At 36.1% G+C, this 60948-nt stretch overlaps 3 protein-coding genes and 1 pseudogene across 4 annotated transcripts; 2 read left to right on the top strand and 2 right to left on the bottom strand.

The window, feature by feature from the left end:
* Positions 1-682: 682 nt before the first annotated feature.
* LOC138332771 (polyprenol dehydrogenase-like) lies at positions 683-7118 on the bottom strand. Its single transcript, XM_069280740.1, has 8 exons — positions 6716-7118; positions 5781-5866; positions 5052-5259; positions 4559-4593; positions 3836-4036; positions 3462-3609; positions 3188-3314; positions 683-2710 (listed from the first exon to the last, which is right to left on the bottom strand). Exons 1-8 carry the CDS (start codon positions 6789-6791, stop codon positions 2599-2601), a joined length of 993 nt encoding a protein of 330 aa, XP_069136841.1. The 5' UTR covers positions 6792-7118; the 3' UTR covers positions 683-2598.
* Positions 7119-9342: 2224 nt separating this feature from the next.
* LOC138332753 (retinol dehydrogenase 14-like) lies at positions 9343-24159 on the bottom strand. 2 transcript variants are annotated; one of them, XM_069280726.1, is made up of 10 exons: positions 23803-24159; positions 22682-23451; positions 20697-20852; positions 17559-17644; positions 12997-13207; positions 12671-12705; positions 12055-12255; positions 11555-11705; positions 10470-10596; positions 9343-10123 (listed from the first exon to the last, which is right to left on the bottom strand). In XM_069280726.1, exons 2-10 carry the CDS (start codon positions 22995-22997, stop codon positions 9985-9987), a joined length of 1422 nt encoding a protein of 473 aa, XP_069136827.1. In that variant the 5' UTR covers positions 22998-23451; positions 23803-24159; the 3' UTR covers positions 9343-9984. The 2 variants fall into 2 exon arrangements, with proteins under 2 accessions (XP_069136827.1, XP_069136832.1); XM_069280731.1 differs by lacking the exons at positions 20697-20852; positions 22682-23451; positions 23803-24159 and adding an exon at positions 18738-20668.
* Positions 24160-25444: 1285 nt separating this feature from the next.
* On the top strand, positions 25445-50368 carry LOC138332218 (von Willebrand factor D and EGF domain-containing protein-like). Its single transcript, XM_069280260.1, has 18 exons — positions 25445-25629; positions 26063-26458; positions 27012-27068; positions 28887-29176; positions 29436-29525; positions 30222-30366; positions 31591-31784; positions 32319-32395; positions 34872-34935; positions 39435-39620; positions 39783-39958; positions 41665-41803; positions 46330-46667; positions 46802-46907; positions 47330-47441; positions 47854-47981; positions 49554-49671; positions 50149-50368. The coding sequence occupies exons 1-18, from the start codon at positions 25578-25580 to the stop codon at positions 50328-50330; spliced, it is 2850 nt and encodes a 949-aa protein (XP_069136361.1). The 5' UTR covers positions 25445-25577; the 3' UTR covers positions 50331-50368.
* Positions 43478-45397, top strand: LOC138332742 (uncharacterized; annotated as a pseudogene).
* Positions 50369-60948: the final 10580 nt, after the last annotated feature.

Raw genomic sequence — 60948 nt, 5'->3', positions numbered from 1 at the left:
ACCAAAATAATAGAATTTACAGAGATTGATGGGGAAATTACAAGAAGAAGAGATTCATGTGTTCCAGTAGTGTAAGCTATTGTTTCATCAGTAACACCGGATATACAGTATAGGCTAATGACCAGATGTCAACAGATGAAAAAAAGTCTTTACGAAACTATACAGAGACAATCTTCCTATATTGTATTGTAATTGCCTTCAGTAGTAGTATGGATATTTCACTTGTCTTTGTCCAGAACCCTTTAGAAAATGCTCACGTTCCCTTCTCTCTAGTTGGTATTTTTCGTTCCTGAAAAGATAATTTAATAAGATAATCTAGCTAGAGGTATTGCCCTGGTTCGGCTCATCATTCGATCATTTTACAATCCTCGCTGTAAGTCGTCCTTGGCCTTTGCCAGGAATTTAGTACTAATATATACAGTGTAGTTCAGAGTTTCATAGGCCATGTTTTAAGTTGTCATGGTATAAGTAAGTTGTTGGGTTTGTAGAGAGAACATATCGCCATAATACAAGGGCAATGAATGCACAGACATCATATATGTGCAATTGTTACATGCTAATGAGCACATTTCGTGATGGATGAAGGAACTTCCAATATTTCTGCCGTATAGGAATATGCTTTGAGTGTGGTTGAAATCTTACTCGGAATTGTCTAAAAAAGGTACCTTTGATTAACATTCATTGGATATAACATGTAGGTGTTTATTCATGTTAAGGCAACTTGAATACTTAATAAGCACTTGCTATCTTGATTTTAAAGACATTCGATTTCGAAACACAACATTGAACAATCAACATTCATGTTGACATAATATCTATTGTAACAATTGATCACGATGGATCTATTGCACATGGGATAACATGAGACTGCGTTCTTTGAATATTATGGAATAATTCAATTTTGCTTGTTTCAAGCATTTTCATTGGCTTATAAATTTACTTTATCAGCCCATAAAAGAAAAAAATGGCGCCGCCGTTTGTAACGTTGCTTCTGATTGGCTGAGATGACGGCGTAATGATTTCATAGACAAAAGAGTCCCAAAATGAATTTTGAATATTGAAGAGATTATCTTTATTACTTTTTTAATATATCAAATTATTGAATTATAAGGATTAATTTGAATTGATTTTTTATGTTATGGAGATATAACACAAAAATCTGAGTGTACTCTCATCATAAACCGCTTAGATAAAATATCTATTCAAGTTAATCCTTAAATATACACTTTTTTGTGAATATATGTAAATATCTCCTATATAATAAGTAATGTTTGACAAGAGATCCCATACAAACTTGGCGCCCACCATACAATGATCTATGTCAGTCAATGGAAGGATCTTTTCTCTATATTTCTCCGAATTTACCTTGCTTGAAATATTGAATACACGTAAGGAACTTTTGTGCTTAGCCTGCTTAGCAACAGCACACTTCAAGTGTCCATATCAATATGGCCTCTGTCTGTCATGTTATGATTGCATTCGTTACATTATACAGAATAGAAATGCAGAACTCCATGATGGCTGCTTCCCATTCATATCACAAAATCCAATTGTGAAACCTACCGGGGCTAAGAATAACCTACACATGAAATCTAGTATAACCTTTAGCACTTTCTTAGAAATAGTTGTAACAAACTTCAACTATCAAAATACAAGACTGCTGCCTGTCGGCCATCTTGTCTTTCCCCCCGATCAGTTCCAAAATGCATATGCACAACTATGGTCATAGGGAAACGTATGCATGAAAGAGAAAGATTCCTTTCTTACTTTCTAAGAAATAGCGATAACAAGAATTGTCAATGGAAGGACGGATCATGGACCAAAGATTTTTAGATCTCTTTAATTATTGTTTTCCTCGTGTTTTTTTTTATTTTTTCAACATAGAAATACAGTTCACATTACAATAAACAATAAGAAAAGTATATACAAAAAACAAATCTAATTGGTACATTATTATTCATTCATGTTGAAAAAAACTAGATTTCTTTTGCTTGAGGATCAATTGTTTCTGTCAATGCATTAAATAGATTAAGAATTTTGACTTAGCTTTGTATATTATTTGATGGATTTGCTTTGTATGCCTACATGTATATGAACGATTTACATGTATATTTTTTCGATGGAATACGGTTCTGATGTTTAGAATTTACTGATCAACTGTTAAGTCGATAACTTTAACTGTGTACCTGTATGTTTGCATTTATCTATGTTACAACAGGAATCACATTACAAAAATAATAATTACAAATTGTCGAACTGGAAAAGAATATTGAGAGCAGCTATGCTTTAGTTGTATGTATCATCCAATAAAGTTCCATTATCTTTTTGACAGCATGAGCGAACATTCCACAAGCAACTTGTACCTTTGCTTTGTGTACTGGTGCTGCCAGGTTATTCGTCTGATGAAGATGAGAGAACACACATCGTACTAGTAATCGAAACATCACATATAAAACTTTCACTAGTTGTATAACAATATCATTACATATCCTAATGGTTGGCATCAGCAGAATTTAAGAACCGATACATAACCCTGATACATGGCTACTCTGCCATGTGAAACAAGAGGAAATATGCCATTCTCAGCGAAACCAGATCTTATGACGTTTCTGTATGATTCCCCTCCAGGCTTTTGATAATATCATCAGAAAGATAGTCTTTCAAGCATTCCAATGTGTAAGTCCATAACTTTTTTTGGTCTCGCTTATTTCTGAAATTATAATTTAAAATGCTTAAATGAAAAAAGATATATATACAACATAACATTAATCAACACTGCATCGATTCCAAAATAACAGAACATCAAAGATATGTAAAGTACAATGGTATTTGATACAGATAAAAGCTGATAAACTTATACAAATCCGGTTGCAACATATAAATTTTGTATATTGAAATTAGCTTTAATTAGTTCATGCAACTGATTATTTTTTTATTTTCCACTGCATACTATATCTTCACATACTACATGTATATGTTTAAAGATGCAATAAGGAATTTGAAAAAAGCTGTCACAAAGAACACGGTTTTGTAACATCGTCGAGTTCTAATTCAATTAATATGTGTTTTCTTTAGATTTTTGCATTTCGTAGCAATTTTTATTGGATAAATGTTTTATTCATTTGACCATATGCTCCAACACATTGCCTGGATATGAAGCTCCGACTAGTATCTTTGTAATGCTTACCTGGCCTGCCCAGATACCGTGCTTGGTTTAGAGTCTGAGAAGTATACATCCCTCACCCCCTCAAGCTTGGGATTGATGGCGGCATTTATAGTCGTCCAAGCACCTTCAAATGATGTCTTCGATCCACCTGTCACAAAAAATGTACAAGGCCATCTTATATCCACCTATTTTGTTGATGTCAATTTATGAGAAAAAAATCGGAACATAATATCCATGCAACTATATTTTTACGCCAATGACATCGTAGTAACAGAAAGAGTAATAATTCCCATACCTACACCCCGAAGGATTCTTAGACCAGCCCCAGTAAACCCTCGTTCGAACGTGGTCAGTAGACCAGTTTCCACAACGCCCGGATGCAGTGACGTAACTGTAACGTTGCTGTCCGCCAATCTGCGATTCATGCTAAACATTTGCATAATCTGTAAATATATATATACATATATAAATAAATAATAAAAAATGAATAAATAAAAACATAAATCAATCGATAATTCTATTAAATAGTCAGTTATGGTATCTTTGCAATTTAACGCATATGAAAATTCACATCTTACAATTTTTTCCCTATCTCATTTACCTTAGTGAAATTAAATTTATAACGAGGTCAATATTGTAAAATATTACTATGCAAAATACATTACGCACCTGATACAATTTTGACCTGTTATAGAAGGTCAATCCGTCGAACGTGCTCTCCGTGAACTGTTTGCCCTGAATCTCGTCTAACCGGAAGGACACTACCCTGTGAGCTATGCTAGAAACTAGGATAACACGACAGTCTGGACCGGAAGTCTTCATTATTGGTAAAAGATGCGCCGTGAGCAGAAAGTGGCTTAAATAATTGACCTGAAGAAATTGAAAAACACTTGATCATATTAAATCATACGAAAGCCGGTGTTTGTATCAGGATTTTCAGCAAAAATATGAATTCGCAAACTTGACAAAATTCTAGAAATCATGACTCCAAAAAGTGAGGATTACACAAACAGTTATGTATGGTATAACCAACTTAATTCAAAGCAGACCTTCGAAATGGTCCCTGTGTATTTTGTCCCAAGGTACAAGGTAACAGTGATATAATTTGGAAAGTTAGATTGAAATTTTCTTTAAAACGTCAAGTTATATAATAATGCTTTTTTTCAGTGCAGAATGCACCTTATTGAGCTGAAAGCTAAAAGACTCACTTTTAACTAGTGTTACATGCATATAGAACATGATAACTAAACTTTATTTAGCAGTTTTAATATTACATTCCAAAATTTTACACTGCAGGCTATGGAAATTCATTTAGTTGGTTGATCTCTATATCACATTAATTTCTAGACGGAATTCATTGAATTATAACATTAAATATGAAACGTTTAATACCTGAAATAGATATTCATTTCCATCCTCTGTGTATTCTGTAAAAATAAAACAAACAGACATTGTTTTGACTGTACTTGAAATGTAATATGACCATCGGATTGAATTATATTCTGGTAACGGTTATATCGTGAAACGTCCAATTGCAATGAAAACAATCTATTAAAGACTCAAAAACATGTTGAGTAGAAATACCCATATTGCAACATAGCCGGTTATGTAACACGCATGGTTTTTATTTTAAATAATGTATTAGGCATACTTATATTTTATGTTGAATTGTTTTTAAGCTTGATATGGCGATTGTCGTAAATGAAAGAGCTCTACAGGAACACATGGTTCAATAATTGTTGTTGTTTTGAGGCAGTCTCCATAAAAAATTAAGATATTTTGATCTTGCTTAATTGTCAGATGTTTTGACAATGTCGGTATTCGTTGTCCATGCATTTGTGTTTATACGGAGATTATAAGGTCGATATTGGTTATTTTAACAAACCTTGCTTGTGTACTCCAATACCAGCGTTACAGATCAGTGTATGGAGTTTGAGACCTGTGGCCTTGAATTCATCCACTAATGTCATCACAGATTTTAACGAAGAGTTGTCCAGTCTCATGAATGACACATTCAACTCCTCTAAATCAGACACACTCTCTTTTCCTTTTGCCTTCTCCTCCAGAAACTCCGTGTTCATTCGCTTTATTGCCTTGTAAAATATTGTGTAAGCATTATATAAACATAATTCTGAATTACAGACGATATCAATCTTGCAGCCACGATATTATAATTTTTTATTAGTATCAACATAATAGTTATAGACAATATCTGAAACGGCATAGAATGGCAATGTTTCATATTCTCTCATAAGCTACTACAGCTACACATATGTTTTTATAATAGGTTAAATAACTAAATTGCATTACTTTTGTTATATAATAGAAACTGAGTGATTCTGATACATTACTTAATCAACATTACTCTATACCAATTTTCATCAGCAGCTGCTAAATTTCGCGACTTCCATTTCAATGCAAGTTCGCGAAGATTGACATTTGCAGATTTGAAAATTGACTGGAATTTACAAACATTAAAGATTTACAATCAGTATCAATCATGTAGATGCTAATTAACTGATATCAACATTCGTAAATGTACTTAAATCGCAAAATTCGCGAAAGATACAGTATACAAAACGTGAGAATGTAGGTCAAGAATGTACAGGTATACCTCCGTTGCCTTCTCCTCTGACCGACACGCTATGATGACTTTGGCCCCCATCATGGCTATCCATTTTGCTGTATGGTAGCCAATACCTTGAGAAGAAAACGGAAACTTATATTACTAAGCTTTACATAATAATACCTTTGGGTATGAAGGGAAAATAAAAATACTTTGACAACTACGATACCATACAGAGAATCGGTATCAAGATACTCAAACAACAAATTTTTCAAGACAATAAATGATAAAGGTACACAAACCAAAAGTTTTTCGAAGCTATTAATGCTAAAGAAGAAAAATTAACGTAGACAGCATTCCACATTTACTTTAGTCATTGGTGTTTTAAAGTGCAAACATTATTAGAGGAATTGACCGCTAAATCAATAAACACGAGTATAAACCTAATAATGAAACAATAATTAACATTACTATAGTAAAAAAACGAAAACATGACAGATAACCTGCTAACCCAAAATGAAATAAAAATGATAAAAATGTGCTATAAGATGGTAAAAAATCATCTTGAAAAAGAAAATTATATAAAAATATTTAAGAATCCACGATAAATTGTTCTTTCGAACAAAACATGTTCGAAAGAACATATCTATGGTAAAATGTAAATGATTTGCATTTGCATTTACATGTAGTATTCTAGCACTTTATTTATAAAAAGGGTCATTTGTATTTAATAATTTGTATTTGTGTTCTTTAATCTGGTACTATATTTCGAGAATGCTGTATTTTGTATTTAATAACGTATTGGTAGAGGCATCATCCATCAAAGAATAAATTTGAATTAGAGACATATCATACAATAAATAAAGCGTTTATCTTACTAAATACATATGTATGCTGATATTTACTAAAATATAAAGTAACATCATGTGTGTTATAAACCCGGAAGTCGATAGCGACACACGTGTGTGTACATATATACCTACCTTGATTTCCTCCTGTGATGAGTACCACTCTATCAGTGGACAGAGTTACTCTGGGGAAGGATTGTTTACCTCCCATATGTAAACAGTTAAAATGTCCACCTATAAAATATCAACAAAACTCACACACATACATCAGCTATCACTTCCCATGTGTGTTGTTTATGTCATTCGTGTATCATAGTAATATTGTGGTTAGATTCACACCTTCATCCTTCCGATTATAAAATGGTCGCCATGGTCACACTGTACACACACACTTAGCAGACACCCCGTCTAATCCTCTCTAGTGATACACACTATATAACACCACGCCATGCATACGTACACATGTATAACGTGTTATAATAACAAGTGTGCCGAGCATCCCGGATGTTCCCACCGATACGTCAGACCGATTTGTGACACGCCTGCCTATTGAATGTGTGTAATATGTAGAACTGTCACTGTTGACTTGTTCATTCGTTACATGTGTTCATAACAGAACAGCAGTCTCAACCTCCTCTTCCCTGAACATTCATGATCGTAATTTTTTACACCAGAACTTCGACCATACATTTGTATATATATATGTACAACGATTCATTACCAAAACCACATGTATTTAAACTACAGCCATACTTTTGTATAGTTGCTCTTTAGGAGCACCTGGTCATACCCCCATGTTCCTGGACATTTTTCTTCATGAAAACCCCTCGTGGCTCTATACAAGGGTTTCTTTATAACATGAGTTCTGGTTTGGGTTTCTGATGTGCATCATACTACGGATACATATTATAATATTATCTATTACGTGCTACTATCGCACAGTGGGATAATCATACTGCTTGATGTGTTATGATATAGATAATTGTAAACTTTAACATATAGGTTATAAATAAAACACCAAAGACGAAGTTGTTTTATCTAATTTATTGAAGAAATGATATAAAATGAAATAATGCCATTACAACGATGGCTTCTGTACAATGTTACATTACGCTGAAGTAATTTGATTTAGGATATCATCCTGTGTAGGATTTAACATAATTATAACTTCAACAATCACTACTTCCTCCAGATCAAACGTGTAATTATAGCCCAATATAGGATTTGTAATACATATATGACGATTTTTATTCTTTTTGTGACTTGATAAAGTGGCAGATCGCCCCAGAAAGTTCAACAATACTTTGTCCACACTGTTGGGATTACTTCTTTGTCCCATATCACCTTTAGAGTTTTAAAATTCTTTGCCGAGGTAACAGGACCACATACCTTGCAGAAGAACCAAATTTAACGTTTTAAGTTGCAACCTAAAATCACGAATGATAGAGATAACGTCCGGACAACATTTTGGCAACGTTTTATTTAGGTTGCGACGTCGGGGACATTCTGACAATGTTGTGAGAACGTTTTTCTCCAAACGTCCTCACGACATTAGCACTTGACGTCCTGAGAATGTTTTTATATGGTTAGGAAAAAAAACTTTGACAATAATTTAATATATTTCAAAAAGTATTATTGTTGGAAACAACTTTTAAAGGAAGCGAATGAATCTATTCAAATAGTGATACATACAAGTAGGCCTTATATTTTTTTCAATAATTATTAACTAATAAAAAAAATAATTTATCATTTTTTGTACTTTTAAATAGTTTTATTTTTTAATTACAGATACAATAGGTATTAATTGAATAGATGAAAACAAAACAAAAAGTATAATTATAAATACCAAGTTTACATACCGATTATTACGTCAAATATGTAAACTACCGAGTTATGATAAAAGAGTTGTGTTACCTCCCTTTCATTTTAAAGTTTATCCGCTAGGGGTCGGTATTAACTATTTAAAACAAAAAATTAAAATCATTAGAATAAAGCGTCTTTTTATACCAATAAATTGTGATTTTATTTATATGACATTTTACATATTTTCCCCGCACACTACAGAAACTAGGAGTGGAAACTCGTAAAGATTTGTTTGGTGTTTGCGCGGTTATTTTCACTTCCGGTTCTTTGTTCATTCAAACTTTGTGTACACACGTGCTTCACACGGATAACATTTCTTAGCCTCGACAACATCCAAACAGGATATATAACTTCCAGATATCGACAGATATTTCAAGGTAAGTCTTTGTTGATTCGTATACAAACTTGTTTTTAAAAGAATGTGTTTATTATATTATATCGCGGTAAGTTATTTTATCTATGTGTGTAGTCAGTATTTTGAGTATGTATACATACATTAACTTATACAAATTCCCTGATGTGCCTGTATCCTATTTGTGTTTTTATTTATGTAATAACGTACCGGCACATGAAAAATATATCGTCTAAATCATTATATAGATGTTTAATGTTTTATTCTGTTTTTCTTTTACAGATGATAATGCTTACATAAGTACACACGGAAGTACGTGAAATGGCTCCTACACAAACAGTCTAGGTGGAAGTTGTTGCACCTATTTCATGCAGGATGAGCAGAAGACATTAAAATATTATATAAACACTATATTTTGTTGTTATTGTATTTCAAAATACTAGAATAATGAAAATAAACAACGTAACATACAAACGTTGTGAAAACATTATATGAAAACATTCGGCGGACGTTGTCAAAAAACGTTCCCCAAACTTTCATTTGCAACCTTTTTGAAACCTAAATGCAACGTTGCGGTCGGACCTAATAAAAACGTCCTCCGGATGTTGTGTGCCCACTGGGCTAAAATCACGAGTGATAGAGATATTGGGCCTAGTCGTTACAGCAAACGTTGAACTCACAAGCAAATGTAAGCAAACATACGTAACTATAGATAGTATCATTGTAGTCAATATGCTTTCAACAATATATGGTTTTGAAATTATTTCCTGTTCACTTACAACAAAATGGCAATTATAGCATTAGCGAATGAAGTGCAATAACAATAACAATTCAATAACTGCGATTTACTGACAGGATTGCTGCAGCTCCAAATTATCTTGACATATTGATAGGGAAAGCAACCTACATCTACGAAAACATGATATGAACTTATTTACAATCATGATAATGACGATAGCTCAATAATTTTGTATTTGTCGTTTGGCCATATGTACGAAAAATTGTTGCAAATGATATTGCAGTGCCCATGATACTAATTCATATATTAAACAATATTATTACGAAATAATAATCTCATATTGATATTGCTATGTACAAAGTCTTCAATGTTCACATAGGAGTTTTCTTAGTGATCAAGCATAGACTTCTATCGTGCTTAGAGGCCATGTTTGGTTGCCATGATGACCGGCTACGGTGACCATCGGACGGACCCTCTGTGTAGGTTGCTCTTGAGATTTCCGTTGAGCTCACTCTTGACGTCATCAGTAAGGTAACAATCCAGACTGTCAAGTGTGTACTGCCATAGGGATTCTTGGTAAGCGACGTTCCTACAAATCACATGACCGAGTTAATAATACTGAATATCTTAACATCACCATATAAACTAATAGCAAGTTCATTTAATGGTAAATGACACTGAACATCGCATGTTAATATTTTGAAGCATACGCTTTACCATCAGTTGGCCAGGATCAGGACACGCACAAAAATAATGTAACTTTCATTGAAGGACGAAAATATCAATGCATGTATGTAGAAATAGTAACCAGTCCTAAACGATCAACCAACTAACTAAATAAATAAAAATATTTAAAAAAAAAAAGAAAAAAAGAAAAAAATAATTTAAAAAAGAATAAATAAATAAAAAATCAGAATTTTGCTGCACAAAGTTACCTTGCAGCTTCAGCCGGACATTCGCCTCTACATTTGACGAAGTAGACATCCCTCACTCCGGCTAAATCTGGGTTGATCGCCGCATTCAGTGTCGTCTGCGCTCCTTCGAATGGAGTGACGGAGTATCCTATTGGAGAAAAAATCACATGATTATTTCCTCAAGCAAAACTTTGAATAGAACATACAATACTCATATAAAACTTTGAGTCTTTGACTACACTTATAACACTGCTAGTAAGAAGATTAGGTTTAAACACTGTTATAAATATCGTGCTTTTTATATAATAATAGAGATAGGTGACTTTACTTTGCTCTTTTTTTCTCATTTTCTCTTGATTGATATTTCGTCTTAACATATTACAGAGAAACCTCATTATTTACGCCTTTATCTTTGAAAAATATGACACCGAGATCCCAGATTTTCACTATGAAAAACATATGACGTCACAATCAATACCTACTAGTAATAGTAAGTAATTCTGTACTATGTAAATACGGAATATGGTGAATTTGGTCTTTGGCATTTATTGCTTGAACTCGCCATTAGCACCTTTGGTGATATTTGTTGACACTACAATGTTTTGTCAAAAAGTACTTAAAGTAACTTTCAGTGGTAGATGTTAACGAGTACTGATTATGATCTTTGAAATAAACTCGTGTTTCTAACATATGATTTATTTGTAATATGATTACAGATAAGCCTGATCATATTCCTATGTCGGATTTTCTGTTTGACCTACTACACTGTTAATGACGTTATGATGTAATCATAGCTAGGAACGATCCTGAAACATATAATTTTTTTAAAACACGAACATTGATATAATATCACGAAATCGATTAACTAAGTGTAAAATACAAACAAACTAACCCATTAATAAAAAAAAAAAAAAAAAAAAAAAACAATTAAGAAAAATAAAACATGTTACGCCGGGAGATTGATCGGTTATCTTCATTGCTAATAATGCAATCTAATCTAGATAAAATCTAGGTTAACATATGAATGCAAGTGAGAGTATGGAATTAATACTTTATACGATACAATAAGCAATTAAAGATAATTAAAAAACAAGGGATATTCTCACCTATTAACTTTGCCATGAACATTCCTACCCTCATGGTTGGGAAGTCTTTAAAATTCCTCTCCAGTTCGGTTCGTACCACACCCGGGTGTAACGACGTCACTGTGACGTTGGAGCTGCGCAGACGGCGGTTCATACTGTACATTTGCATAATCTGAAACAATTAATGTTTTATTCCTTAAATGATGAATCATAGAATTATTTAGATGTTTTAGGCTACAGTTTCTCAAAATAAGAAAAGCAAGACAATAGCAAGACTTTTAAGCTAGTAATTCAAAACACAAAAAACTTTGTTTTATAGACTGTGCCTTGGTAATGGCTATTGGATTTCCAGCTTTGCCTTTGAACATTTAGTTATTGTATTTTTAAAAATAACTTCATATGATGTTGCTCACATTATTATCAGGAAAAAAGCGTTTGGCATACTATTTTCCGTGAATCACTTACTATTGCCGGGCTGTAATTTTTTTCAGATATAACAAACAATAGCTGTGAAATTTTACCTGGTAAAGTTTGGACCGACCGTAATACTGGAGTCTGTCGAAGTTACGTGGCGAGTACTGTTTGCCATGTATAGTGGACAGTTCAAACTTAGCGAGACTGTGAAGCATACTGGATACCAGTACTATACGACAATCGTCTCCCGAACGCTTCATGAGCGGAAGTAGGTGGGCGGCAATTAGGAAATGGCTAAGGTAGTTCACCTAGGAATTGAAACGCAAAATTGTGGTAATAAAACCATTTTTGTTAATAACGTCATTGATACGAGACACAAACATGCGTTTAATATGAGAAAGTTTGGAACGGATTGCAACGCTCAGCTTTTTATTTTTTTTATCTAATACCTTTATAAAATTCAATAAGTTCCACATAGTCAATCGCGAGAATTTACATTCACAAAAATTAACAACTATACAGAAGGCAGAATGTATAAAAATACAGAGAGAACAATTGATAAAAATACAGAGAGAACAATTGATTACATCTTCATTTTGTAAATACTGAACAACCAATTCGATAAAAATCATATATGTACTCTGCTGTGATTGAAATGGCTCAAACATTAGTAAACGTTTAATAAGGTTGACTGAACAGCTTGTGATATTTTGTAAATCTCACCTGAAAATGTATTTCATTGTCATCCTCGGTGAAGGCTGTAAGGTGATAACAAACTTAATAATTATCGTATTTAGTTAAAATATACATTAAAACGTATAACACGTAAAAATAAGACAATTGTAGATGCTCAAAAGAATACGTACAAACGTGAAAATGATCATGATGTTTTTATGTTGCTTCAGACATACGTCTTTATATGTTGTAACGACAAAGAAGTTAAAGGCTTATACTGAATACAATTTAATCATAGCGTGATCTTACTGGAATGCTGTACACTAAATAACATGGGAACTATGTCTATCTAATTAATGTGGTAACATACTTACCTTGCTTATGCATTCCAACACCAGCATTACATATCAATACGTGGAGTTTGAGACCAGTTTTCTTGAACTCGTCAATAAACTCCATTGTTGATTTTAGAGAGCTGCAGTCAAGCTTCATAAAGAACACACTGAGCTGCATGGTGTTTTCAAGACCTCCAAGTGAACCCTTTGTCTTTTCCTGTTCATACTCCCGCTTCATACGCGCGATCGCCTGCAAAAATAAATGTTCTCAGTATCTCAATTTTTTCCGCCATGTTTATGTTTTTCGGAACCCTTCTCTATTTTACCGAACTGCGCTAACTGTGTAATTTGCATTATGCATTCACGATATGTAAAATTGAGAAGCGTTCCGAAGAAAAAAATGAACATGGCGGTTCCGGTAAATGTAAAGTAGCAGAAAACAGCAAATTTGGACAATCTATGAAAATAAGGCGCATGCCTTAGAAATATAAATATAGTCATTTAACTGTAAAAAGTACCTGTACAAAAGTATATATATAATTAATCAGCACAACTTTTGCAATTACAATTTGATATTTTGATAGAGATTTGGCCATATTCTGCGCTTATTCATGCATGTGAATACCATGGTAACAACAACAAAATACCTGAAAAATTGCAAAATATCATGATTTTTAGCCCAAAATTGCAGAAAATGGTACTCAATTTTTTTCTTAAGACCTGCCTTAAATTGACCACTTCTATCTCAATGGCAAAATAAGCTAATTTATTTCATAGGTCGATTGTGTGGATTGTTCAAATTCCAGATATTTTATTGACAAAACGATAGATGTTAGAGTCAATTGGATTAGACATCAGGCGTAGCCTATCTTAGTCTTCTCCAGATAATTGTGGTACAAACAAATAATTATATAAAACATATCAACATGGTGAGGTTTATGAAAATAACGGGAGGTAACTCCTAGATGAGGAATGACATAATTTTGATCATATTTATTGTAACTCTATAAATCAACAGTTAATTTTCATTTTTTTATATAATAACCAAATATTATCACATAATTCTAACTATTCTTGGTTGTATGTATATTTTGTGATATTGGTCCTATTCGCCACAACAGATACAGGCTATAAAGTCCACATGTGTTTAACACAATTAGCCATCCACTGATGGGCATTAAGAACCAATCTCATAGAATACACATATATTTGATTTGTGGAGTTATATGGAACTATATTTGTAATTACTAGTGTTTACCCATAATTAGTTTCTTAGGAGTTACCTTACTTAAATATTTGATGATTTTAAAATAACACAAGAAAAGAAGAAGAATGATAATCATATGAACATATTAACAGAGAGACAATTCAAAAATTGAGTTTGGATAAGGCCGCCCATAGTACAAATATATTATTTACACAAATAAATCAACTTAAAATCTCTTTGTTTGAGCTATATAATTAGACACGTGAGTTAATATATTTCTATTTTCAGTATCATTACAGTCTGTACACCCCTTTACAAGGACATTTATACACATGGTTATGATAATGATGATTCAGATATTGTTCCAGCGTCAAACGGTGGTTTTGATAAAGATTACATTCAAGGAAATAGTGATATGCAGTTTCAAAGGATTGATTACATTCACACATTGGGGATTCTATAAGGTGATCCATGAATCGGTCACAATTTAAATTACTTGCACTATTTCTTAATTGGCATAGTATAATATTTACATTCCGATTACCGCAGTATTTAAAAACACATCAGTTATGTCAGTTGAAGTTTGTTTATTTTTATTTAGAATTTTCTTTAGTTGTGTGGATGATCCAATATTACGGATTTCATCAGCTATCTTATTCATTTCATTTAAAGATGCTCCACCGCTGACAAATGTTATTTTTTCACTATCAAAAACAGCAGCAGACGATTTGGTATTTTTCTTCAGTTACAAAAGTTACTTACTTTACACCATTACCACCATTGAAAAGTTTGAGCTTCTAATTTTACTTTAAGATAAAAATATTAGAAATAATTAATTGCATCCCGAAAAAATTCCATGCCACTATGTTCTATATAGAATAAAGTTCTGACTGCGCATGCACCAAAAGCAAAATAAATTATTTTATATTATTGTTTGTGTTAATCAGACATATATATACACGATTAAACACCAATTGTTGGCCAAATGATGAGTATCATTTATAGTCTGTCGGCGGTGGAGCATCTTTAACATTGTTGGAAAAAAACTTTCAAAATAACTTACTGTGCGACATAAGGGAGGATCAAATAATCTGTTTGTGCGAAGGGAATACCCATAAAGTGTCTCATCATGTATAAAAGGTTCAATAATATCTCTTAGATAATCTGGTGTTTCATTATTCATTATTCGGTACATTAAAATGACTTTATGTTTATATCTTCTGTTATTAATCTTGCAGCCTCTAGTTGTATTGATTCTAATATGTCTTTTTGAGCTCGTGTACAATTATCCCAAACAATATCTGCATATTCAATTACTGGTCTAATATAAGATATACATATATAGTGTTTAGGGATTTCCTATCAATTTTGTTCTTAAGCAATCTTAAAATATTTAGTCTTTTAAAAGATTTATCATATACGCTTGAAATATGTAGATTCCATTTAGCATCATCCCTAAGTGAAAGACCAAGGTGTGTATGTGTTTTGTTTTCAGTAATAGGATATTATAAAAGTGTATAACAGGATGATTTTTAACAGTTTTCCTGGAAAATATAACAGACTCTGTTTTAGCAAGATTAAATTTGATGTCCCATTTAGTGACCCATGTTTTGATATTATTGAGATCATCTGACAGATTTTGGGCTAATTCTTGGGGATTATTATCACATATGCCATATAAGGAAGTATCATCAGCAAATAGATTTTTCAATATTTTTGCCTAAACCCGCGCCATGGATATCCTTCAAGTAAAGCTAGCATTTCCGGTCAAGACGCGCTTCCGAAGGGCCCAGAATTGTAATCTCTAGCCCATTTTTGTTATGTTTATTTTTGAAAAAAATGAAACTTAAATCAAATCCTCCATATTGGATGTACCAATTTCAGAATACATTTGATTTTTATTTTTTATGCATGGCTCAAAACAGGAACTCCCCACTTAATAAAATATAGACCGGGGCCAGGCTGTTCTTCTCTGATCTGCTACCTAAGTGAGCTACACGATATGTAAATGAAGTTTATATAAAGTACGGGACATAACACCTCAAAAGGAGATTGTTGGTGAACACCTATTTTAGGCGAGACGACATTTAGAGCAGACAGGTAAATGTCTACCTAGCCCAGTTTGGGTATACAGTTTGTATTTCTCGGTTCGTCAGGCCATATCTTAGTCAATACTCTGCCAGTTTTGTTCATCAAGCACTCATTGGAAAGATAAATTATTTCTCTTTAAGGAAAGATATGCGTCACTGATATATAGAGCCCGTTTATTAAAAAAAGCATGGATTAAAAAAATAGGTCGTTTTTCTCTACCGAAGAGTTCATACCCTTGATACTACAAATAAATATATAACTACTGTTGGTTTGAAATTCGTGCCAGGTCCCTGTGGGTAAACGTGCAAAACAATATTGATGAACATGCATACTGTGTTTGTTTATGCTATTATATGCTCACACATGCACCAAGTTGCCATGCCGATGATACACCATTATATCCTCTGGTTTGATATTGTGCACGCAATTCACCGATTACTGACTATAAGTCTAGGTCTTTCCGTGAAACCCAATATAATACCCTTGGATCATAGCCTTCAGGCTAGGATTTTTCCTTGTGTGTGACATAACATGGTCTGATATCGAAATTAAATTTGTTGATGAATAATAACACACAATATATTGTACTGAAATAATGCAGGTTGACAGTCTTTTAAGCCAATTATTTATTTTATGTCTTCGTAAAAGAAGTCAAAGACAAAAACATTTCAGATATAACAACACTAAATAGTTGATTATTTCTTCTTGACAATTTTGATCGGTGGCAGCACTCAAATACGAATCTCATATCAAGTAAAATATCAAGTGGCAAAATGCCAAAACTGATTCAAAGATAGTTAAATTTAGAAAATTAAGGCAATGGCACATTAAATGTTTCTAACCAACATTTCTTGATAATAGTTATTTTTACATGAAATTGTATAAACGTAAAATCAATAATTGACAGACACTTTGCTCCGTCGTCCTTGACCACTGACATCATGGCACTGTTTGATGATGACATATTACTATTAATATCATGGCGGCATAATGAATTTATTCCACGTCATATCAAACTAAAGACCTATACAAAAATACTGAATTGGCAAAGACACTGGATAATAGACGTTTTAGGATTAATGTGCTAATTTAAAAAAATCATTTAACAGGAGCGAGGTGATTGTGCATTCTACTGGGGTCGGACCCGGTGTCAGCGGGGTTAGTCCATCACTCTATGAGCAAGCTAAAGCGAAATCCCAAGGCGACCCTATCACAATATAAATCAAACTCTTCTACATTACATAAAACCTGTAATATTTAAATCGTATTCTTCGTCTGGTTTATAAACACTTTATTGACGTACCTCGTCTGCTTTTGTTTTTGATCTACACGCCATGATGACGGTACCCCCTAACATGGCTATCCATTTGGCCGTCTCATACCCGATACCTGAAACATTACACAAAATATATCATCCTATAAAATGGTCAATACTGACAAAAGAAAGAGAGGGAAACAAGATAAAAAATTAGAAAATTTTGACTTTTGTACTCCAAGCAAACTATAGTTGACATGATGATTTCATTGCCAATGTTATTTTCGTTAGAAAATATATTAATAGTTCTCAAAAAAATGGTTACTATAACGACTGCTTTCGTGTGCCAATATTGTTCTGGTGGTCTCATTACAAATGGCCGAAGTTTCGGATTTTGATTTGTTACAAAGCAACATGACGACGTTGGTTGGCTACAATATAGATTAATATTAAACCGAAAGTAGATAATAGACTTTAACGGCCCGGAGGATTATGCTTTGTAATGCTGAAGCAACACGATAATGTATAATCCATGAAGATATTTTAAAACTTTCGTTTGTGAAGTATTACTCATATTATCTTGTATATCAGGTAGCCTTCTTGTGATTTAATGGACTATAATATATTACAAACACCCACAAATTATTAGCACTTTCAAACAATATGCATTAGACCTTTTTTTTAAAAACATATCTTTGTATGACTACTGAAGATTTTTAATTTTGCGTAATTACCTGACGATTCGTATTCCCTAAAATAAATCACTGCGAAGACGTTGCAACTACAAGTCAATTCGACATTAAAACGTATCTGTTCATCAAACTTAAAATCAAGTCGGTGTTATAATAATATGGTTAACATTTAATACAAAGGACAAAAATAATATTAGTGAGCCCCGACTTAATATTCAAAAGCCAAAATATCTCCATGTTTACAATTCAACGTATCAAATTTCAAAAGAAATCAATACATGAGAGTGTATTAAAATATAATAAACAAGGAATATTGATCACAGAATAAGTCAGTGTTTGTTTTGTTGTCCGCTTCGCCACCCATTCCAAACATCAAAAAAGTACAGCAGAGCACTCTTAATGGTAAATATGTTAAGATTTGTTCAATAATTTAGAACATGTATAAAATATATGATTTTTCTCAATTGTGACATCAAAAGGTTCAATTTCAAAGTAAAATTGATATGCATGTATTGTTCAAAGATAAAACACATACCCGTGTTGGAGCCGGTGATGATGTGTACCCGACTGGTTGGGATGGTAACCCTGGGAAACGACAACTGTCCTCCCATCTCTAGCCAACTAACCTACTGACAGTGTCTGTGTACAACATGCCACTTAAGACCTTCGTGACTCCTCGGATTGATACATATTGAACTTAGACCTCGGCGAGTATTGAAATGTCGATAAAATACCTTGGTTCGTAATTAACTTCCAGAGGCACTTCTGGGCTTCTTTCTTTTTGTCTCACATTAATAATCATAAATCTATTCAAGGTAGCATAATGGAACATACAAACACTAAAACCAATTTCAGTGATACCGAAAATAGAATATTATTTTCATGCCCGACAAAGTTGTCATCTGTGTTCGATGAATATTCCTCCAGGGAAATTATATGTTATCAATTATTAACCAATTATTTGTCGAATTATCGCATTGACGAAATTATATTGTCGTATGCGTTAAATATAGCTATGGTAATTGGCATACTTTTGTTTCTTAAAATCGGTAAAATGTCTACATTAAACTACGTTTCACGTGCTACGACAACGTGTGACCTCGCCTTTTTATTCAATGATCACCTGATTTCTTAATATCAAAACAAAGAAAGGGTCTGGTTAATTTAGTGATACCACTAATGGTTAGTTTCAAAGAAAAAGTCGTTTATGTGGGAATAGCCAAATCAATTAAGCTCGCCTTGTTCCTTTGGATCGGGTGGGTGAGAAAGTAAAAGGGCTTATTACATAAATCACGATTCTTTGAACAGAATACTTATCATAATAAAGGTAAAGGAATTTTACACTGTTAACATTCATATGAAAAATGTGTAATGTTATGTAGAAAATGATTACAGCATTCATTTAGCACTGTACAAGTATTCAATTGTAATTAATGCAAAATACAATAATGTTAAAAAAAAAAAAAAAAAAAAAAAAAAAAAAAAAAAAAAAAACTTGAGTGCATTATGTCTGCTCCCACCATGTATCTCCAGGAAGAAATCCTCTAGGTGTTCTATAGAGATTCTTGCTTCATTGTATCATTCAAACGTAGAAGGATGCATAATTGTTTTCTGGAATTAATGATTGTTCATTAAATTCCTTTGCCTAATGTGTTGTCATGCGATCCAACATGATAAAAAAGGTGATCTTATTATCTTCTATCTAACCTAGGCAGCCACAGTTACCATGACAGTGCGTGTCTGGCTAATTTGACATTGGATGGTAGCGACGTGACATTTTACTTTATCCGATACTTATACTTATCCTATTAACCTGTTTTTGTTACATCTACAGATGAGAATTTTCCAGACATTTCAAATACGCAGTAACAGAAACGTCTCTTTGTGCATAAAACTGTGTCTATAAATTGTACCAATTTCAAAAATATAGTAGGTAGAACTGTTGAAGTTTACAGGTAGTCTGGCTAAAGTATTGGAAGTTTGTGCCAAAAACTCCATCGCAAATGTATTAGCGAAACCGAAATACCTATGTGTTCATTGTTTTTCTTCGTCCTTTTTTCGTCGAAAAGCATCTTTTAGCATAATGCTTTTGAATACGTGTATTCATTAATTGCAGAAAATATAGAATGGTACGGAATAAATGTAACTAACTTCTGACTGTCGTTCAAATAACCGAATAATCTCAACAGAAAAATATATGGCTAAGCTTATAGCAGGTAATAGTCGCTCAAACGACAAAATCATTTATCTACAAGCAAGTTGTGTTTGGTGAATTCTTACTGTAAAAGCGGTATAGATTTTTTTATGATATATTCAGTGACTTCTAAACGTTATGACTGAGAACCGTTTTGAGAAGACCATTTAAAATCCCCTCCCTTCAACACTATTGCATTAAGATTTTAAGTAAAATTGTCCTAAAATCATACACTATACAAAAATAACAATCGCGTATGTTGAATGAACATGTTTGCTTACATCAATCAGAATTATTTACCCATAAATTTTGAAATACGCCTGAAGACAGAGACAAGCTCCATGTCCTTGGAAGTCCTTGTCATTATAGATCTGCCAGTTTTGTCTCTACGTAGCCCGGATGTATGCTGTTCACGGAAACGTTGGAGCCATGGAAACGTCAGTTGATACTGAACACCTGCATTAGATATGAAAACAAAGTTTGACATGTGACATAACATTAAATCTCATCAACACCATACCTATTTCATTGAAAATAATCACATTTTATGATTAACATGAGCTTTTGTGAGGCAGATGAGGGATTCAATTCTAAGTCTATGCAGCATGTAACATTTAATGTATTTAAAACTGCAATTCTCATCGTAACTAATAAATAATTATCACTTGTAAATGAAAATAGAAATAGCGCACGTGTCTTTTAGTTCAAATAATGCCATGTTTCTTCTTGAATATATGGAATGCTTTTGAATTCCGTAATACAGAAACCGACCAAAGGTTTGTTCATTGCAATGTTTCCCCTGTATATTGTCCAAATTACACTCTGAGCTCTGAATATCTGTGTAGATCACTTGTACAACCCGGCCGTCTGCTCCTGATGTCTTCATTACAGGTAACCGTCATGCCGCCTGTACCGCCAGTAGGTACTGACTCAGGTTATTTACCTTTGTATTGTAAACTTAGGTTGCAGTTTAAAATTCAACCACTTTACGAAATGTTAAGGACTTTGAACAACACAATATCTTTACTAATTTCGTAGAATTTGATAATAAACGAGAAACATCAAAATACATTTTACATGAAGTCTAAACATACAAAAGACATAAGCCTTAATAACCACAGTATTAAATTAGGCTCATACAACGTAGCTTTGGTATGTTTTGAACACAAAATATGTATGTTTGATAAACAAAACACAAAAATACGCAAGTAAGAATTTTTATATTAGGTCAAATGCAATATATTTCCTCGCATCTACTAGTAACGCTATTAATACTATTTTTGGTACTTCTAAGTTATTTTTAGAAGAACATGACGGTCGTATTTTTGATCTACTCGACGTTTGTCACGCGAGTCTGATCACATCAGTGGCGATATTGCCGAGTGATTGAAACGGTCATTAAGCAAGTTACCTTATTCCGTACATAGAGATATTGGTAGGATAACTTCTTGGCATTTACATCGAGAGGACACTCAATATATATAAAATTATTGAGTGTCCTTTCCAATATCCAGGGTCACAGATGTACAATTGTCAAGTATTGTGTTGGCTTATTGAAACCTGTTTTAATTTTTTTCAACCTAATTATGACAACTACCCTTTTGCGCATTTTTATAACATTTTTTAGTTCTGTAATTTCACAGAGGTAACGCTATATGCGTTATTTGTTTCAAACTAAATAGTTATCATATCGAGAAGAATATGTAAGAATGTTTTCGTGTTGAGATTTTAAAATTAATATTTTGTGAACTTAAGGTGCACGATGACCTGCAAATTCATTGTGGTACATAATATATTCCATTTATTTTGTCCATAGATAATTTTAGAAATTTTAAGATTTGGTAATTTGGTTTGTTTAGTTTTACGTCCTATTAACAGCCAGGGTCATGTAAGGACGTGCCAGGTTTGTTGGTGGAGGAAAGCCGGAGTACCCGGAGAAAAACCACCGGCCAGCGGTCAGTACCTGGCAACTGCCCCACATGGGATTCGAACCCGCATCCCAGAGGTGGAGGGCTTGTGGTAATATGTCGGGACATCTTAACCACTCGGCCACCGCGGCCCCATTAAGATTTGGTAAAAAGCAATCCTCTATATTTGCTCAAGTGATCTATTGACATAGGTTAGGTCTCACTATATATAAACTTTAAATGTCCTTTGGACACTGGGATAGATCCAAATGTACATAGACACATATTTCAGTATACATTACTAATGCAAGTAAAACATTTCTTGCTAATTTTCTTTTTCAATTACAGCACAACAAGTAAATGAGTCTTCAAACTTACATAGACATGAATCTTGAAGACTGTTGTATATTCTTGGGAGTGTCTTGGTGTCTGCACTGACAAAACGGGTGTTCGGAACAGTGCTGATGTTCCTTCTCGGTTTTGTTCCTGAATTCTGTCTTCCTTGTGTATGTTGGTTATGCACAGACCTTGTCACTTGGACAAGATTCTCTCTACCGGAAGTAGATTTAATTGGCGGAAGTGCGATTCCTTGTGTTCCGGTTTCTCTTAGCGTAGAGTTGTGTTCTTTTGAAATTTGTTTTGTTCCGGTTGCTTTTATTTTGCAATCTTTTTCCAACACTTTGATTACGGTCATCAAGCGGAGAAAGTGTACACTTCACCGAGATGCTATAATCCAATTTAGAGGCAGAACTCAGCTTCCTCTTTGATTTGTCCTGCTTGGCATCTTTCTTATGAAATAGTTGTAATGCTGGTAGATCGATTTCAGTAACGATGTGTCTATTGCGCTCGAATTTCTATACAGAAACTCTTCCCCTCTCGGTTTCTCTCCTCATCTTAGTGTTCTGTCCTAAAGGGTTTATATTGCTCGCCATCAATCCCACAGGACTGCTGAGTTGTCCTTACAGCTCTGTCATTTTCCTGTGTATCTATTGAGTTTTGCCTCTGTCCATTTGAATATTTAGTTTTCCTGTTGCGACGGTTTGGTGTTGTCATCAGATCAACGTTAGCAGCAGTAGTATGTCTTGTTGAAGTCGGTGTACGATCCAATATCGGATCTATAACATGTCTTTTACTGTATTTCTGAACATCTGAAAACACAAAGAGTTCATTCGTACAATGGTGTATTAATGTATTTGTTAACCATAATAAAATAATAGAAATGTTTGTTAATTATATGCATTAAATAATTGATGACATCTGACTGGAAATCTTTAACCAAATAAGTTGATATTGACTTAGATCTACGATCTAAATTTGTAAGGACTAGTCGTATAATTTGTATGTACGTGTAGACTTTCCTTGATTCTATTAATGGCTCGGACAATTTAAGATGTAATAGATCTTTTTTCTATAAAAATAAATCAATCGCCAGGATACACAATATAAATCTACGACCATAGAAAATAGGCAAAACCAGTCATATAGTATATAGAAAATACCTGTATTGTCTTGGTCAGAAGAACTTTTGGGAAAATCCTCCGGATTTGAGAGTGTTCATGTGATAGTGTTCCCGGTATCTTCCGATGTGGCCGTCACCATCCCCGGTACTGGGGACAAGACATCTTCCACTGGGGTAAGTATCCTTAGGCCTATCATTGATTCATTCACACCAAAGGATATTTCCTATCCCCCGATCTTCGAACATTTGTCTTCCAGTGATTGGCGTAGATGTTCTTTAACTTTGGACTTGGGCGTTGAAGTATCCGTCATATTTCCTTTGTAATATAATTTATGTTAGAAAGTGCGGCTGGCGTCTTGGATAGAGCAGCATCGGCGTACACTCTGTGTAGCTAAGGGAAAACGTGGTGACGTACTCAACAATTAAATATTATTACGTCATGATGATTGTGACGTCACTGACTTGGATCTGATTAGGCGATGTACCAGACAAACCGGCACAAATGGTTCGTTTCCTTAAAGGCCCAATATCCGTTAAATCTTTTGATTTAAATCCGCAATGGCGGAACCTCGATTTTTCATTTGTCATCAAATTGTCTTCGTCTTTGTTGAAAACAACACAGAAATTATTCATATTCAATGGAAATTTATCTCACTATGTACTTAAATGTATGTCGAAACTGTTTATGAACAGCTTTTTATATCCTTATAACTATAGAAAAGATTTTTTTATATTAGAAATATTTCTTTCAGAAGGTAATACCTCAATCGTTAGGACAATCCGTAATATTAAAATATCAAATTTGACCATTCGGTCGATATTAGATCTATCTTTCGATAATTATGCTAGGCATGTTATGTTGAATGTAGATAGGCGTGCTTTGTAATGTCAACTTCTTGTATGTAGACATCAAGGACGTATATGAGACTTATAAATCCTTGGTAGACATACTTCAACTATAGATGTAAATCAAACCTTTTACAGAACCTGCGAACAAAATATTTGTCTTATTTGAAAGTTTCAAAACTGATGAATAAACTTCACCAGTTGAATGTACAATATTTATGATGATATTTTAAAAATCAACAAACAATAAACAAACAACAGAAAGCCGACCATCTTTATTTGTACTATTTTCTATATTTGAAGCCATCATTACGTCGGATATTACAAAGCACAAAAACAACAAATGAAAGATGCCAATATTATATACCTGTACAGTTGTGCAGCGAGTTGCCTGCCAATTCGTTATTTGTTCATCTCAATAGATTCATAACATTTCGATTTATCTATGCTATCGAACATTAAGGTGTGTCCGATCTGAAAGTCGTACAATATTTAGAGTAACGATTATATTGTCAAAATTGTTATTTTTTGGAATTATTTACATCTGACTGATAAATTACTAATGTAAGTATTTTCCAACAAATTGTCTTTATTTGATTATATAATTGTGTTTGTATTCACTACTGCTTAAGAGGACCTCCCGACGCAATGTGTACACATGAAGGTTGTTAATAAGAAGCTATTATTTTCCATAGCAGGAATAAAAACTACAGCAGGTAGATACGTATACATAAGTACACTGAAACCTTACTCTACTTTTGTATGTGTGCTGAAGAGATCCGTATATCTTATCTTTACATCTATCTATATGTGTCACTGTTTCGTTTTCTGGATACGGGGGTCATTTGACCTATACGATATGAACTGACATCCAGTGAGTTTGGATATAATAGCATGAAGTAAACACCACTGTCTTATCAGTTAACCCAAAAGGGTCTCATACTTATCTTACTCTCAACGGCCGTGAAGATGACAAGCATTGCATTCCTTTTTTGCGCCACTTTTTCCCTAACAATTACAGGTGAGCGTCATTTAATCTTTTTAAAATATCTTTTGTATTCCTTTTGTGTATTCTTCTATCAACATCGTCATTTCGACTCAACATGCGCTAGTTCGCTTCATACAGATCGAACAGATCTACTGTTCTTTCTCGATTCTTTCCACACAAAGAATAGTAATAGTCTCCCATAACATTTTTAGAAGGGCTTTTGTAATATATTTATGTATATATATGATTAAAGATATTGTATTGTAAGCAATTACAAAATATGAGACTTCCATGAACTCAAATATCTGTATCACAAGCTAATGCTTTCGTCTTTACTTTAGTAGTATGAATCGTTGACTACCAATATTATCTTTTCTTGTTTTTGCGTAAGCTAATGTTTATATACTAATGTGCGTACTGAGAGATGTGAACCGTTTCTGCCACCAATATTTCTTCCTTGTTGTAGCGGTCTCTGCAGACGAGTGTTCGACTTATGATACACTACGAGAGGTCCACAGAAGCACATTATTTGTCCCACAAACGGGCGACAAACTTTTGTGTGACAGAGCACTGCCAACCAAATGGTACCGTTTCTCTAATGGTGACATGCCAACCTCCTGTGTACCCACCTTGCATTGTGGTACTCAGATTCCAATCTGGCTGAATGGTCAGCTTCCAACTGTACAAGGGACTACGGTCACTCTATCAGCTTGTTTTAACTATGGCCAAAGTGTAGACCCAACTTTCTACGGGGGCTCGGCATGTTGTCATACTTCGACACCAATACAGGTGAAAAACTGCGGGAGTTTCAACGTGTACCACTTATCCAGAACAGGAGGGTGCCACATGGCCTACTGTGCGGGTAAGTTTTCTTTTTCTTTTCCTTCTTTTTTTCGTCAAGAATTTATCATAATTAGTCCCCTGCAGATGAAACTGTATATTGACAATATTTTCCGTCCGTATGTCCGACTGAAGTTTGAATTATATGATGGCTGGGTTATGTCATGGATCATTACCAAATTAACCACATAAAATCATTATTTGACAAGTTTGAGTTTCAGAGGTATTGGATGAAAGTCACTAAGGAATTTTTGAAGACAAATGAAAAAGCCAAATATTTCGCGAGTGATTAACTTTCACACAAAATCATCGCTTAAATAAATAAATAATTATTATGCTTTATCCTGGCATTCACCTAGCTTTGTATCTCATAGATTTATCGATAAAAAAGAGTGCTCACATTTTCCCACATATATTTTTTTTTTTCATTTTGTCAATATTTGATGTTCTTGAAATTGTTTGAGAGTTGAGGATATGGTTTCGTAAAAGGATACGCGGTATATCTATTGTACAACTAATAGAAAAAAAAATACAAGATAATTCTTTGAACCTTGAAAATTGGTTTTGATTCTTAGGTAACAAAGCGGTGTGTAACTACGGTCAGTCCAGTATAGGATCAGTTAACTGCACGGGTACGTTATATTGGTTAAGTGAGAAGACTATTTCTCTGAGATTTTATATTTCAGTCATTCCAAATATTTGTTTCAATATAATGTCTCAGATTAATTGATTTCTTATGAATTCATCAATGTTAAACTTTGTGGAGATTCCAAATTAAACATTTCAGGTGTGGTTCAACCTAGTGGAGCTTATCATGGATACTTTATATTTTAACCTTGGTTGTTATGTAATTAACGTTTTCCCTATATTTCCGTCAAGGGTAGTTTAACTTTAGGAAGTTAATCATAGGTGGTTAAGATAAAGGTCACACAACGAGTTGGATATCGAATTCATTCCACACGAGTATGTTATTTTTTTAAAGTTACAAAACACTTGAGCTAAAAGAGCTTCTTTTGTAACTTTTGTAACTTTTTCTTCAAACTTGTATACGCTTATAATCCGATAGGATTATATAGACAGGTTAATATGCCGACAGATGCAAATAAGGTCATGTGATATTTCATTAGCAAAAACGCATTTGATTTAATATTTAAAAGTCATAATTTGATAAAGAAACCATTAATTGTTGATGTCAGATTGTTTTTAATAAGGAGTATCCATATAACTATAATATAAACTTGCTTATTATACTGTAGGCGGTGTATTGACTATATTTTTTTATCAAGGGTAGCTTAAGGATGTATTCTTCTCAGGTTTCAGTCCCGTTAAAGTCTCGTTTTGAAAAAGATCAAAGACGTTATGAGATTTTTAAATATGTTTTATCAATATCTGTAGTAAGTTGCCAGATGCAAATTTTGTCAAAAAATTACATTTCTATTTTCGGTAGATTTTTTATACAGGAATTTTAAGAAATAGCCCATTTGGCAGCCATTTTGAAATTGTGTCTTATTCCTCTTTGAGTAGAGGCATAGTTTAACCATTTTTTACTGAAATTGTTTTTACTTAAATCATCACTGCACCAGCATTTTTAGCTGTATCGAGCTAATTTTTGCTGTTAATCTTTACTAGGTTCGTGGTTATCAAAATATTGAGCATTATTGTGTGAAGTGATACGCTTTTGTCACTTAATTTTTATATTTAATGGTAATTTGAGCACTTTTATTTTTTACCCCAAAATACTGAAAAATAACACATTCAAACAGGGCAAAAAAGTAAGCACACTGACCCCCCTATTTTTCTGCCTAATTTAGAAAGAACAACCCATTCCTCATTGATATGCAAAATATTAACAAAAGTTAAATACCACAACTGTTTCTAGAAAGGGTTAAAATTGGCAAAAATGGCTGAAAATGGTGTATTTTGTAGCTCAAAATTAAGGGGTAGGGGTAGCATATGTTGTTATTCTGAGAAAAAATATGAGTCTTATTAATCAAAACTTGTATGTTTTTAAAGAAGACCACAGGAAAATAAATTCTTCAAACTTCCATACATATCAAACATCTCATTAGGAAATTATGGCTTTAAACTCTTGTGTATATGGTCAAAACGGCAAAAATATCAAAAAAATCTAAGATTTTATCAACTTGGTATTTTTGAGTGACAATAGCTCAAAAACAAGCACACCGACATATGTTTTTTCTTCTATTTTCTTGTATGGTATGAACTCCTATTTCCAAAAATCTATATGAGAAAAAAAAATTTAATACAAGAAAATTTTGACTTCTCAGAGGTGTACGTCCTTAACATTGTAGAATTTATCATGGATGGTTATCACTGTTAGTTACATTGTGGTGGTTAACATTTGGTGATTTATAAAGGGTGGTTAAACTTTCATGTTTATCATAGGCATTTTACTTGTTTTACCATTAACGAGGCCATTTCACATTTAGATCTCTATCCAAAGCTAACACAAGCCCCCATTCTCGGCAAGCCTATTGTCGTCGACTCGAACGGCAATGTTGGGAATACTTGCAGCACCTCGGGCACAGTGAAGTTTCCATGTCACATCCCTTACCCGAAGCGGGAACCGGATGTAGCATTTGAAGTCACGTGGACAGCGAATGGTTCGGACCCAATCCTGATCCCCGGGACACAGAACCCTGTTGTTACCGTACTGACAGGCGATGACAGAGACGCCCTGTTGGACGGCAAATACATGAAGGGACACATGGGAACAACGGTAAGTTGTCCTGTGCATAACTGGAACATTGGTGTATAAACATAAAAGAATAAGCTCTGAAAGATGGTACCATGAGATGATGCATGCATAAGCATAGTTAGTTATGTTCAAATATCCAAAAGTTTGAGACAGATTTTATTTTGTTGTAACAACGCTCAGAATCTGTTAACCTTAATGAAAACTCCCTTTTAAGATATATTTGATAAAAGATGGAATCATGTTAAAGAGACTTCATTACTAATAATGATATATGTTACAGTTACAATGTACAGTTCGATCCTATCACAAAAGTACGCCTGGAAATAAAAGTCCCGTTCGTCAAAGCAACGAGTTTTGGGCAGGAATAAGGGTATGTGTGATGTTTCATTTCAGCATTGATGTTACTATTTCTTTTTAAATTTCATAGTGATATGAACACATTATTTACAATCTGTGTGAAGAGGATTCTCACAAAAGCTTGCAATCAATTTATTTTTATAACCCGATGAAATTTAACAATAGTGACATCAATGCTTATAATTAATTTTAGACTGCTTGGCCAATCAAATACGTTTTAACATACGATTCAGTTGTTTTGTCAATGGATTATTTTCCCAAATCAATACGCAACGTTAATGTCTATATTGCGACGTCACGATAACGTCGGGTGTTCGTGACATTCTTTTTTCATAGTGATATGTAAAAAGAATCTATCAATCAAAGACAGAATAATTTTAATGTTCCAAGTTACTCATATTTAGTAATTTTTTTTTTAGTAATTTAGTAAATTTTTATATTAGGGAGAAGTAAATGTCAAAATGAAACCTCTGCGTTTCTTTCTAGGAATACAAACGCAACATTGATTTCATCTATATCGCTATTGATTTAAAGACATGAAGAAACATATCCATTCAAGTATCATTATTTTTTTAAAATGGGATTTAAAGCTATAAGCATGTACTGGCTTTCAACAATGGATATTGAATATAATGTTACGCAAATTCATGATTATTTGCCACTACATTAACATACTGGTAAGGATGAGAAATGATAGACTTTGTTTTAGGTGCACAACCAATCCATCACGGTGGATGAGAAGGGACCAGAACAGGAGATATCACTGGAGTCCACCGTCCCAATTTCCTGTAACAGTCCATTCCAACAGACCTGTGGAATCAGTGTCGAAATGAAGGCTAGTGCTGATCCAAACGGTAAGGGCAACGTGAAGTTAACACCGTATCCGGGATTCGGGATTCGAATAACAAATCCGGTGCCAGCACCTTATTCGGAATTCAAAAATGAGCAAATAAATAACAATTTCAAGACATAAGAACAGATCGAAACCTAATTTCACAACCTCAAAAAAACACTCAATACCTCGATAAATTGTTTTGAGTTTGAATAACGAATCCGGTGCCAGCACCGTATTAGGGATTCCAATAACGAATCCGATGCCAGTACCGTATCAGGCATTCGGGATTCGGGATTCGAATTACGAATCCGGTGCCAGCACCTTATTCGGGATTCAGTAAAACGTATATACATACAAATCAACACCTGATAGCCGTAAAACACCTCCTTACGTCGTATTTCGTTATTCAGTTTGAATAATGAATCCGGTGCCAGCACCGTATTCGGGATTCGGGATTCGGGATTCCAATAACGAATCCGGTGTCAGCACCTTATTCTTTATTCAGTAAACATATATAGACATCATTTAAACACTTGAAAGTCGTAAAACACCTCCTTACATCGTTTTTCGTGATTCAGTTTGAATAACGAGGCATGTGTATTGTTATTTAATGTATCTGTGTAGCATCAATTCAATACATCATCTTAAGTGTACCTCTTTAGCATCAATTCAATACATCATCTTGAGTGTACCTCTTTTGCATCAATTCAATACATCATATTCAGTGTGCACGTTTAGCATCAATTCAATACATCATATTCAGCGTGCACGTTTAACATCAATTCAATACATACATTCAGTGTGCACGTTTAGCATCAATTCAATACATCATATTTAGTGTGCATGCTTAGCATCAGTTCAATACATCAGATACAGACTTCCTTTTCAGAATCAAATAAATGCACCTTTAAAGCAGAAGGACAGCACTCAGGATACTAAACGTATGATTGATTTTTTTTTTTCTGACTGACCGAGTTCCCACATGAAGGAAACTGTAATTAATGGATTGTATTGAAACTAATTACTCGATTTGATTTTTTAATTCATAAGGTACAGCCAGAATAACTGGAAACGTTTTATTTTGTGCAATCAAAATTTTAGGTCAAAAACCAATTTATTAAAATTCCGCCGTTATGATGAACTGGTTGATTTTGGCATTAAACTCTTTTAACGATAAGTTGAAATAAACTTACCGTTAAAATAGGAACAGCATTCGTTTTGACCAATTTGACTCTACTTTTAGATGTATCTACAACATCTTGTAATTACAACCTGGTTTGCGACCCTGCTACGAATACCTACAAGGCCGCCATCAAGGTGACGGCCACGCGTGACTTTGTCAAGGACGGTAATCAACTGCACGAGCTGGCCTTCAGGCCTATATTCAACCCAATATCCAATCCGATGTGGGATGGCTACACGCTAAAGCCAGTAGAGGTATAGGATATAGTACATTCACATTTATCGATATCCCAGGGTTAAGTCATTTTACGACAACAGATGAAACAGGAAGTTTGGTCTTTTGTTGTACAATAACGGTACACTGCGGTTGATTTTGCAGTTTTGAAATTGGGCGTCGTCTCTGTAATCATCAAAGGGAGTCTCTATAGGACTGTGATTGGTGAGATTTGGCTAGGCACTAAAATGACATATAATGACCCCTGAGACATCGAGGATAACGTTTAATTTGAGTTCAATATTTCAATATTCGTAATGTTGGACGACTAGTTGTGCTTGTCAGTTTGATGTGGCTACACTATAATGTTTATCTAGCCCCCGGTTCATCAAACAGACTAGCTATAGGCCTTACCTGGACCTGACCAAACTAAGTCACTGACTTTGGCTGGTCGATGAAACGAGGATCAGACACAATAACGACTGGCTTTAATGACCTTGTATGTTGCTTGGTCGGTAGGCAAAAATGTAATAAAAAATAGCATGTATAATATCTAATATGAAATTATTTTACAGATAAGGTCAATAGACAGACCTCATGGTAAATGCTCGACATCTGGAGACCCACACGTGTATCAGATAGACAGCGGCAGGTAAGGGTACCTCAAGGATGTCCGTTAATGGACAGCTTCTTTGTGTAATATGATTGTTTGACTCAATGGAACATTAAGTCCCGATCACACATTCACGGATCACCTCGCCGGATTATCTACGGATACAATCCGACATCATTCGTGGTATTCTGTGATGGTCCGCAGATTTCCTTAAAATAGCCGTTGTCTTCCGTAGTTACACTTGGAAGTATTTTTAGTTCCGTGGCAAATTTTGAACATACTCAAAATTTGGCTACGGTTCAAACAACCGTGGTATGTCCTTACTTAACCGTTTTGGAATGTACTGAATTGTGTTACTCCTTATCACACCCTTATTAAACCGTACGTATCAAGTATACAACGGGTTGTTACGGTTAACTACGTGTTAGTGCGGTTCAGCTACGTAATTGATAAGGAACGGTTTGGTGCAGATTGTCACGACACAACACGATACAGTTACGTTGCTTTACGGATAGGTCAGAATCAATCAGAGGATTGTCAAGGATGAAAACGGTAAAGTACGTAACATCACGATAAAATACGGAATATGAGGATCTACCACGTTACCAATTTAATACTGTCACAAGATTGGCAAGTACAAAACTAACACGATTCCTAAAAGGCCTCGTATTTATAGGGCCCATCGTAGTGATGTGTCATGGTGTTGAGATGACCAATAAATGGTACCATTTTAACACATATATGCATTGATGCAGTCAAAAATGTTCGAGTCGAAAAAAGGAACTGGAGGTAGAGAAAAGTAATGGCTTTTCTGAAGACTCCTCCGTGGTATTTGTGCTTAGATTCCAGTTAAACATACATTTTTATAATATATACATGTCATTTATCCAAGGGCTATGAAGTACAAGGTATTGTGTCGACATTTTTATGATCCGAAACTGCAATTTTCTATTATATTGCTTGGCTACAAGAGATGGTTACCACAGGATGATATATAGTTTCCAGCCAGTTTGTACAAATTATCATTTGGGATGCTGGTGGAGATATTCATACTTTACTCAACCCGAACAGTTGCCATATGTACATTGAAGCTAAATAATTTGCATTGAAATGATAGTTTCCGTATTAGTTTGGTGCTCTAGATGGCAAAACCAAATGATACCTATATTAATTACAACTATAAAGGGTATCATGTACTGGTTCTAACAGCCCTTGCCAATTTCGAATTCCAGTTGTTTAATGTTGGTTCTCAATGTGGTACCCTGACGATCAGATCGGTAACCAGAACGAATTGAAGAAGGACTTTGGAAATGGATTATTTGGTATGGTTATAACATCCAAAATGACAAACCACTAGGCTATCTTAACATTATTGGCGACGACGTATTTGGTAGAAAACCTAGCTTCGGAAGTATTTCTACAGACGGATGTCGCTAACGACTTTTCTAGGGTCAACGAGTTATGGATAATGTTTAAATTATGAATGTAATGTTTCTCTCAATAATTAATTAATGCAATTAAGTAACAGCTCCTTCACCGAGCATAGAAAGATGTTATGGATAGATCGTGAATCATTATTAGAAAAAGTAAAATGCTTATCTGAGAATTAGATATAATAATTTTATTGAAACAATCGGTTAAAGAATACATAGGTATTCCATAAGTGATAAGTACAAACTTACAAACATGCTACATCGAAATTTCCTTTCAGTTCTATGCACATGTGGAATTATTTTAGTCTTTGCTTCCTTAACTGGGCATTTTGATGTTCTTTCCCTCGTTTAGATTTCAGTATTGTGTTACTGAAGGGAAACTATTTTAATGTCAAGTATGTCATTTATTGTCCGTGCACCTTAACAATAAGTTTCACTTGTGTTGTCAAATGACCATAAAGATGACTACCCTCAGTATATTCGTGAAGACCCGTAGACACACCGCTGCAAAGCCGTATTGGAACCGTATCGGACATTGAAAGCTCGCTTTTCTCCGGGGCCATCCGTGAAATTAAATCCGTAGTGGCACAGTCGAGATGATTCGTGAATTTGTGACCGGGGCATTACGAACTGTATAACCATCCTTAAAAAATTTAGGTTCTGATTTCACTTTACAATAAAAATATTTGAAATAAATAATTGCATTCCGAAAAAAATAAATGGCACTATGCCCTATATGGAACGCGGCCGATTCTCACAAAAGCTTTTTTCATACCACGATGAAGTTAAAAAATAGTAACATCAATGCATAAATATTCGGATCCAATATGGATAGGAGCACTATATTTTAAAGTTTTTCTTTAGCTTCATTTCAGTGATAGAAGTTTGTTTGATGTAAAGGAAGAGCTGAGTAACAAAAACATTGCATCTCGTTATATTAGAGGAATGTTTTGTAGTTCAGCACAATCAAAAGAGATTGACAAAACCTATGGAGTTAATGACCGAGAGCCTACTTTTCACACTTCCTATGTGTTGTTACATTATACCCAATATTTTATATATGTCTTGATTTTTAATTGTAGGAACGTTCCTGTACATCAAATTGGAGACTTCGTATTTTATAAAAGTCTTGCAAGACCTTTTGAGGTAAGGAAGTTTTTTACATACAAAACATTAAGTAACATCTTCAATGGTTAATACATAATATTTCCATAATGCGCGCTATTCAATTTGTCTGCAGTCCTGGTATAATTATAGGAACATAAATCCCCCAAGAAAGCAATTTATCACATAACTGGCCCGTCCAGCCATGTCATACGGCCATGTCATAAATATTGTAAGACACATGTGAAATAACACTATTATGACGTCACATGTAGTTTGACGTCATAATATATGAATGACATCGCATGATTGTTTCAGTAAACGAAAAACGTCACATTCGAGCCGAATTTCTACTGTTTTATAAGCAGACGAAATTTAAAGTTTTGCATATATTTCTATTAATAAAAGTTATGTGATAAATAGAATCTTACACTCGTGACTTTGTGATATGAAATTTATCAAACTGGTTGAATAATTTGATATGCCACTTGTCTAAAGGCTCGTAGCATAAAAATTATTGAACTCGTTTGATAAATTTCATATCACATAGCCACTAATGTAAGACCCTTAATACTTAAATACACGTGGATACAATCTCGAGTGGGACCATGGTGGCCTTGTATTTAAGATATCCCGACATATTACCACAAGCCTCCACCTCTGGGTTGCGATTTCAAATTCTATGTAGGGCAATTGCCAGGTAATGACCGCTGGTCGGTGGTTTTTCTCCGGGTACTTCGGCTTTCCTCCACCAACAAACCTGGCACGACCTTTTAATGACCATGGCTGTTGATAGGATGTTAAGCTAAAACAGAATCGAACAATTTAGCCTTCATCATGCAAAGAATACAAATTCAGACATGACAAATAACTCCAATGTTTTACAAAACTCATACACAAAGAGACATATGGCCATCACTGTCATGTTCTACATGTATGCAATGCAGAACCGAATCTATTTGAAAATGTAACATGCATGAAGATACCGGATAAGGCGTAGTAATTACAAAGATTTACGGAAAAAGAGAGCATAATGAAAACTTTTCTCCAAATATAGACAATTAAAGTGAGAATTCAATTCTTGAAAATAAATAAAATTTAAACAGTCATGTCCTGATTTATCGAAACCAATTTAAGTAAAACACTGACTTCAGTAAAACATTTTACATAGTTACAGAGGGAGAAATTGTGTTGACTTGAGTCTGCATTTTTTTAAACATCATAGCCTGTACTTTTAAGATATAGACATTTGTATGTTCAGACATTAATGACAATGCTTTGTAATCATTTTTCGATAAAAGCATCTTGTACATGGAATCGACACAAATATTCGGCCGATGCAGAGATGGGGCCCCGGCAAGGGGCAATTATTGCAGCATCGCATTCGTCGTATTTTACATCAACCGAATCATGAAGGTTAAATACAAATAATCGTAACATAATTTCCCATTTAAAACCACACGAAAACGTTCCATAGAACGTCCATGCATGTAGCTGTCAAAGATGTGAAAATAAATTAGCTCATACATAGATATTTTACAAGTACAATATATGTGTTCAATTATTCGTGTAGTTTTTTGCAGAGATTTAATTAAATTATCTATGTCTCTGTTTTTTTTTTTTTTTTTTTTGTAAACAATATTTGAGTTCTGGAGAGAGATGACATGAATGTCCAGCTGGAAGGAAAGAAACTTTTATGATGTATATGTATCGTACAATGTATATATGTAAACGTACATTCCATGTAGCTGCTATAGAATTACAACTAGGAAATTCTCTCAAGCATTGATAATATTTAATTCTTCACATTCATGTAGGCCTATGCTGTGAGAATTAACACATCATATATATTTCCAGAAAACATATAGGCCTACATGTATGTTACTTTCCTTTTCTGTTGTTTCCTGTTCTTTTTTGTGCTCTGGAGAAAAAGATGATTGAGTTGAAGAAAAGTAATTAATTAAGAGAAATGTGTACCACAGTACTTTGTCTGTAGCCGAGGGGTTCTATACTGTTTTAATAGTCCAGTAATTAATAATTAAATTGAAAATTTCAAAATTAAGATGAAATTGTAAATTCCATTTTTGAATGAAGTGGTTCCCCTCCTTTGAGAGTACACAGTGTATCTACCCTTTTTGTTTTTAGGAATAATACCTGAATAGGAACCTGAAATAACATGACAATCAATTAGGTATGTGTGTGTTGGGGGGTGGGGGTGGGGGGCTGCAAAAGACAGAAGAATCATGAGGTTGGGAAGTTGTAACTTGAGTGGGGGGTTGAAATATAGAAGAAATAGCTACAGATAACTGGAAGTGGAAGGGTGCTTTTGGGGTTTACATGGCTTTTTTTTTTGGTTATTTAGTCTCATTGATTTTGGAGCAACTTTGAATCCATATGGTACTGTATATCTTTCTTTTTTCCATGTGTAGCTATTTCTTCTGTATTTCACCCTCCGCCCAAGTCACAACTTCCCAATAGGTACCACCTTTTTGTTTAGAACTCAAATCAAAGACAGATGTACATAGTACTACATACTACATTTTTAGTCTATGTGTTTGTAATCACTGTTACTACGGTATTAATACATAAATGGTCTATGTACAAGTTACACATAGACAATAAATGTGAAATTTGGTTCAGACAAAAAGATTTTTAACATTTCAGATAACTTGCTAGTTTTATGGTTTTATTTATATGTTGAGTCTACTCTCTTGTAAAGTAGAATTTAGAAATCCTAAGACAATGGTATCTATATTGCTATATGTAAAAAAAATCCTTATATTTTAAAAGTAATTGAAAAGCTATCTCACAAGCCCTGACAAACAAATGGGCAGGCATATGGATGCAAGAATTATAATCACTGGATCTAGAGAGACTAATATAAACAAATATTTCTACAAAGTTAAACAATGAAAAAGTATTGCATCATAATTTTATTTAATGATTACAGTTGAAAGGAACATTTAATAATTAAATTAATACTGTTTAAATGTTCTGTTCATGATCTTCTAGGTCCATATTGGAAAAGTTTACTTTCAAGAGCACTCAAATCCACATTCTTCAGTCTTCATATGATGCTAATTGTATGTATATGTATACATACACTTGTATACAGGTCCAAGGGATGAACTTTCTGTATTCATGTCACTATGCATGCATGGTGCCTGAAAAAAAGAACCAACAATTTTTTATATCTGTTGAATATGACAAAAATTGAAATGATCAATTTCAAATATATATAAATGAATAAATGTAGGTTCATTCTACAGGTTTTTTTTTTATTTTAGAGAAAACATTTTATAAGTTGTGAATGTGTCACTGATGCATTTGATAGAATCAAATATTGTTTCAAAAAAAGATACAAAATTCATTATCTATAGTTCCAACAAAAATTCAGAATAATTATAAATGATACATGGCTGCAGTACATTTCAACTCTGTAAAGTTTGTCATATACACATGAACCAGGTACAGTTGTAATAAATATACAAACACTATTTATTATTATGACCAGAAATAATACTGTATGTGTCCTCCAAATATATCTAAAGAACAAGCTAAAACCTACATGTACATATGTATATGTGTATATCAGAACATATACAATACAATTTTACCAATTAACCTACAATGTAAATCCTATATACAATGTATGTGTATAACACTACCAGAACATGTACAGAACAAAAATTTACAAATTAAAAATCTATAAATATATACATCAGAACTGTATGAATTGACCGGTAGCATAATATTATAGATTAATTGAAACAAATCTTAGCTTGATAATGCACTAGCGGTTACATTCTAACTGTACATGCATTACAACGGTACCTTTTATAAATATACAGGGCATTCATTACCCCTAAAGAGGCCCCACGAAAGAACCGCTATTTTACCCCAGGGTTACGTTTTACGCGATTGGGGAACAGGTTGAAACATGTGACCATATGTGACCACTCATTTATGAAAAAATAAGATGAGCAGGGAGTACCGGGTAGTAGGCCTAAGTACGTACAGTAGGCCTAGCGGTCCGGAGCCGCGTGCTCGTTTGAACTGTTCTCTTCACTATAACAAGTTGTATTAACACTCTCCATGCGTCGTAATGTTTACCGAGTCAGTTGTTGGGATTGTCGCTGCTCCATTGCCTTTCCTTTCGCATTTTAGGTGAGTCAGTTGGTTGTTTTGGCGGAAACCTTTTGTAGACATTTGTATGTTCAGACTTTCTGGCCTTTTACATGTCTGTTGTTACATTGTGGCCGTCACCATGGTGACAAACAATGCGATGGTTATTGCTTAATGACGCTTGCAATTGCTTGTAAACATTAGCGCACTGACATGCCGTTGTATCCTCGACACTACTTATTCCAAATGGATAGACAGTAATTAAGCAAGTCATTTGTATTACTGCCGAAATGGCAGCTCCGTTTACGTTCATCATAACACCTTAAACTACGGATAATGTCATTTGTATCACAATATGATCTGATCCGCATGGATAGTGTAACACTTTGGTGGAATGATCATCATTGCATGTTCAGATCCGGACATGGGGATGTGGTTCGTTTCGACCATGTACGTGCTCTGTAATTGCGCGTGAGGGAAATGACGTTGTAGAAGTGGACATGTGTGCTAGTCGTCGAGATCAAATTGCTGCACCACATTTGTCGCCCTTGCCACTAAAGGGAACAACTGTTGATGTAGACTCTACGGGAACAATTTTTGATGTTAGTATTCAACAGTCCTTTGAAAATAATTATTATGCTTCGTAATTCCGTAAAGATTTTTAATCTTTAAATGTTCTTTTCAATTGAAAAGTTTTAAACTTGATCAAATCTTTTGCTTTTGTATATCTTACAATCTTTCTATCAGTAGAAATATGCTTCTAGATAAACTTTCCATCGGGTGCCCATCTTGTGATCAATGCCGGCGTCTACCACGCTAGTAGGAATGAGTATGATGGACATCTCACACTAAACCTCCAGGTGCCTACCGACGATCTAGGCAAGGGGTTGGGGCTATGTGGAACTTACGACAACAACAAAAATAATGATTTGATTGGAGGGCAAGGATAGCAGTACGGGAATACCACTAAGGAAAAGTTCGTTCACTCTTGGTTGTAAGTATGTAATAAATCCACAAGATGTTTTGAAAGAAAAAACACATATAAAATGTGTATTATTACTTTATTACTAATTTATACTTGGACTACGATTGTATCAGATTTTTCTGATATAAACCCTAAAAGTCAGATCGCAAATTTTAAAACCACTAAAATATGATTTTCTCTTTTTTAGACCAAATCACGAAAATTTTGATTCACGAAATGAACCAAATACACGGTGTTAAGGCGCGGTCCCACTGAAGAGCGGATTAATTACGAATGAATTTATTAACCAAGGATGAATTTAGTTTATAAATTTTGGCCGTTCGTTGTCATCCGCAACAAAATTGGCTTAAAATAACAAATTTGTAAGTATAAATTACGGATATATTAATAATATTCTGCGAATTTATTACGAACAAATGCGGATATTTCACGAATACAAGCGAATACGATAACGGACGCGCTCCCGAAAGGTGTACAATCGGTATAAGATTATCCAACAATGCGGATACGTAACAAACAATTACGAATATATAACGCATATATTGAGGAAACAGATCGGAAGTATTGCGATTGTTACGGAAATGTTACGAATCTATTAATAATGGATTGCACAGATGTAGTGGAAAGAACGGTTGTCTTGCGCATGTAGGGCATCTGAATTACGGAGGTAAAAGAAGCGCGCTCGGGCCTTTCGATATCGCTTTTCACAACAACACGACCGCAACAAAGATAAGCAAGCTGCAACTTTCATCCTACCTCCTCCAGAAACAAAGAAGGTTCAGTCTGTTTCAAATTCAAATCAAAGCAGACAACTTTTTTTTTGTCTTTGAAACAATTTCATGACTTGAACAAGTAGATTAATATGTTGTTGGATACCATTGTTACGCTGCATTAGTATTATTGCCGATGACCCATTATTACACCTGTACTTCTCGACGGACAGGAAATAATAGACAAATATGTCAACTTTTGCCATATTTATACAGTAGTTTTAGTTTACGCAACACGTGTGTTATACATTCGCAAATTATTCTCAAATCAAATGCAAAACAAACGCAATACAAACGCTGAACTCAATATGCATTCGCTACAAATTATTTTATTTCGTGATGTCAACGTGATGGGGACGCTATACGTTCGTTTTACACACTGTCCCAGTTCGCTATAAAGCCGCATAACCCAGTCAGTTGCGGGTATCAACGAATAACAGCGGATATACAGCGCATATAGTAAGCATGTATTGAGTATGTATTGCGTACGATTAGCGTATCTAATGCGAATGATTTCCGCAATCAAAATTTTGTGCAGTTCAAAAATCCTGGGAACGGAAAAACATGCCATTGCGGATAATTGCGGACATGTGCGGATGTTTAGATACAAGTACGATTTACGAACATTGCGTATGTTCGGCGAATATCAGCCAATTTTGTGCGCAATGCATTCGCAAATCTTCCTAAACGCCAGTGGGACCGGGCCTTTAGTGATATACATATCAATTATGGACCTTTGTCGAGGTCCATATGATACGTGTTATATCGCCCACATAGTACGTCCGAGGTCATTATTTTAAATTGTACAAGGGCGATATAACAAAGGTCCTTAATAACTCTATAATATGAAAAGACAGGTATATTTCTAAATTGTTTATGTAATGATTGTAGGTTGAATCCTGGTACTAGTATGTTTGACCAGAAGCCGGCTTACTCACCATCAGCCGCCATCAACAACACAAACCTTTGTCAATGTGATCACCACAGGGCTGACTGCACCAAGGCCAAGGCCAACAACCCACTGGCACATGTACGTAGATATCAGGCTATGGCATTGAGGTACTAGAGCTCAAGGGCTAAACAAAAAACGATGAATGTAACCATTCTTGTAATAATTTATATCCCAAGGACATAATCCCATTTAGTTTGACAATTTTACAAATTGAAACTCGCCAATGTTGGTTGGTTATGTCGTTTTTTTATGCTAGATTTTATTTTTGTTTCATAATTACTTTATTATACAGCAATGTGGGAACACACCATGCACTAATATACCCACACATGGTACGCACCCACGTGATCTTGATTATCCAATGAAACGAAGGATCCAGCGTGATGTCACAACAGGTACATGTACCTCAAGCGATTTTATGAACGCAGAGCAATAGTTGATAAAAAGTCGAGCTATCAAACAAATCAGTGTAAACTTTTATAATAGAACGAGCTTCCTTAAGTTCAGACGGTAAATACATATAGCACTTTCAATGTAAATGTTTATCTCACGTACAGATGTAACCCTGTAACAGTGTAGTAGTCCATGTATTGACCAAGATGGCAGTATGATTTTGATTGTGAGAATATGTCTTCATGTCCACATATGAATGATTATTTTCACCCATAACTTTACTTTTCTATTGCAATTTCACTATTAATATATCCCGTCATTTTGAAAATCTGCAGCAATAAATACAGGAAAGCCACGACTGTAATTTAATTATTCATACGTGAAAATCGTGTTAAAATTTTAATGCAAATCCTACTGTTTGTTTCCTTTACAGCAAAACCAGTCTGTGTTCTAGACATTGAAGCTCAAATTTTACCGAGAAAACGTAATCTTGTTAAGTCAATGGAGTCAAGAGGTTGTATTACATGGCAGCGTTGTAATACAGCCTCATTCAACTTGAGTGTATTGTATGGTATAAACCAGCATTACACCCGTAGGTATGAAATAAATATAGCAATATTTGCTTACATACCCTTATACTACTTTGTGTAATTAAAATGGTAACCATTCTGACACACGTTTGTTCGTTTTTAGTAAATATCCCACACAGGTCTTTCCCGGTTATGAGTTGTTAGTTCCGTACAATGAACATCACAGCGAATACTTTACTATGTTATTATTTGTCTGTAATAGTTCATCTTCGCGGCGGTAAATCTTAATAAGTAGTCCTATTATGGTATACCTCATCCTACGGTGTCTAAACGTCAGTCTGAATGAGTATACAGTTTGCGATTGTTAGTGCATAAAAACTTCTGTGTATCTTGACTGTTCTGACGCCCAGACCGCCGTTACGGGCGCCTGCCGCGGGTCGTTATTATTCTCGTCGTGTTATCCTCTAACGTTTGTTGGAGATAAATAGTAAACGTTCAATCGATGTATATACACTGTTTTATGTTTTCCCTGTTCATCCCATGGTCATAATCGTCATGGTATGTATAAAATACAGGTCTATGGATAAAGCAAAAAGTTTTATACAGGTGGAAACAGGGGAGTAGTGTTGCCTCCACCGAGGATCCAACCCGCGACCTTCAGCTTACCAAGTCCACTGCTCTACAGACTGAGCTAAAGCTATTGTGAAGCTAGAAGACGACATATCGCTATGTACAATTAAACCCTGCTACACTGACACACATGTATATTAACACCATGATGGAAATATAACAAAAAGACTCAAAATGTAGCTCAATAAATGACGTTTTATTGTCTCTATCACGCATTATTTGAATTATTAACACCCAAAAAAAAATTAAAATGTTACACATGTATTTCAGATCTGGATGGAACATGGTAAATACCACGTTAAAACCAGTTAATTGTTTGTTAGTGTTGTTGACAGTTTTGATTTTACATTTTTTGTTAACATTCAGTTCTGAAAAATATTTCTAAAGTGACTACATGTACATATATCAATATGTCAGCAAGAATTTGTTGTGTCGTTGGCTGTACAAATGGGGTACCAAAGTTAAAGAAGTGGAAGGCGGAACACTGTCAAATTCATGGGTGCAACTTTGGCACAGGATGTTGTGTATGTGAACCACCTTTTGTACTGTTTCCCTTTCCTACAGTCATGAAAGATAATCATGCCAGGCAAATATGGACAAAAAATGTCAACAGAGGTAGAGTAGGTACCCAAGATATTATATGGTCACCAAAGGCAGACACACGGATATGCTCAACCCATTTTGTGGATAAAATGCCTACAGCAGCAAATCCCTACCCTACTCTTTATCTGGACATACCAATAATGTTACCAAGGGAAGGTTGCCACCCAAGGAAAGAGCCTTTGTTCACCACTATCCACCCCTCAGAAACGCAAAAAGACCGATTCGGAATTTGAAGAAATTAGTAATCAATACCACCATGATACGGACCATGAATATTTTTTAACCAATGTGACAGCTGTAAAAACAAAGAAGAAGAAAACACAGTCCTCAAGGAAAAGATAAAAAAAAATGACAGACGAACTCAAAACTTGTAAAGAGAAGCTTGAAAGTTTACAGAGAAGTAAAAGAGTGAGAGTGAGTGATTTGTGTATGGATGACAAGAAAGTTAGATTTTATACTGGGATTCCTAGCGAAAAGCTGTTTGATGGGGTGTTTGATACCATAGAACCATATCTGAAAGATCTTCGATACTGGAAGGGCCCATCTTATCATTGCTCCATTTTACACTACAAGAAATTCGCTAAAAAGAGAACAACAAGAAAATTAACTGCTAAAGAAGAAATGTTAATGACATGTATGAAATTAAGATTGGGCCTTTTGGATCAGGATCTTGCAGATAGGTTTGGAATATCAACATCAAATGTTTCTAGAATTTTTACAACATGGGTCAAAATCTTAAGGAAGTTTATTGGTACTCTTATTGTGAATCACAGCAAAGAGGGTGTTAGAGAGAGCATGCCTCCTTCTTTCAGTGGTAAGTATTCAGATGTGAGGCATATCATTGATTGTTTTCTGAGATTTTTTATTGAGAAACCTCACAGCATTGCTGTACAGAATGGTTGCTGGAGTGACTATAAACATCACCACACAGCCAAATACTTGATAAGTATTAATCCATCTGGCACCATCAACTTCCTTTCTGAATGTTGGGGTGGTAGAGTCAGTGACAAACACATAACTCTGAACAGTGGCTTCATGGATATAGTAGAGCCATATGATGTTGTCCTTGCTGACAAGGGTTTCAGTAACTTACAAGCTGACTTCACACTAAGAAGGGTTTTTTTACAGACTCCGCCTGGGAAACATGGAGTAAGTCAGATGCCAGCAAGTGATGTTACCAAGACCAAAGAAATCGCAAATCGACGTATCTTTGTTGAGCAGGCTATACGACGAATGAAATATTTCAGAATATTGAAGTATGAGGTCCCTGTTACTCTGTGTCAGCATCTGGATGACATAATTGTAATCATCGGAGAATATGCAATATGTATCCACCATTACCCAAGTACTAAATTTACATAATAGTCATAAAAAACTCTCAGCTTTGAAGTATATATTTCAATCCATTATACCATCAAAACTTTTTTCATGTCATTAAGCTTATGCTAACTTGTACAAATTATACATGCATACAATTAGTAACAGTAACAAGAACTCAAAAACTTTTAAACAAGTGCCCATCAAATACACCAATAATGTAAATTTGATAGAATGTTCATGCAATATAAAATCAATGTCATATGACCTTGATCTTTCACTTTAATTAATGGTTGAACTTAGTCTAGAGGGACAAAAGAAATGTTTAGATGTCTGTTTAAAGTAACATGCATGAAAGTGTGATTTTGAAAAAAAAAAATATAGGATTTATTAGATTTTATTACTAATAAATACCATATAGCAATCAAATGGCTGATGAAAGAACTACTACAAACACTCAAATACTCTTCTGGAAGGAAATTGTTTGTTACCATTATTATACAGTACAATGTATGAATTGTTGCAGAAATCTGTTTCTATAAAACGGGATTCAGCTTCTCGAAGATTTAAAAGTAGATCAATATAGAACATGAGTAACTATCTTTATAAGAAAAGCAACATTTGCTTACATCCCCGCACACAACAGCCTGTCCGCCATTTTGACGTCTTGGTCGAAGCGCAACATTATGGTGACGTCATGTAATGGTGACGTCACAATACTTTCACGTTCAATTTCGCGCCACTTCAGTAGTGCCCGCTTGCCCGGGTACTATTGCAAATAGTACCCATGTGTGTAGCCAATCAGAATCCGTCACGTGATGTTCTAACGGTTCTTATTTGAAGCATGTTGATGAGGTGCATTCAAACAAAGATTTATCTGACATTAAGTTTCATATCATGAATGTTCTTGGTGTACAGATAGTTAGCATGAGTTATTATAACCTGAATAGGAAACGACGTGTTAAAGTATTAATACTAAATACATATTTGGCACAAAAAATGCTCGCAAGATTGTGATGTTGTGTGGCCATAGAAAGTTTTTTTTTTTTTTTAATCAGAAAAACGAAAATATTTTATTAAGATTAAATGACGAGCGCCATATAATTTTATGCCGGCCGCCAAATAAAATAGTTCCGTTATCCTGAAAATATTAATCTTTCCGTAAAATCTATGTTAAGATCTATTTTAAATCAATTGCAGTATGCAGACAGCGACTTATTCACTATTGCACACATGAATGCGTTTGACTTTGAATGCCAAGACACTGTTCTTCGTGATATCAATAATTACGTCACTGGCTCACGTGGAGAGAGAATACCAACTCTTGACGTCACTACTCACGTTTGTCGAAACCAGTGCAGTAGACTCGGGACATGTCACGAAGGCACATGCGCATGTCAAACCGGATATACAGGCGATGACTGTTCAGTCCCAGTAGGTGTCGCCCCAGTAGCCAGTCATATTCGCGGGTATGTTTTGAAGTGTTTATCATTCTTAGAGTTTTTGTCGCTCACTAAGTTATTCATTTATTAGATTTATAACCATGTGTAGTGTTTTATTTGTTAGAAAATGATCGTGTTTGAGAAATTGTCTTTGTTATCAGGGATGGCTTATGTGACGTCGGGGATCGGAAATGTGTAAAAGTACAGTTTATTGCACGTCATCTGATGGCTGGACCGGGACTCAAATGTCGTTACAAAAAAGCTGAGGTAGGTTTAACAATATAAAACTTCTCCAACGACTGCTAAGACAAAGACTTGAGCTTCATTCTCGTTTATCAACTCATTTCTTCCTTGTGGTTGGGGTTTAAACATCATAATATATATATACATGTATTACAAGTTATGACGCATTGTTTGTCATAATTGTTGGAGAATGTAACGTGCTATAAACATTTTAACACAACGAAATATATTTTAGGCGTTTGTTGTCGCGTTGAAATATGGATACTGACTATACTTGATTGCCCGAGTTTACGAATGACAGAAAAATGCTTCCATTTGTCTATTGCATTTTCTATGATTTTTCATTATCATAAAAGTTTTAAAATGATACATATTTCAAAGCTAGCAAAGTTCATATAAACTGAACCCTATTGATATGAACACAGGCCGCACCTTTCTAATTTTAGCATGGCAGTGGCAATATCATACCGTATGGAGAATACATAGAAGCTCCGGCCTCTTTAACCAATTTCCTTGAAGTCGAGTGCACTTTACCGGAGAGCATTGTTTTTCACAAAGGTTTGTCAGTTTGTGTCAGTTTAACCAAAATAAAGATTTATAATCTTCAACCACAAATAGGTCATGCGATTGTATATGAGGTAGGGTGGACGAGGGATAAGTCGAACATGTAAGGTGCGAAAGGCATATGCATGATCTTGATAAAGTACTGATTGGAGTAGTTGTCGCTTTGTTCTTTTATATATTATTATGAATTGAAATGGTGATTTGACACGACAATAACATAAAATTCAAATGAGGTCGATGTATTTGAATGTTTGCATGTGTCCAGTATTTTTAAAAAAAATAAGAAAATGCTGTTTTCGTGTCTCTTTTTCTGAAATCGCGAATGAAATGCAACTAGATGTTTAAAAATATCAGAAATGTTCCTCATGCAACAAACAAAACGTAACTCTACTATCATATTTAACAGAAAGCGCATCTGAGGCCTTTGTGGTATCAGTGACTACAGATGGTGCTCTGTATAGCACGGATCTTCCTTTCCTTGTCTACGACGGATCTTGTCAAACATGTACATTACCTGGGGGATGCTCTCTAAAGGTAGGAAAAAGGGTTATAGCCATGTCACACGTGGTGTTTTAACACTAAGATAATCAAGTCAACCGATGCATTTCCAGTATATCTTTACTATTTATGTATTATGATTTTGTAAATGAAATGTACTGTCATTTGAGAACAATAACATTTGTATTGTTGAGATAAAAATTTGTAAAAATAAATTCGGCAATATGAAGTCAAGAATGCATTTGAATGTCATGTGTCTGATGGTTCTATTTCGATTCTCGTGATATAAATTCTAACATACATGTATCTCGGATTTAACCTAGAGATTATGTTTCCGTTGGCAAAGCAGATGATGCTTTCTCTTCATCGATATCTGGGTCAGTTCCACAGAGCTGTCTCTTAGGATCTTTGCACCAAAATGTCGTTGATTTATATGTTTTAAATTTGTATTATGGTGCATATAATTGCAGTCTTTATTTTGCTTAATATCCTCAAGGACGTATATGAGAAGGATAAGTCACACTGGGTTTTGGGGAAGTACAACATAGGAGCTTTTGTGTTTGTGCACTGACCGTGACGTTGGGCGACGACTGATTTTCCTTCGATATCCGCCGGCGCAGCCTTTGATATAGCTTGCGGGTGCGAGGGTTACCGTCTTACTTTCTGAAGCGGGCCGTCATTTCATGAGCTATCGTATTTGTTTAACGAAAATTTAAGACATATCTTTAAAATCTTCCGTCCTTAAAACAAGTAATAAACGTTGTGATATTTAATAATCTTTACATTGGTGTTTCGTTTGACTCGATATGACAAGTATTTGTTGAGTAAAACTGTTTTTATTCCCGGTTCATAGGCATATCGCGTGGTGTTTAGTAGTGTAGACAGTCATGAATCCTTCTCACTTATAAATCCTTAATATCTTATATCTTTGAAAACTACACGATGGTTTCCCTTGTGGCTTTCTTCCATCATTAACAACAATAGGTGTCATTGCATTATCTGGGGGTGGGTGGATAATTGATAGTTGATTTCTCATTTGTGTTTGCATGCATTTTCATTGCAGTCAGCATTGGGTCTCTTATTTCATACATAACGGAAAAAACTACATGCATATTCACATGGCACGTCCTGCCTGTTGAAAGGTCATTATAAAAAAAACCCACATATTTCAGTAATCTACTATTACAAACAAATGACACAACAAGAGCAGCTAAGTAATACGCAACGACGGAATACGTTCCGCTATTTCACTGATTGATTGGTTTGGTAGTTTTTAATGACCTAATTTCGATGAGGATGAAATAGTACCTCTTCATGATTACACAAAAGCGTTGCTACTTTACAGCGTTACCATGCTGAAGTGTACCGTCGAATACTCTTTTTACACAACCTATGCTGTCAAATCATAACGTGTCGTCCCACCTCTGAAATACCGGTGCGTAAATTGTTACTAAAGAATTGTTTACATTTTGGACCAGGGAACACGACCCAGATGTTCAAGGTGTTTTAGCTGGAAGCCAGAAGTCAAACAATTTAATGAAGCTATTAGGAAACTTAGAGGCGCATATATACAATGTGTAGCTACCTTTCATGTAATTGTGTTTCCAGGACAACACCTGTCTGATCGACAATGTCTGCCATGTTTCCGGGGACCAGGGCTCTGATGATAGCTACTGTGACCCCGCAGCTGACCCCTACAGCTGGACTAAAAAACCAGAAGTCTCTGGTTAGTGAAATCTGCAGCAAATTCCTGATTTAAAGATTGGTTGACATATCAATCATTGTTAAACGGCTTTTTGCCTCCAGAATATCACCATTCTTAGGTTGAACAATTCCTCGTATCAACCTACAACAAGTCAATAATTGTATAATTTAATCAATACTATATATTTATATTCTACCGAAGACAAATGAAGTTGGTCTAATTATAAGGATATACCATTAGTTAATTAATCCACCAGTTGACATTCGAGAAGTGTAAAATAATGTCCAATTTTACTTTTGTGTCTTAGATAAATCTCTCCAAGCTGTTACACAGACAAAACAACATTAATATCCATGGATTAAATGGGGCATGTCAAAATAAGATTATTACGCAAAGGTTCTTTTATCTTTAAATAAAGACAGATTATTTTAAAATACGTCTTGAAGTTTCCAATGATTATGACATTATGATTCTAACTTCCACTCTCAAATATTACAGAGATCAATCACTACACGGCGGCAGGGTCTGGATGTCAATGTAGCTATGACAACACTAGGTTTGACTGTGCCTGTTGTACTAATGGCGGCTGTCAATGTGGATACTCCCACCACAACATCTGTATCAACTGTAGCCACACATCCATGTGTTCTTCTTATCCGAAAATCATCGTTGGCAATTAAGAATAGAATAAAACTGAGTAAACCGTAAAGCCGATAAATTTTGTGGGATGACGTTTTTTTCAGTTTTGCGGGTCGCGAAAAAATAAACAACCCATATTAACTGATCTTGCTAGATCGCGAAATTTTAATGTGTCAGAAAATTAAAAAACGCCAAATATTTCGACTCACGAAATAACCGGCTGTATACGGTATATATTTTTTCGATACTATGTGAGTTCGTGTACCACCTAACCTGAAAGTGTCAGAAAATGATCATAGTACTATGGCAATGGATGCTATTATCAGATTAAATAGTAATTGTCAATAGAATTTACTCGTGTTCGTTGTAGATTTGGTGGATGTACCCAAATGTTACTGTTACTTTATTACGTGTGATGATAGGTTTGTTTAAATACAATCAATGTTTTGAAAATTCTGAAAGAAAATCCTTAATGCAAAGTATAATGCACAGTCCTATATGCTTAACATTTTCTTTGTGTTGGAAGGTAAGTTCAGTATAAAGGTATTTGTGTCATTGGACTTCCATGTTAAACTGTATCACAAATCCAATTGATTATTTTTATTTCTCTTCTGGGAATGATTCGGGTTCATATGGTGTTATACCACCCTGGTAGAATATAAAATAGCCTTGGCCTCGGTCTTTATTTTAGAAACTACGAGGGCAATATCATATGGACCGAATCAAAGATCCATAATTGCTACCATCCCAGAATGGTAGCTATCATAATCGGTCGCTTCGCCTGCCATCTTGTTGGGATTTCACATGGTTATAAATAATCTGTGCTTTAATTGGTTGGCTAAAACTATTTGCTTGTGTTACTTGTTTTTGAAGATCTCATGTGTGTAAGGGGTACCAGTGGGGAAATTATTGCAAAGAAATTATCATTAGATAAACCTAGAGAAGTCCGAATGTTTTTCTGGTTGTCGGGCATTATTCTCAGAAATCACACAAGGCTGAGCTTCATGTACTGAATAGAATATAAGGGTAAGTCTAAAGAGGTTTCAAATGTTCGGTGATATGCAGAGTTTTGTTCATCTATATATAGCCTAACTGTTAGCTAGTTGTTCATGACCTACTCGTTTGTTTGTTTCCACAGATGAAGTGTCATAAAAACTATGCCAGCTAACTGTGAACAGAACAATTCGTCAAGCTTTCCTATCATTGCTTCTTAATTAATAATGTTGTATGGTAGCCTTCTTAGCTATTTGGGAAGCTAATACTTGTTTTAATTTAGATATGTAGCTTCTTTGACAAATGTCAAAAGTATTATCTGGTGTACATGTTAATTGCACGATGGCCATAGGATGCCACTATGAACAACACAACGTTTAGGCAGTTGGGATTCACAAAGAAATAATGACTCTAAACATGGAAACGCTTCTATATGCTATATAAATGCATAGCAATTCTAATATTCTTATTCTAATTAATTAGTTGTTAGAAAGTCTTAAATAACTCTCATAAAACAAATACAAGGATTATTGTAGTAGATGGTTTTAATAACTCAAGCCATTCTGTTGGTAGTTCGAATTTTCCATTTATTCAAATACAACGAACGTAGAGACTCTACAAAACGAACAACTACCAACAATAGATACTTTGACAAAACGTTGCAGATAGTATCACAGTTAAAACAATTTTTACTGCGTATCGCTTGCATTTATATTTTAAACATAACGATATGGCGTTATACATGACTTCAAAGGTTATTACATTCTAACCAAGACTTATGATTACAATAAACAAAAGGAGATGCATCCAAAAATAGTATGACGCTTACTTTTTAATATTAAATATATAATAGCCAATATTACTATCTAATAAAAATACAGATATATACCTATGTGTGGCACAAAGTCGTCTGTGGCATTCGCGGTGCGATTTCAGGTTCCTTACGGATACGTACAATGTATCTGTAAATTGTAAATGGTAATACTATTGATAAATTTATACCCTTGATGTAGCGTATGATATTATCAAAAGATGATTTACTTTAATCAAACATCGAAATATATTACGTCAGAGCGATCGTCTATTTTAATACAAAATACACAATTATTAACTTCTATATTAGAGAAATACAGATTGGATTGCATTATAATAGCTAGAGATACTTTCAATAAACTCTTTTAGATATCAAAGAAAGTATTCTACTTACATTACATGATTGTCTTTGATATGCAGAGGCGCTCTTCAATATGTGTGACTGTCTAGTGGTCAATCGTAGGAATGGCTACTGTACAGCTACAATGACCGGAAAGAGCGATTTGGCGCCAAAACCGAATAACTAAAAAAACCCATTACATTTGGATATTACGTCATATAATAAAACCGACCAATATAAACTATCTACATTGATATACATATGACGGAAGATACAGGAACTTCACGAATATGATACGATAGAGATTTAACAATACTAATAAGTACTTGACAATTACAAGACTACGTTTAATACAAAATACATAAAAGTCAATCCTGCCACATTGTACACTGTCGGAGAAATATGCATGAAGACCAAATAAGATTGCGAACAAAGAAACAAAAATGAAATACAAATATAATCGTTATTCAAATTTTAAACATGATTTATTCAACTAAGGCAAAAGAAAATTAAGGAACACAAGACATTAATAAAGAGCATGGACGGTCGTGTGACTGAACACTTCATGTCAACGACTACCACGTGTGCCGCGACTCCTTCGGCTGAGGAACGCCTCCTTCCCACTGTTGTTGGTTCTGTCTATACTAGGGAGTGTCTTGGTGTCTACACTGACAAGACAGGTGTTCTGAACAGTGCTGGCGTTCCGTCTCGATTTCGTTGCTGAATTCTGTCTGCCTTGTGTATGTTGGAGATGTGCAGACCTGGTCAATCTGACAAGATTCTCTCTACCGGAAGTAGACGTAATTAGCGGAAGTACGATTCGTTGCGTTCCGGTTTCTCTTCGTGCAGACTTGTGGTCTTCTCGAACTGATGGAATTACAGGAATTTGTTTTATCCCGGTTGTTTTTGTTTTGCGATCTTTCTTTCCAACACATGGCTTACGTTCATCAAGGGAGGAATCCAAACTAGAGGCATAACTCAACTTCCTCTTTGATTTGTTTTGCTTCCGATCATCCGAATCATTCTTATGAGGCTTCTGTATTGCAGGTAAATTTATTTCAGTAACGATATGTCCATTGCGCTCGAACCTTTGAACATCAACCCTTTCTCTCCTTATCTTTGTGTTTTGTTCTAACGGATATTCAAAATGTCCGTCATCGGGCTGGCAGAAGGTCCTTACATTGCTGTCATTTTCCTGTATATCTGCTGAGTCTTGTTTCTGTAGTGAAATCGCCCAGGGGTGTCAAGCGTCTCGGAGACCCCTGGTCGAACACTACCGGAAGTGACGTCGAGGCTCCCGTTCTAACTTCAGTTCCTAGACCAGACCCGACCTGAACAGACGTGGACACCCACAGCACTAATCAGCCGGGACTAGGAGCCTGTGTTTAACGACACCCTGTTAGACGTTTTGAGTGTAACCAACTGGCCCACGACCCCGCCAAGCGGACTAGGTAAGTTGGTTGTTATCATTAACGTGTGCATTGAGAATTTACAATATTGGCGACGAGGAAATCTGGTCCGGGGAAAATCACGTGCGGACACGAGAACGTGTTTTTTGATTTTCAACGGAAAAGAAATCTTTTGGAGTTGATATTTTTGTATTATAAACTGACTACATAGTTAATTTAATTATTGCAACCATTTTTATTTATACCATTTATACTAAATACACGGTTTCGTGTTTTTGAGTAAGAAAAAATCGTGCAGCAGGAAATTTGGCGGGAGTCCATTGCGACGTCGCTCTGCGCACTTCCGCCCGCTGTTCCTGTTTCCGGTTTCCGGTTGCAGTTAATTATTTTTTCTATGTAAACATACCTCGGTGTGCTGGCTTTAGTATTACGAAGTCGTAATATTATTGAGCTGGTGTACTGATATTTTACTGGTTGGTCTGCAAATTGAATAATTTGATTATATTATTAAACAACCGGCACGGTTGATACATTTATACTTGGTGTTTTTTGTCGACGTCGACAAAACATTGAGCCTACATTTTATTGAATTATTATTATTATTATTATTTGAATCTGATTGTCAACCAGCCAGTAAGACACAAAACTCGCAATACTTTACTGCTCATCATTGATTATTATTTACATAATCATCAGAATTATGGTTATCAAGTGGGTGTTATTACTATAACACACATTTGCATACTCTGTGAATATTTAGGTATGTAACCTCTGACAGAACAATATTGTGGTGTCAGTGTGTTTACATACTTATATTTTTGTTGGAAGTTTGGCAATTTTCCAGGACAGTTGGATATTTATCCATTTTCTTACATTAACTTTTGATTATCGATGTCGATGAGAGAAAGTTATTTATAAAAAAAAAAAAAAAAAAAAAACAAACTTCCAGCATAACATATTACACTTATAAATATACACTACTGTTTGTACTTCGGTCGGTAACGACTTAGGAATTATCAGACTTCAATTTTCGACATTCACATTGTTGTCGGTGCCTGATTAGGTACATGTGTTAATTGCTTTCTGATTTCTTGACAAACATCTAGTATATTGTGTATTGATTATTGTGTTTGTTTTATTACTATGCTTACTCTTTTATAGTACATTTTGCAACAATTTCACATTATACCTTGGGTAATAAATGAGATAATCGGGTTCGATTATCCATTACACCCAATTGTTGCCTAATGGTATTATTATAACTGTATAAGTTACCAATTGAGATTTCACTGTCTTCTTGGTGTTGATATTGGTAACACAGTACCTTGGTACCATTCGTTCATTAATTCATCATGGCATCATCAACTAATAAAGTTCATATCAACTTTTGTCATGAGAACGAACTTGATGGACTGCCCAGGGTGGGAAAAAGGGTGGCTAAATTGATTATCAAATTTAGGGAAGTCAATGGTAATATCACACTGTCATCCCTGGAACAAATCAGTAAGTTACGGATTACACCGGCTTTAATAGAACTACTGGATTTCACCCCTAACCCCAGGCTCTTATGCTTCGAAGACAAAGCTGCTAGGCAACCAATAAGCACGCCTGAACCTCCAATGCCGAACCTCGATTTATCGGAGAGACGACAATCGACTGGACATTCTGATAAAGATTCATTTACTCAGCGTGTGAGTAAAGTAATCGACAGGAGATCGAATGTGGGTCCATCGTATAATACAAGGGGAGCATCGAGGTACGATGCTTCTAGTTCTGATAGTTCAAGTGATGGATCGCCACGAAGGCGTGGTCATTCCTATCGTCGTGCAAAATCGCCACAGAGACCATTCAGGCCAGTACATGTAAAGCAAGAGCGTGTTGATTACGATAGGCCCAGACATTATGCGAGGGGCAGCACTTATCCTCAGTATGACAGCGACAACGATCTTCGTAGGAGTCGGCGATCGACTCCTAATACCAATTTTCGTCCCTCGACCCTGCCCAAGACCCTGGAGTTCAATGGGAAATCCAACTGGTCTTTATTCAAGATAAAATTCAACAGGTTTGCAGAGGCATCGGGTTGGGGGGAGAGAGAGTGCCGCGACGCACTATGCTGGGCTGTCAGCGGTAAGGCAGGTGATTATTATAACACCCTGATAGAAATGGACCGCGATATAACCTACCTTCGCATGGTCAGGCAGTTCGATAAGCGTTTTCGTTCGGACGACTTGCCGGAGACGGCACAGGCTAAGTTCGATGCCGCTGAGCAGGAGGAGGGGGGAAGATCTCCAGGATTGGGGAGATCGTGTACTCTCTCTCGCGACTCGCGCCTATCGTGACTTACCCGAGTCATGGGTCAGGGCGCACACCGTCCGACGGTTCTGCCAAGGATGCAGGGACCGGGATGCTGGCAGGCATGCTAGCCTGGGAAAGCATGGTACCATTGAGTCCGCCCTGGAGGCTATCGAACTGTACCAATGTGTGCACAAAAAGGAGAGGAGGGGGAGATCAAGACCGGAGTCTTCCAGTAACGTCTACAGGACCTCGTCAGGTAGACACCATTCTCCTAGCCGAAGGGTCAAGTTCGGGGGTTATCGATCGTCTTCTTCATTGTCCTCGTCTTCCGAGGATGATGATTCCTATGTCTCCGTGAGGGAGATGAAACCGAGACGTAGGGACAACAAAGCCTCTCTGAAGCCGATGTCGGACCAAGAGAGACGTTTGTCAGCTTTAGAGACAGGACTGTCCGATGTACAGAACAGCCTGTCCAAGATACTGGCTATAGTGGAAAGGCCAGCCTGGGACCCGAGAAACGGCCGGAGTCGGTCACCATCACCACGACCTTGCTGCTATGGATGTGGCCAACCAGGGCACTTCAAGAAGGATTGTCCTCAATCCAATAAGTCTAGTCCCACTCCCTCCAAACCCCCCGGACATAAGCTAAATATACTGTCCTCTGAGGATTTAAACGCGTAGAGGTCAGTGAGGCGGGTCCGCTTGCTGACCTTCTGGGGCAGGACCAGGAGGATTACTCGAAGTCGAGTAATCAGCCAGGTAATGACTCGGGGCCTAGTCCCCATAATGCTGAGTTGGAAGGAAAGAGCCAGGAGATTAGGATCAATGGAGTTAAATCTACCTCACTCTACCACATTCCCCTCAAACTTGGTTCAAAGCCCGTGCTGGCTATTGTGGATACTGCGGCTGATTCCTCCATCATGTCAGACCGTTTGTTCCAATCCCTAGAACCAAGACCTAGGATAATATGTGATATGACTTATCACACTGCAGGTAGGGGTATGGCGATGCAAGGGCATAAAGTTGGGCCTGTAGACATAAGTATAGGGTCCAAAACCTACACTGAGGTCATGCACGTCGCTCCTATTGAGGATGACATGCTGCTAGGGTTTGATTTCCTATACAAATACGGCGCCGTATTGGATATGGAAAGTCAGACGTTGTCGTTGGGGCAAAATAAAGTATCACTTCAAATAGGCAACCGAGAACCCAAGGTATGCAAAGTAACAATTGCCCGACGACGGGTAATCCCCCCCAATTCGGTAGCGAGAGTAAACTGCCGCGTGGACAAAGTTATGCCGACTTACTACATCGAGGCCGATGTGGATCGTCGCCTGTGGATACCTAGGTCCTTACACGACGAGGGAACAACCCAGGGATTTGTGTGCTGAACCCAACCAATAACTTCCATGTGCTGAAGAGAGGCCAGGTGGTGGGACGAGCTAGAGAGACTGTGGTTATGGAGCATGTGCAGAGCAATAACACCTCCAAATCTTCAGACACCTCCGAATCCACAATACCTGAACATCTGGTGTCCATGCTGGAGTCCTCTCGATCGGAGTTAAGTCGGTCACAATTTAGAATATTGTCAGAGCTCATAGGGGAATTCCAGGATGTTTTTGCTAAGGATACCTTTGATTTGGGAACATTTACAGCACTCCAACACGAGATAAATACCAGGGAGGCGGCACCAATAAAGCAGGGCATGAGACGAACTCCCATTAAATTTGCAGGGGAGGAGGAGAAGGAGGTGAGCAAAATGTTGGAAGCAGGAGTCATCCAACCCTCCATTTCCGCTTGGGCCTCGGCCCCGGTGTTGATACGAAAAAGGGACGGTTCCGTTCGTTTTTGTATAGATTACCGGGCTCTCAACAATGTGACGGCGAAGGATGTCTACCCCCTGCCCTTAGTAGAGGATTGCGTCGACACCTTGGCAGGGAACCAGTGGTTCTCCAAATTGGATGCTAACTCTGCATACTGGCAGATTCCGATCCGAGAGGAGGATAAAGAGAAAACCGCGTTCATCACCAAATACGGGTTGTTCGAGTATGTTAAGATGCCCTTTGGGCTCTGCAATGCCCCCGCGACCTTCTCGCGCGCGATCAACTTGGTGCTGAGAGGTATGACATGGCGAACAGTATTGGCCTTTCTTGACGATATCTTAGTGTTGGGGAAGGATTTCACGGAGCACGTGAAGAATCTCAGGGAAGCCTTGCTCCGTTTTCGCCAGTATGGGCTCAAACTGAAGCCTAAGAAATGTACATTCTGTAAGCAGAAAGTGGAGTTCCTGGGCCGGATTGTAGGCCCCGAGTCCTTGGAAATGTCGGGGGACGACATTAAAGCAGTGAGCCAGTGGTCGACTCCTCAAACGTCAAAGGATGTTGAGAGGTTCCTGGGACTGGCCAATTACCACCGCAGCTTTATAAGCAATTTTGCTGCGTTGGCTACCCCTTTATATAAAGTCACGGGCAAACAGCCGTTTGTATGGGGGGAGGCTCAACAGAAGGCTTTTGACGCTTTACGACTCAAGTTAACTACTCCTCCTGTATTAGCCCTACCCAACACACTGAGGATGAGTTTGTTTTGGACACAGATGCATCCGATGAGGCCATTGGAGGGGAGTTACTCCAGATACAGGGGGGACAGGAGAGGGTAATTGCATATGCTAGTTATGCTCTGACGCCGGAGCAGAAACGTTATTGTACTACTCGCAAGGAGCTCCTGGCAGTGGTCCGACTAACTCGACAGTTTCGGCACTATCTCCTGGGTAGACCTTTCCTGATCCGAACGGATCACAGCAGCCTGACCTGGTTATTACGGTTTCGTGAACCACAGGGCCAGTTAGCTAGGTGGATGGAGGAGCTGAGCCAATATAATATGGTAGTTCGTCATCGGAAGGGTAAGCTCCATGGCAACGCCGATCCACTATCCCGGTCTACCAGTAACCCAAGCCATTACATCCATGGATCACGTATATCCGACTTACCCTGTGGAGGCTGTAATTACTGTCAAAGGGCGCACGACCAATGGGCCGCGTTCCTGGAGGAAGTGGATGATGTAGTGCCCTTGTCACAGGTACCTTGTCCAGACAGAGAAACGGAGGAGTATCCCTTGACAGTTGAGATCGCTACGAGTACAGCGCGGGTATCCATCCTCTCCGAGGCCGGAGAGGAAATTCATTTGGAACAGCTGGGTACGGATTCGTCCCCAAGCTGTTGGGGTCTCTCCTTAGAAACCCTAAAAGAGGAGCAGGAACAGGATCCTGACCTAACGCTAATACGAAGATGGTTGGCCTCGGGTTTGGAACCGACAAAAGAGGCCCTGTTTCTGTCCAGTGAAGCGACCAAATATTACTGGATAAACAAAGAGCGCCTCCGGGAGATAGACGGTGTCGTCTATCTCCAAAAGAAACGAGAGAGACCAGATTTGGTGTTGATACTGCCCCCAGCCCTCCGAGAGGAAGCTTTGAGACTGCATCATGACCTCCCTTGTGCGGGACATCAAGGAATTAGTCGTACCCGAAGTCGGGTGAAAGAAAAGTTCCATTGGTACGGCCTGAGTACCGAAGTCCGGAATTATATCCAAGGATGTAACGTCTGCAACGTTAATAAGAAACCAAATCGAATCGGTCGTCACGCCCTAGTGGGTTATCACGCTGGAGTCCCCATGGAACGAGTCCATATTGATTTTTTGGGGCCCTTACCCAAGACAGGAAGTGGAAACGAGCACATCCTGGTCATGGTGGATCAATTCACTAAGTGGATGGAGGCGATACCCCTACCTTCCCAGACCGCTGAGACCACGGCCAAGGCTGCCGTGAATAGCTTCTTTTCACGGTTCGGGGTCCCAATACAACTATTTTCAGACCAGGGTCGGAACTTTGAGAGCAAACTATTTACAGCTCTTTGTGACGTCCTCCGCATTCACAAATCGCGAACGACCCCCTATCGACCCTCGGCGAACGGACAAGTTGAACGATACAACCGTACGCTGCTGGACGCGATACGTTGCTTTGTTGGAAAGCAGCAACGTGACTGGGACATCTTCCTTCCCCAGATAGCAGGCGCTATTCGAGCTACGGTAAACCGTAGCACGGGTTATACCCCGAATAAGATGATGTTGGGGCGTGAGGTCTACACCCCGTCGGACCTCATATTTCCACTGCCGGCCACGGCAGTAGGGGAAGGTGGTCTCAGCCCTCCAGATTACGTATCGGATCTCGCCAAAGCCGTTCAACAAGCTCATCACATTGCCAGGCAAACATTAGGCGAGTGCCAAAGAGCCATGAAGAAAAACTATGACTTGCGGCTGTTAGAGAGATCCTATGAGGAGGGGGATATAGTTTACGTCCTCGACAATAGCTCTCCGAAGGGCCGGTGTAAGAAGCTTTCATCGCCATGGAAAGGCCCTGGGGTCATCACAGAAAGGATTACGCCGTACTTGTTTCGGGTCAAACTCCGTAACAAAGTCATGGTCCTAAACCATGACAAACTGAAACCTTGTCGGGATCGACAAGTCCCTGAATGGATTGGTAACCATAGATCGGCCCCAAACATTATGGATGAGGGGGGGGTGGAGGAATATTGCACTTGCCGACGTCCCTGGGGGGGTAGGTTCATGATCCAGTGTGATTACTGTGACGAATGGTACCATGGATCCTGTGTCAATATGGCTCCTTCCGACGCTCTGGGCCTTGACAAATACAAATGTGGGCGATGTCGCCGCAGAGTACTTTAAGTTTGTATGTTTCATATGTTTCATATGTTTCAGGCAAATCATCATGTTGCAGCCGGACCGAATTGCTGCCCG

The sequence above is a fragment of the Argopecten irradians genome, chromosome 1, assembly GCF_041381155.1.
Source record: "Argopecten irradians isolate NY chromosome 1, Ai_NY, whole genome shotgun sequence".
Taxonomy (NCBI): Eukaryota; Metazoa; Mollusca; class Bivalvia; order Pectinida; family Pectinidae; genus Argopecten; species Argopecten irradians.
Note: the sequence above shows the minus strand (reverse complement) of the source record. Positions and strands in the feature narration are given on the sequence as shown.

What these genes read in the sequence shown, in the direction of transcription:
- LOC138332771 (XM_069280740.1), bottom strand. Translation starts at nt 6,791, where the DNA reads ATGGGAGGTAAACAATCCTTCCCCAGAGTAACTCTGTCCACTGATAGA. An exon ending in CAGAGGAGAAGGCAACGGAG is followed by an intron (nt 5,260 to 5,780) that starts GTATACCTGTAC and finishes ATATTTTACAAG; the next exon opens with GCAATAAAGCGAATGAACAC. An exon ending in TATTGGAGTACACAAGCAAG is followed by an intron (nt 4,594 to 5,051) that starts GTTTGTTAAAAT and finishes TTATTTTTACAG; the next exon opens with AATACACAGAGGATGGAAAT.
- LOC138332753 (XM_069280726.1), bottom strand. Translation starts at nt 22,997, where the DNA reads ATGACCGTAATCAAAGTGTTGGAAAAAGATTGCAAAATAAAAGCAACC. An exon ending in GCGTATTTCAAAATTTATGG is followed by an intron (nt 17,645 to 20,696) that starts GTAAATAATTCT and finishes GTAATGTTTCAG; the next exon opens with GTATCGGGTATGAGACGGCC. An exon ending in GTCGGTCCAAACTTTACCAG is followed by an intron (nt 11,706 to 12,054) that starts GTAAAATTTCAC and finishes TAATTGTTTCAG; the next exon opens with ATTATGCAAATGTACAGTAT.
- LOC138332218 (XM_069280260.1), top strand. Translation starts at nt 25,578, where the DNA reads ATGACAAGCATTGCATTCCTTTTTTGCGCCACTTTTTCCCTAACAATT. An exon ending in TTTTTCCCTAACAATTACAG is followed by an intron (nt 25,630 to 26,062) that starts GTGAGCGTCATT and finishes TCCTTGTTGTAG; the next exon opens with CGGTCTCTGCAGACGAGTGT. An exon ending in GTAGCCAGTCATATTCGCGG is followed by an intron (nt 46,668 to 46,801) that starts GTATGTTTTGAA and finishes CTTTGTTATCAG; the next exon opens with GGATGGCTTATGTGACGTCG.